At 38.5% G+C, this 71,827-nt stretch overlaps 6 protein-coding genes across 6 annotated transcripts; 4 read left to right on the top strand and 2 right to left on the bottom strand.

Moving 5' to 3' along the window:
- Positions 1–5,941: 5,941 nt before the first annotated feature.
- LOC115805369 (chromodomain Y-like protein 2) lies at positions 5,942–32,056 on the top strand. Its single transcript, XM_030765930.1, has 7 exons — positions 5,942–6,066; positions 17,118–17,697; positions 23,666–23,883; positions 29,825–29,997; positions 30,269–30,479; positions 30,863–31,006; positions 31,466–32,056. Exons 1-7 carry the CDS (start codon positions 6,043–6,045, stop codon positions 31,622–31,624), a joined length of 1,509 nt encoding a protein of 502 aa, XP_030621790.1. The 5' UTR covers positions 5,942–6,042; the 3' UTR covers positions 31,625–32,056.
- Positions 32,057–38,337: 6,281 nt separating this feature from the next.
- Positions 38,338–40,501, bottom strand: cmc2 (C-x(9)-C motif containing 2). Its single transcript, XM_030766466.1, has 4 exons — positions 40,260–40,501; positions 39,632–39,739; positions 39,334–39,405; positions 38,338–38,780 (listed from the first exon to the last, which is right to left on the bottom strand). The coding sequence occupies exons 2-4, from the start codon at positions 39,710–39,712 to the stop codon at positions 38,697–38,699; spliced, it is 237 nt and encodes a 78-aa protein (XP_030622326.1). The 5' UTR covers positions 39,713–39,739; positions 40,260–40,501; the 3' UTR covers positions 38,338–38,696.
- Positions 40,502–41,504: 1,003 nt separating this feature from the next.
- cenpn (centromere protein N) lies at positions 41,505–44,421 on the top strand. Its single transcript, XM_030794214.1, has 10 exons — positions 41,505–41,675; positions 41,855–41,900; positions 42,147–42,206; positions 42,403–42,476; positions 42,565–42,738; positions 42,953–43,054; positions 43,160–43,214; positions 43,334–43,443; positions 43,828–43,951; positions 44,300–44,421. The coding sequence occupies exons 1-10, from the start codon at positions 41,505–41,507 to the stop codon at positions 44,419–44,421; spliced, it is 1,038 nt and encodes a 345-aa protein (XP_030650074.1).
- A 5,618-nt stretch (positions 44,422–50,039) lies between these two features.
- Positions 50,040–52,197, top strand: atmin (ATM interactor). The gene is made up of 2 exons (XM_030766866.1): positions 50,040–50,239; positions 50,442–52,197. The coding sequence occupies exons 1-2, from the start codon at positions 50,046–50,048 to the stop codon at positions 52,195–52,197; spliced, it is 1,950 nt and encodes a 649-aa protein (XP_030622726.1). The 5' UTR covers positions 50,040–50,045.
- Positions 52,198–55,881: 3,684 nt separating this feature from the next.
- c2h16orf46 (chromosome 2 C16orf46 homolog) lies at positions 55,882–57,101 on the bottom strand. The gene is made up of 2 exons (XM_030794213.1): positions 56,898–57,101; positions 55,882–56,787 (listed from the first exon to the last, which is right to left on the bottom strand). The coding sequence occupies exons 1-2, from the start codon at positions 57,099–57,101 to the stop codon at positions 55,882–55,884; spliced, it is 1,110 nt and encodes a 369-aa protein (XP_030650073.1).
- A 1,417-nt stretch (positions 57,102–58,518) lies between these two features.
- On the top strand, positions 58,519–59,436 carry LOC115830163 (protein phosphatase 1 regulatory subunit 3E). Its single transcript, XM_030794212.1, has one exon. The coding sequence runs from the start codon at positions 58,519–58,521 to the stop codon at positions 59,434–59,436; it is 918 nt and encodes a 305-aa protein (XP_030650072.1).
- The last annotated feature ends 12,391 nt before the right edge of the window (positions 59,437–71,827 follow it).

Here is a 71,827-nt window from a genome sequence, read left to right as displayed (position 1 = left end):
GTCCTCATGGCAATCAAAGAGGGACCTCAAAGAACAATCATAACCTGATTTCAGTGGAAATTACAGTTGTCAGTGTAAAACTGCTGGAGAATGTTATGTTCTCTAAAAATAGACCCATGTGGGAACATATACAAAGAGAATAAAGTGGGATCTAAAATGGAGCCTTGAGGTACCCCACAGGTGCTGGTTACCAAGGCAGAAAAGGAATTCCCAAACTTAACAGAAATAAACTTGACTTTTAGGTAGTAGGCAAACCACTTTAAGACAATGCCCTGAATGCCAGTCCCTCTTTTAAGAGATACTAAAAGAAGAGCACAATCGACCTATGTCAAAAGTAGCTCTACGGTCCAGTGGAGTTAAAATAGCACAGGTTCCAGAATCAACAGAGAGTAATAACTCATTGCTCTATCTAGGAAGAGTCAACTCTGTGCTACGATGTGCCCTGAAACTGAAGACTGAAATATATCCAGAATATTTTAACCATTTAAAAAAGGTGACAACTGGGAAAGGACAACTTTCTCCAGTAGTTTTGATAGAAATGGTAATTTTGAGAAAAGTCAAACATCAATTCTCAATAACAACTGAAAGCACAACTCAAAAAGGATAGATTGGACTGTGTGTGAGTATGAGTGAAAAATTAGTTAAAATAAAGAAAGTATGGTTGGAGCTGATTTAGAATTTGTCGGTAAGAAGGGAACGTCATGTGGGGCCATCTTTTGTGATACAACTGGATTAAAATATTTGGCATTGAAGAAAAAAATGTGTTTAGAAGCTGTATTGGCAAAAAATTGGCTGCAAAGAGAGGCAATACAGGAAATTTATTTCACCACCTGAAAACAATACTGTTCTCGTGCACGTTTTATTCCATGTCTCAGTTTCCATTCATGTAACTGATTAGAGACATATGTTTCCACTACAACCTTTGCATCACTATCAGATGTATTCCATTATATCATGATAATATGTTGATTAGTGTCTAGTATTGAACCAGGACACACCATGATAGGAATATAGGGCTAAAGGTATATTGCCCTACCAAACTATCCAAATGTCACTACTGCTTTCCAGAAATATTTAATCAATTTAAGTTTAATGCTATAAACAGTTTGATTTTCCTCAACTTTATGACTAGACTGTTAATTTTTCCTAAGAGCCCTGTTGAGAGGTCTCACGTCAGTATTTCCTCAGTTTGACAAAAGCAGGCAGTTCTCTTAACCCGATGCATTCAACATTTGTCCAGCAGCTAAAAAAGTATATAACAATTCAAATCATATAATCTTTATAGACACATAAACTATTGTCTTGCATTTTAAACTTGTTTCAATGGAACTGATACATCTAATATATTTTATTCCCATTTTATTTTTCACATCTTTGAAGCAGAGAGCAAACCTTTTTTTCCATATAAGTGAGATCTTTTTGCCAACCTCTCATGACTACATTCAGTACTTAGGCACCTCGCAGCCCCAGGCTAACACGGCAGGGGATGTCAGAGCTGCAGTGGCCCCCAGAGAGGTGATAGGCAGGCCCACAGAGGGAATATGTCCTCGCACTAGTCAACCACTGTCCCACTGCCTCGTGGGTCAGTCTGGGGAGACTAAAGGCTAGGGGAGCACCCTCTAGCAAAATAAGAGCAACAAGGAGACAGCACACAAAGGCAGACCACGACTGTGTGGCTTATATCTTCTTTTGAAAAGGCTACCCTCTTTGTGCGCAACATCTCCATGGTGTGGGACCAGAAGTCAAGAACTTCCACCAAGTCTAACTGAAACTCCTGTTAGCACCAGTGAAAGGATAATGTCCCTCCATATCCCCCTAAGCAAAAAGCACTTTGCTACTCTTTTCAGTGTTTATGCATCAACTATTCTCTCTAAGAGTGAGGCCAAGGACTGCTTCTGCCGGTCACTGCATGAGGTTGTCCACCAGATCCCCAAATGTGGTATGATCTTTTTACTTGACTTCAATGCTCAGATAAGACAGAACAACAGCATATGGAGTGAGATGCATAGCAGACACATTGTCAGCCAAGCCTCATTTAGTATATTGAACATAATCTGACTATAACCAACACACTGTTCCAGCAGCAAAATAAATATAAAGCATCATGGATGGCTCTACGTTGTCTACTATCTGAATCTTTTGGAACAAAAGTGTCCATCTGCACACCAAAGCTGCCATCTATCAGCAGCTGTCTGCATCAACACACCCATCAAGTCACTAGAGCCCTTCACATAGGTTGCATACAGTGCATCCTGGTTTTCATCAAGCATGGATGTGAGCCCCATACCAAAATTCTTGCAAAGACCAGCTGCAGTAGTATCAAGGCTACGATGCCATGCAGCCTTGATGACATCCACAGGCTGAAGGAGGAGAAGACAGCCAGGACAGAGGAAAAGCTGCACATGGGAAAAACACCCATGGATGTCACTTCCATCACAACCATTAATATCTGTCTCATCTGCATTACAACTTGTGCCATCTGCAATAAAATTTGTGGTTCAAGGATTCCAGTTATTAGCCATCAAAGAACTCACCACTGAATGACAAAAGTGGAGGTTGTCATTGGATACAACAGACTACCTTAGCAGCAGCACCAGCAGCAAGCAACAGAGGATGCTTTATAAATGTACTTGAAAATACCAGAGCAAAATGCCTCAAAGTAATCAACATATGTAATGTTGCATAGAAACTGTGAAAATTCATCAATACGCAACATTTCTAAAAATATCTGTAAGTCAAATCTGGACAGTCAGTTACCTCTGTGTGTGTGTGTGTGTGTAAACAAGAGTTAGCAATCTGACACACAGTGTGTGCCAGATTAGATCTATATACAAGTGTCGAACATTTGTAACATTTCTTGAGCTGTATTTATCGTGGTTTACGCGTGGGCAAACCCGTTAAAAAACTGTAGGAGGATCATTAACTTTAAGATTTCCAACAAGCACTACACACCAGTTTTCTAGTTAATGCCTCTATTATGTACAAGTAGGCCTATTACTAGTTTCTGTGGCAGCGTAGTTATTCGTAGATCTCTATTGACAACTAAGCGAACAAAAGGGATAGCCTTCGGTTTTTTTAGAGACTTGTTGGCAAAAACGGTTGTGCTTGTATTCTTGAAGTGTTATTAGGACATACTAAGTAGCTGTAAAATGTTAATTCCTACCAAGGAAATATCCAGGCATAATTTTCAGATATTAAGTAGTAAATTCGAATTGTTAAAGTGAACTTTTGGGAAATATTCTGTAATTGCGTTTTATTAAGTCGTAGTTCTGACAGGTTAAGTTGTAACTGTGCGCTAATAAGTTGCAGCTGCAGGACATTAAATCAGAATTCTGAGATATTAAAGTGATATATCACGCTAGCAAGAGTCGACGGGGACGGGTATCTATGGAGATGTAGCCCATAGGCTACACCAGTATGGTATACCAGACAAATTTTTAGATTTTAATTCTTCTGCTGTCGTGCACAGCATTTTGCCAGTGTTAAATGAACCATGAAAATGTTAATTTTACACATAACCCAAACTATGTCTCCTCTTCTTGAGTTTTTACATGGTTGAAAAACAGCAAAGCTGCACCACTGTAAGGTCACAGCTCTTCTCCCTAAGTGTTTTGCAGGAACACAATAATGTTTTGTCGGTGTTCGGTTTGTATTAAGCTTCTGACAAATTGCAAGTTTTCCATCATGGTACAGTGTTGTCCTCTGTCCGACAGTGGTGTCCTTATAGAACCATCTACCCGAACAGGTACCTGTAGCCTACTTCGTGTGTCTGTGTCATTTCGTTATATAGGCTATCAATAATGAAATGAGATTATAGCCCAATTACAAACAAATGCAAGGTTCATAAAAGTCTACATGACAAATCCAGGAAACAATGCACGACTCGCAGTAACATAATACCATTGCAGAAGGCTATTGCTCAACTTATTAATGATCAGAGACTAAAGTGGTTATCATTTCTCCTAAAACCAAATCACTATTCAGGGAGCACCAATTTTGGCATCAATACATCACAATTAACATTCTACGTATCCTGTGATGACATTACGCGAAACAGCTGGACCTCTCTTGTCCAGTATCATAAAGTTTTCCATAAAATTCCTACAAGGTTTTTACCTATCGTCTCCACGTTAAAATTGTCATGGGAGTTGCTGCTATCAGCCGTTAGCTAGCATTTGTAGATACAATTTACCACTTCTTTACCACGACTTTACTAAGGTAGTATTACACCTCGGGTACCACCGGCGTCACATAACTTATACTGTATGTTCTCTCTCTTTCTCGCTCCCTCATTGGCGTTGCCGCGTCACGTTGTTGCAAGTAAGAAGTAAGAGGAGTGTAAGAAGCAAAATGTTTCCTCTTTAGCGAATACGCTCCCTGGTAAGAGCACGCGCGTGCGCACACACACAAAAAAACCATTATGAAAAAGTTCAAGCTGAACGCGTGAATATATGGATGATTTAAAGATGCAAAACTAAAACACAAATGTTCAGATTTTAAAATGAATGTGTCTAAAAAATGAATTAATGCTGTGGCAGCAAAAATATTTACTAATTCACATTGTTTTTACAGAGTACAGTGGACGACTTTTAAGCATTCTGTTTCACATATTGTTGAACGTCTTAGCCTTTTTGCACTAATTCTGGTACATCCAGCAGTGAAATAAGGTATGCTATCCCATACTTTGGTGTGAAAAATAATTGACATTATTTTCAGAATCCACTCTGTGGATGAAAATCACAGTTCATAATACTAAAGTATATTTACTACCCACTTCACGTGAGATGGTGTAAGCCATCAATACTCTATGTTCAGCAAAAGGATAACACAACTTCCAACAAGTGTAAGAGAGTTGTATTGTTGAAATGTACTTTAGGGTCACAGTATTTTTGGCAGAGAACCGTAATCTTTGTAGTGCAGTTTTTCTTGACTGAAACGTAGTCACCCTGCCACATGACATGATAAACTAGGTCAGTTGTGTATGGGTGTGTGGGTTAATCATGATCATTTTTACTCTCAGAGTTCGGGGTAAACAAACTCCCAGACCACAATATCCATATTATCTAGAGGGCGTGTATTTCCATAACATGTTCATCATAATATTAATCCACAGACAACGTAATATCAATTCTTTTACTGTCTCATGTCTCAAACATCTCAATAGATTTAAACTGAAGTTAATATCTGAGTGAAAACTGTCTAGCCACAGTGAATATTTAACTCTGAATAAGCTTCTAAAATCTATTTTTCTTTCTAAACTAATATCTAGGAAGTAATTGCTGGTGCATAACTTGTCTGTTAAATAATAAGCATGGAATCCCATAGACAGTGACGTCAAAAGCATACAATGGGTCTGTTTATAAATACTAATGTCGAAGACATTTAAGTACTCAGTAGTCTCAGTGGATAAGATCATCTACAGAGTAGTTAGAACGTATTGAAATACGTTATATTATAACCAAAAGGCAACACTTAGGCTAGTGAGTTACCATTTATTGTAAGAATCCAGAAGTTCATCGATTTTTTCTGCGGAGAAATATATTGCTATCATTCGTAACAACCGACATGTGAAATGATGGAAAGCAATGTCAATTAAGGTAGTAGAACGATTATTAGGCTGTTGCTTAACCGAGAATATGAAGTGGAATCCTCAGGGGTTTCACTATTCTGGTGTCAACCAATGGCAGGCGCTGAGTGGAGACGTCTATTAATGTTGCCACTGGCTTCCGTTGACTTCCTCCAATGAAGGGGAGTGAGCTTCTAACAGATGATTAGGTTGACTAATTTCAGTACACTACTCCATACTGTATGAACAGCACCGCCCCGACCTCCCCCTACTTGTTTGTTTTAAGTGAAGCGCAATCTATCGCAGCCGGGCTCGATTGACACTGTCTGCTGATCTACTGCGGCTGGCTCAGAATAACAAGGCAGTTCGTTAATACCCGTCTATCGGAGCTCTCACCGATACACTCGAACGAAATAACGAAAAAAAGACAACAAGACAGCCTGGAACCTCGCGTAGCCCAAGTTCCGCACCCAGGGATGGCTTCAGGAGATCTTTATGAGGTATTGTAAGACCCTGTCAAACGGATATACATTTGAAAATTGACGAATAAAGGAATTAGGAAGTAAGGGGAGGTCCTCGCGCATGGAAAACCCGATGTCCTAAGCCCTTTAATAGACGAAACTAACGAAGCCACCATGCAATGTGTTGGTGAAACGCTGACTTTTTCTCGCTCGCTCGCTGGGTAATAATACTTCTGTGGGTGAAAGAGCCCAATACCAGTTGAATTTGTGTCAGCTGAGACATAGGATGTAAAGTCCTCCTCACCGGTGTAAAAAGTCGCGGTTAATGATAGCAATGGTAAATAGGCTGGACAAATGGAATAGCAATAGACAGAGTGATGGCTTGGACGGTGCGCATGCCACTGTTTTTTTTTTTTCTTCCCCACTTACAAATGTTTTGCTCAGGTGCAGTCAGTTGGTTGCACGTCTCGCTCGCTTCTCCTCTAACCGGAGATTACTTTTTTATGTAGTTTATAGGTGTAGTTATATAGTTTTATAGTCCATAAAGTGAAGTCCAGCTTCTATAGATTGAGCTGTTTGTTGTGATGAAAATGTTGACGACCTCAGAGTTGATGGGAGCAAAGTTGATTAAATATTAATAAGGCCTGTCTTAAATGAAAAATGTTCATTTGTCTATTTTATTTTATCTTGTTTATCACTTGTCTGTTTGCTGACAGAATTAATTAATATTGGTCATGTTCGCTAATTTCAAACTGTTTGCTGAAGGGTGATGTCATATCGTCCATGTTTCAGTTTCTTTTTAGACACTGTCATACTGCAAGTTAGTGACTATAGTTAGTCCGGAGCAGGTGACAAATGACCGTGCCACCATACCGGCAGCTCCTGGCAAAGTGTGATCAGCTGTCTTTTCAGCTCATTGAAGCTGGTAAGGTGTGCCACAAAGTGATAAAGAATTGCATTTTGGACGAATTGTTTCAGAGGTGATCAAGTAATTGATACGTTGCATTCGTACTTTATCAAATAGCCCGTATCTGTATAGCATACGTCAGCAGCTGATCATAAAACTACCAAAACAAATTTGTTAACTGTTCCTGGTTTGTCATAAATGCTGTGCAACAAAATATCAGCAGCAAGAAACCTGACCGAGAAACTCAGTTGTTTGAACTACACCGCTTTAAGAAAACTAGTGATGATTAAAAAACTCGCTAGCACACTTGCCAAGATTTATTTGAGGCTCCTACCTTCTGTGTAATAGGTGCTTTTTCAGGTAATTCACCCTTTTTTGTGACTCTGAATACGGTCAATGCAGTTTATTAGGCCTATTCTTATGTCTCAAACTGTCACACTTTGAAAAGTAGGTTTTTGCATGAAACAAAATATTTGGCCCATGATAACTTAAGAGTTAAAATGTCGAGATGAACGCTACGTTCAGCCCGAACGCTAGTCATAGACATCTGTTCAGCAAGGTGATGTAGATTAAGGTTCTATCACATTGCCCTAATTCACTTCATAGTGATAACATTTGTTCCCGACAAACTGAAGATAAGTGAAGTCACTACTGAAATTGTGATTTTGGAGTTTTAACACAGAAATGCAAAAATTGGTGAATTTTATGATGAGTGTGCTTGTCACTTTTTTTTTTTTTTATCTGACAGTCTGACCAGCGACTTAAATGGGAATTTTTTCTTGGACTTTCACAGCTTTGATTGTGTATCTTAAATGTAAATTATCCAGAAATGTGATTTAAACCTTGAATTTCTTATCTGTAAAGCTAGACCTCTGTAATGACCAGCCTTGGTTAATTCTCCATAAATGGACAGTTCTTTTATCTGGTAATGGTCCAGATTACTCAAATTTAAACGTAGGAGGAACTAAGGTGTTCATGGGATTCTCATTTGATCACCCAGTGTCCTCAAAGCCTGTTGTTACTGACATTATAAATTGATAGCTCTCAGTTACTTACTTCTCACTGCCAGCATCACCCAGCAGAACTCATAGATCTACATATCACAGTTTAAATGTGATATGTGAGAGAATGCAAAATCATGCCAAAAATAATGGTACGCTCAATCAAAGAACAGTCCTGTTATCCATGTATCAGTCTCAGTGGCTTTCTCTGTAGTAATTCTTATAATTCCCTTTGCTCTACTTGCCTAACACATTCCTCACTGCATAAGACAGCCAATGTGTCAAAAGGTTTCCAGTGCATGCTAAGAGCTGTTTTATCATCCGCCACATACAGTTGTGGTGGTTTGAAACCGTACCTTTTTAATGTAATTAGCGTGAAATTATACTTCATACTGAGTTCCTGTCAACAAACTGCATCAAGTCTTTTTCCTCTTGTGACTACAGAATACACTGACAGTTGTGCACCTGTCCAAGACTGTTACATTGCTTGAAAATGGTACATAGGCTGTGTGGGAAAGATGCATTATAAGCATATCAAAGGAGAATGGTTGTTGTAGTACTCACTGTCCCAGGCTGACGTGCCTGTCACACGCTGTTTGCTAGACTTACATATAAGGGTAGTTGGCTAGTCACAACAGGTAAAAAAAAAAAAAAAGAAGAAGAAGAAGGTACAGGGAAAGTTTCCACATAACTAATACAGAAACCTCGTTACTACCAAGGTGTGTGTACGCATGTGTCGCCTAAACTGTATGCACCAAGGTGTGCTGACAAAGGTTTTGGGTACACCTTGGGTGTAATATGTTCAGATTGGACAATAAGGTATTAACAGAAGCCATTGGTCACAGCAGGAAAAGGGTAAAATGAGGTGGACTTCTCATAGTAGTCCCTGTAAATGTGTTTACATAGAAATTACACAGACAATAACTCAGGTAAATGACAACTGACCAAGCATTTATTCAGAAGAATATTGTTTCAGGTAATGTTCAGGTAATGCATTTTTGTGAGCAGTTTTAAAAACAGACCTATGAAATTGAATTTAAATTTGTTGGATTTTTGAATCTTTATCTTTTGAATAGCTGAAATTTGTTGGTAATTTCTGTTTGTGTTTCAAATTCCTTGGTGTCACCATGCCGGATTTTCAGGCTATTTTTTTGATTTCATAAAATTTGGCTTGAAAGCAGACAAAGTTTAGGATTTTTCAAGTGTAGGTTCAAATTTATGCCCCATAATATCTTCATACTCATTTGTACTCTCAGATTCTGAATTACTCTTAAGATAAACTGTAAAAATTTTGTTTCCACTTTTAGTATTGCTTGAAATGAAGGCCTTCCTAGGTCCAAGCACAACATCATATTTGAGACAATATTTTAAAATCTCCAAACTCTAGACAGAAATTTTACAGAGTTGTCTTGTAGTGGTTATGGAAACACACTGTGCTAAACAATACCAATATAGCAGTCCAGTTATGGGTAAAATGTAAGTTATGCAGAAAAATAAAGGAAACACCAGTGTTAAGTATCAGCAAACTAATGTTCTCAACAGTCTAACAAACTGATATATAATATTAGGGTTACTACAATTAATTAACATAAAATGTTCTTTTATTTTCGTTTTTGTTTGTGTGTGTGTGTGTGTGTGTGTGTGTGTGTGTGTGTGTGTGTGTGTGTGAGAGAGAGAGAGAGAGAGAGAGAGAGATTTTCAAACCTGGACCAATACACTTTACCACACTGACCAGTTTCACACTGAAGCGAAATCACTATTTTTAAAAATTCCTCCACAGCAACATAGTGGTTTAACAGAAACCTCATTTTTGGGTCCTGTTTTGAGTTTGATGCTAAGTAGTTAAGTAGATAAGAATAGAAGCCCTCAACATGTTTTGACTTTTTGTTGGGAATTTTGATTGATATATTGTTTACATTTTTGCCTCATTGCAGATCATTGCAGTTTAGCTTTTTTAATTGTTATAGTCTCATGTGCATCCTGCACATTACCAGCAGGCTGCTATTGTTTATGTTCTGTTTTCAAGAGCTCTCTACTGGAGCTATATTTGGGGGAAAACTAAATTTAAATGAAACTTAAATATGTTTAATGACATTATTTGGATTAAACTTATTGTGTGGAATAAATGATTAATCTATAAAATAATTAAAAGTTTAACTGGTTAGAAAATAATCATTAGTAGCAGCCCTAATGTGAAGTAGTGCACATGGTTTTAGGGGTTGATGGATACTGTCATGTTATCACTCGCAGACATTTCTATGTGGTCACTAACAGCACAGTTGGACTTACATTTTATAGATTGCCTGATTAATAATGAGCGTTTCTTAAAACAATTAGTCGTTTTCTCAGAATCAGATCTAAGTAACAAGAAACCGCAGAACAATGTGCAAATTGTGCATTTCATGTGGAAAAGAAGAAAAGAATATCTGCAACAAGAGAAAATTAGAACATCAAAACAGGGTCATGTAACTATTTTAATCAACAATTTCACAATGGCCAAATACATACTAGTTAATCATTAAAATGAGGTGATCTGATTTAGGTGAATTTTGTTTGTAGTTGTAATCTCTTTGTCTAAAGGCTAATAAGAAACTTATTGATATGTCCATTCACACTAGATTAAAATTATTGTACTTCCTCATATTCTGATTTCATTATATGACATCATCTAGGAGTACTCTGCTCAGGTGAATAATTATTTTGTGATGCAATAATTCTGCAATATATGGTTTCCCTTTTCCAGAGGTGTAGAGCACCACATCAGGTCTTGAGCTGTGTGACGCGGGCTTTGTGTTGGCGAGGGTTGTTTATGTATATGTGGACATATGTGTCAGATGTCTGAATAAGGTAAACAAGTGAGGATATTCCTTTGTGAAACTGCAACAGAATGAACACTCTTGGCCATAACACAAGCACTACAAACTTACTGAAATGCACAAAGATAAATTATGCTTTGCTCTCACTGTGCTAGAAGTAAGCCTCTTACTTTTCTGCAACACTCTTTAATCAGATTCTTATTTTCTGTTTTCTTAACTGAGCTGGTCATGTCTCAATGTACCAGCATTAAGACAAAGCCAACTGATCTATGACATAGCATTTAGACGTATCTCGATTAATGTGCAGTATATGAATGTACACATAAATATAAGAGGGGAGGATCAACTGCGAAACAAGTCTCCTATCATGTATTGTTGGCCCAGAATACTCATTGAATAGATTCACTTGGAGAATAACTTAGTGGGGTGTCTGTCTGATCCAAGACTCTAACAATAGCTGTTATATTTTTGGATGTTATGCTTCATATAACCCTCTCAGGTCTATTCTTTTGGGTCTGCTTTTTTTCATAGCTTTGAATGTGTAGTGCTTGCCCTAGGAGATTCCCTGTCTGTGCTGGTCGTTTCTCGGAGACCACTGGGAGGCCAGGGCAGCAGACACTTGGGAAATGAGATGGTGTGAATCCTCTTGTGTATCACTGTGCTGTCAACTAATGGCCAAGTCAAGAGGATGCAAATTATTGCAGTTCTTTCTGACACACAAATGTGTGTCGTAATGTAACTTTATACCAACCAGTAGAACAGCTCTTATGGAAGAATATGTCTTTGTTTTTATTTTCTTTATTAAACTTTAAACTTGTATTTCATTCACACACACACAAACACACACTCCCTCTCTCTCTCTCTTTCACATATTCCTGCCCAAGTTTCATTGAAGTCATGAGACTGGGAGCATTTCATCTAAAGGACAGAGGAACAGAAAAAGTTAAGGAGTGATTTTGTTTAAGCGTGATCTACACTTTATTTTGTAAGCTTGTAAGTGTTCTATGACTACGAATCATTAATCGAAAAGGGAAGCTGTATAAGAACACTTTTATTCATTTACATGTGAGTGACTGAATGTATTCATCCAACTTTGAGCTGCACCTTCTTAGATACCATTTTTAAGATATTAACGAATGGTTTAAAATTACTCATCATTTATCACTCTAGCACTACACACTCTCTCACGACTCCTAAATGTCGTTCTGAGCTGGGACATGACCATGAGTGGTTATGCATCCAGTAACTACCAAGGTTATTATGCACTGGGTGATAATTAACTTGAATAGATCCCTTTATTAAAGTGTTGTCTTAGGAATATTCTTCCCTTAGATTGGTTACACGTGCTTGCCCGTTTTAGAAGGCTGAGCCATGAAGGTTAGCAGTGTAACACAACTCTGCTATGGAGACTGTGTCTTCAGTTGCTATCGAAGCAGATCTTACTCCCCGTCTGGTCTGGATCTGGCAGTGCACATTTCAGTTCATGCTGTCAAAACTTTTTAGGATGAGATGTCTTCTTTTAGGGAAAAAATGAGGACAATTGTTTTCTGACTGTGCCAGAAGGAGACATGAGGACAGACAAATATGATCAAAATAATATTCATTCCCTGGACTAATGGTCTGTTTTAAACAAGTATTTTTCTGAACTCTGTGGTTTATGCACCGTTTAAATTCTTTAATGATCCACTTGTGTACAAAAGCAGAAATATAGTGTTGTACTGCAATTAATGAATTAATAACTCACAATGTCTTGTGATGAAAATAAGTAGAATTTGGCCCAGATGTTGCATATTTAAATTCAAGCTGGATTCAGAGCACCACTGGATTTATCTACGTGCTGTGTAGGCATAGTTATGATGGCAGATCATCCATGTTCTGTAGTCATTCCTATTTGTCTTGCTTATTTATGCACTTGGCTCTCTGGGTGTAGACTGTATGCAGCAGCGAAATAAAACAGGTTGAAAAGCAACCATGTGAGCCTGATGCGTTAGTGTACTAAGTGAAAGACAAAATCCTCACTCCTCCAAATTTTATGGAAATGTGTTGATTAGTTGTTAGAAAGAGTGTACCTCATTTACATATAATTCATACAAGTTTGTTTTGAGCCAGGACAAATAATAAAATAAATAAATGAATAAAAACTTAATATTTTTGATAAAAATCTGCGGGGCTTGTGATGAGGATCAATACTGTGGCTACCGCAGAGCTACTGCAAAGCTTGTTAAAATCAAACTGCTGGCAATTGTCTTTTCATAAAGCGAGACATCTGAGCATGAGCACGGGAGACAAGACGCCATGATTATGAGCCACGTCTGAGTACCGTGAGATTCCATTTTTACTTTCTCTATAGAACCATCCGGGAACATAATGTATTTTGTTTCTTTCACCTTATCGGACCCCAGTTTCTTGTCCAGTGGGAGCCTGCATGTTCTTCAATGTCAAGTTTAAGATTTTAACATTTAATGTGTGGTAGAGGGCCTTGTCATTGGATGAACAGGGTTAAACTAAACTGTTGTAGAATCTCATTTGTGCTTTTCATCTCATGTCATTTAGCCTACAAATTTTGACTCTAATATAGTGCATGCTATTTTGTAAAAGATTTTAAAAAAAATGGGAACTGTTTAAAAAATCAATATAAAAAATCAAAAAGAACTTAGAAAAAATGAAAAGATCTAAGTAAGCAAGGGTCATCCATTATCCCTGGTATTGGTAGGGGATGTGACATGGCTGCAAGTGGAGATGAATGAAGAGATAAAGATTTCTAAGAGAACCTATTGAAAGATCATATTCCAAAGGAAGTAAAAGGGCCAGGTAATGCAGGCAAATTACCAGTAGTCCAGGGACAAGTGCATTCAGTTAAATCCAAATACTTGAATGTCATTAGTGCAAATGCCATGACAAGTGTTTCAGAAAAATGAAAAACGTGTTTAACCTAAAAACTGCTTTAAAAACTTCCAGAAACTTAAATCTATAATCTAAGTACAGTCTATATATTCTTGTAGTTGAGGGGCTGTAATGATTTATATATATATATATATATATATATATATATATATATATATATATACACACACACACACACATTCACAACTTGTATTTGCACCTTATTTATTACTGACCAAAGTGAAAACTTTATTTCGGATTATATTAGGGAAAGTGAAAAAATAATTAGTAATGACTGAAATACAGTTCATGGCATAGATGAAGGTTGTTCACCATATCTTTGGCCTTCACTATCCTTGTCCAAGTTAGTTTAATCATAGAATTAATAGGAAGCACACTGGTCAGCTGTTACAACATAAATGAAGAGGCTGTTACCACTTTGTCTGACCTGGTTTATGGTACATGAGGTTAAGATAAAAAAACAGTTATTTTTTTGATAGGAAGTTGATGTTGCCATAACTGCCCCATGTAGTTATATGTGCATTGTATGAGATCTTGAAAGTCCAAAGTCATGTTTAAGGGCGCTACGTGATAGGGATGTACAGCGTGCCCTATGGCTGCTTATCTATACAACACAGTGGCTGAGGTCCTATCTCATTCGAGCAACATGCTTAAAAAATGCGTAAGATTTAAAGCTTCTCCAGTGTAGACATTTACTTTGCCATCCTGGTTTCTGGAGACAAGAATTCCCTTGAAATAAAGCTTAACGTGTGTGTGTATGGTAATTACATTGAGCACCTCTTGCCACACATGCTTGTTTCTGTCTCTTACTCCCACTCTTTGTCTCCCTATTTGTGTATGTGCATGTGCACTTTTCAGTGTAAATGCAGAGGCCAGTTTTCCTTTACGGTCCTCACTACATAAACCAAGATAACAAGGAACGTATAGTTGACATATTTTGACACCAACCAAAAGTTTGAATTCAGAGAGCACAGACGTCCACCAAGGCCAATAGTCCACTTTTCTGTGATATTCAGATCTGCAACCGCAACCACTATATATGTCAGGATATGTTTCCAAAACTATTAGGACAAAAAAGTCAGAATGAATGATTGTGAAAGCTAATTGATTGTAAGAAAATTTAGCAATGCTGCGCATATTATGCTAGCCCACCATTAAATAGGCTCATTTTGGTCATATAGACTAGGACACCCTTCCACCAAGTGTCATGACGTACCTGGTAGTTTTTCCGTAATCCTGCTAACAAACACAGAGACAGACCAACATACAAACAGACAAACAAACCAAAAACATAACCTCCTTGGCGAAGGTAATGACCCATTTCATCTACAAAGATCAAAGTATCCACTTTACCTGTATATCTAATACTTGAATCAGTTTTGTTTTTGAGTTCACCATGAAACACCAGAACGTATTCAAAGCCACACAATACAGTGTCACGCTTTGATACTGGTATGTGAATCTTATCAGATGTTTGCTGTGTGTTTAGTGTCAACACGGTCAGGACATTTTGTAGAGTGCTCAGTGCTTGCCAACATTCATTATCTCCTTCAGAGTTACTATAATGTCCGACTGGAAAGTATTGTAGTCCTCCTCTATTTCAAAGTTCATTAAATGCAGACTGTTCATCTGGTCAAAGAAAAAAAATCTTCATATTAATTGTGGAAAGGGTGCTCCCATCTGAAATGACATATGACACCCACTTTTCGGCTATTCTCAAGTTATTTGTGTAGTTAGACTTATTATTTGATTTGTAAAAAATGAAGCTCATTGATTTTACTGTAAATTGACTCTTTGATTATGTAGAAATCAAAATGGAAACATAGTTTTTCACATCCTGTTTCTTCAGGCTCATAACTGACAATGTTTGGGACACAAGGAATCTGAATAAATTCTCTGAATTCACCCATACCCCACCAGCACTGGCACCACACCACACCCACATACATACACACACACAAGCACAAACACACATTCACACCCCACCCCAAAATACTGCATGTGACATCAGCTCTACAACATGATCAAAAATTTGGTTTGTTTCTTCATCCTTTCTGTTTTCCCAGAGAAGATGATCATACCCTTTTCTTATGATTTCTATATAATCAAGAATACAATCAAGGTCCAGAATCTTTTTCAAAGATCAAACCCTTGTATGAAATAGTTCTAGATCAATATAGATCTGTCTCCAACTTTGCAAATCATTTGAGGTCTATCTGAGTTTTGGGGTGTTAAAATCCATTTTTCTATCCATTTCATGAATTTGGATTGACTTGCCCAAATAGAATTGGACTGGTAAATCAGTGACATCTTAGGATACAGTCAGACAGTGGAGAAAGATATTAGAATGGGCATACGAGTCATGAATGTTATGTGATATGCAATGTTCTTATTCCTTAGGCCTGTAGGCCAACAAGCATTTCACCTGGTCCTGTAATGATTGATAAGTTTGTTGAGTACTGGATTTGTTAGCTTGCATGACTTGCAAGTTTTTGTCAGGTCCAGATAGATGGGCATCAAATAATTATTTCTAAATTTCTAGTTTTTGTGAACAAGATAAAGACAATTAAATATTTTTTGGCAAGCCTTGCCTGTATGAATAGCAAACAGATGAATATAATTTTTTTCAATATAAGTAAGCTATTTCTGATCTCTTTTACATAACAGTGTTGTGTTCTTTGGCTAATAGTTGATTTAGTGTTCAAAATATGTGCCATGCTGTGTAACACATAAAGTATCTTTTTGCTTTTGCATGTCTGTCACAGTAATGATTTATGAATTCAAAGCTCTTTATTAAAAGATTGTAACAATGTCAAGACCCTTACATCTGTCATATCATCAGTTCTCATCTTGGTTTTCACTATGTTGACACTTGATCACACAACGTGTTTTATATCAGTAGATACAGATCTTTAGTCAGTGCTTTAGGTATGGCTTTGCGGAATATCAACTAGAGCTTAGCAACTAGAGAAGAATTTCCTTATCTGCTTCACTTGTGGTAGACTGATGTTACGAATTTGGAGGCAATTAAAACATGAAAAGGATCCCAAATAGGTACTTCCATAAGAATAATTCATGGGTTGTGACTATGTCTCTACAGAAGGCATTTCCACAGGAAAAGAACAACATTTGTCTCTGAGAACTTGACAGCTGTTAAAAGAGTATAAATTCAGATTATACTCTCAAGATGAGAGATAGCATATTGTGCGGTATTAAAGTTTTGTATAAAAATTATTTTGTAGGAAAACTATTTTCGTTAAGATTTAGTTTTCATCCTTAACTTAATAGTGTTGTTATTTACTTATGAAGTTGTATTTGTTTTTGGTGGTGATTGCACTTTTATAGATGCTACCATGATATATTAGTAGTTGTAAAAGAAGAATTACTAGCAGTAGTATGTACAACATTGTTAAACACTTTAAAGCTTTAAAAACCCTCCTACACCCATATCCCCTCCTCTAGGTAGAGCGAATAGTGGACAAACGGAAGAACAAGAAGGGCAAATGGGAATACTTAATTAGATGGAAAGGCTACGGCAGCAAAGAGGATACCTGGGAGCCAGAGCACCACCTGTTGCACTGTGAAGAGTTCATTGAACAGTTCAATCATCTACGCCTGCAGGAGCGACGCTCCAAGCCTGCCAAGACCGGTGTGACCACACCACGACACGTTAGCCGACCTGGGGCACATGACTCCTCCAGGGGCCGAGGAGACACCAGAAAGAAGAAAAGGACTAGTGGGGCAGGGGCTTGGGGAGGAGGAGGTGCAGGATTAGGGTCCCAGCAGAAACCAAGGAAGGTAACCGGTAGCAAACATACTGGGGACAAAGTGACCAAAGGTATGACTTACAAGAGAGTACATGGAGGACTACAGTTTGTGCCACCTATTAGGGGATCTCCAAACGGACTACAAAATGGGGATGTAAATACTCTCCATTATAGGACTAATACCAGTGCACAGGGAATGCCCAGCAACAGAGTGGACAGGACTCTAAGAGACATGGATCTCAGTGGTGCCACACACACACCTTTAAATGAATTAGGTAAGGCTGTTCTTTTTATATTTTCTACAATGGCCAAGCACACACAAAACACACACGCACACACACAAACACAGACGCGCGCACACACACAAACACACCATCCACTGACTTCTATTTTAACAAAAGTAAAGAATAACAACCTAACCCTAACTCCTACCCTCATCAAAGTCACTTTCACACTTTTAGTTTTGTCAATAACTGAAATGTCTTTATAATGAAGCACATATGGAATTGTTTTCACCAATGGGGATGATGATTTTGATCCCAGAGAAGGCACCCCTAGTACAGCAGTGTACTTTAGTTTAATCTTAATCTTTAACTTTGAGTAAAGCAGCCTCTTAATTTAGTGAAAACAAGTACATACACAAACATATGCACTCACACTGAACCTGTAAGCTACATGTTAAAATCTTGTTCATGATTGCTTTTACAATTCATAGATTTTTATGCATTTTTCATTCTTATTTGATGTTTCTGTGACATTTACAACCTGTAGCAGTATGTTACACAACATCACAATAACTAAACTTTGTTATTAAGAGGGGTGATTGTTAAGTTTGTGGCCCAAGGTAGAAGGAGTCAATTTTAGAAAACCTAGCACGTTTGCTTTTCAACATAGTCCCCTCATGAATTTACACACTTAGTCCAGCGGTCATGGACCATTCGGATCCTTTATAGAAATCAGGGCCTTGGACCACTAGAAAGTGGCTCATAGCAGCGATGACGTCATCATCAGTGTCAAAATGGTGCCCACCGAGCTCCTTCTTCATCTTGGGGGAGAAGTAATTGTCTGAGGGTGCCAAATCAGGTGAATAGGGTGGGTGTTGGACAAGTTTAGATCCGCATTCCTAGATGGCAGCCATCACCACTGTGGACTTGTGGACTGGAGCGTTGTCCTGGTGGAAGAGCACTCCTCTTGTCAGCTTCCCACGCCGAATCTTCTTGATTTTCTCCCAGATCAGTGTATCTCAACAGATCAGTGTAGTAGGCCCCTGTAATAGTATACCTTTTTCCAGGTAGTCCACCAGCAGCACTCTCTTTGCACTCCAGAAAACGGAGGCCATCATCTTGCCTGCGGACATCACTGACTTGGCTTTCTTGGGAGCCAGAGACTCTGGGTGTTTCCACTGTTTTGATTGTTATTTCCTCTCTGGTAGGAAGAGGTGGATCCAAGTAAGTGCGGGCGATATATCGAATAAACTCGATTTATCGCAGCTTGTTCTACATGCGATACAGTAAATGACTATATCATGAACATCGAGTACAAATTGTCACATTTTTTTTTTTTAAGCCTCTAGCATGAGACTCGCTTTGGCGTTTCGCTTCTCTTGTTCTCTCCCATGGGTCTCTCTCTCACAGACACAAAAAGAAAAAAACTCATATACATACGTCACACACACTCGCCCGCCCATCCAGACCACTCTCCTGGGCAAGTGTGTGTGACATATATAGGTGAGATGTGTTTTTGTATCTGGAGGGAACAGAGCAAGCGTGTGCAGCTGCAGGATTAAGTGATCGTGTTGCACCCGAAATTCAGTGCGGCGCTAGTGTGAAACTAGCAACTCCGAATGTAAGGTTTAGATGGACTTTACACCCGAATTTATGCTCTGCTTGTGCAACCAACTGCTGGAGAGAGCGAAAGAAGTGAAATGCCACAGCAAGTGTATACTCCCCTAGTGTTGCCACCATGTCCTCGTGGACCTCCTTGGGTGATAAGCCCTTGAGACGGAGGTAGTGGATGACTGCACGGAGGCCGATGTTGTCCATTTTCTCAGACAGTGCTGACTTGCATTTCTCAATTATCTCAAACAGAAATACCACAAAAGTTATTAACTTCAAACTCTCTGCATAATCACTCAAAGAGTTGAACCGCACATGCATGTAACGAGAGCTGTATAACTCATCTCCTTCTACCTTAGGCTACGAACTAATCAATCACTCCTCATGTATCTTAAAGGATAGTAAGAATTTGACAATTTTGAAATAAGATAAAAAAAAAACACATGAGTATAACAGCATTGTTTCATGGAATATGAATAATCTGTCTTGTCTTGTTTGCATCTGTCTTTTATATAAAACATATGAAGTAGCATGCCTGTGTGGCAAATTTGGTTAGTAAGAAATTCTCTGAGCTCTAACGTGATATGCTGAATTGTCAAAACCCTGAATACAGATGTTTTCAACACAGATCTTGATTCAGAATGAACCAGCACCCAGATAGTTTTATCAAACTTAGTTTCAGTTTTTATGGAACTTTTGATTTAAGTTGTGGTTTGGCGGCCAATTTTTATGACATTACCAGTTATTTCTAAATTCGCTGCAGTTTCAGCTTTCTAAAAGCAATATCTCCCTTTGCGTTCAAGAATATATTTTGATTCTTTGATCTCTGATGGGCAAACAAATTTGACATGTGGATCAGAGTTCAACAATGCTTCACTGAGTTAATGATTATTCCACATTTCAATAGGTTCTGTGAGCAAACACAGATTACTTGGTTATAAGTTGGTGTCTTTTTTAAATGTTTGCTTCATTCTTAAGATCAATATTTGTTCATTTATTAAAAGTGTAAGGGACAATCAAAATGAACTTGTTCTATCACTGCATTACATCACTGGCTCTGCAAACTCACTTCATATTGTTTTTTAACAGATCATACTGTATTTTAGAGAATATATCACTTGAGGACATATGGTGGATTGCTTGAGTTTAAACATAAAATTAATATAGACATTTTTGTTTTTTAACAAGTTAACAGGTTCATTTTTCTTTAGTAAAACTTCCCTATAGTGGACAGCTAAAATTTAGAAAGCTGAGTACTATAAATGAAAGCTGTGCTGCATGTACTATTGTCTTCTGTTATGAACGCAACAGAGCTTTGTGTAGTTACTCCATCATCAGAAATTTTATGGAACAACTGAATATGTTCGAAGGACATCAGCTTGGTTAACTGTAACCCTCTGACATGCACAGTCACACATATGTGATGACCGGTGAGTGGTGCCTGCAGTGTAACATCACATGGGTGATTGAAATGTTTGCAACCAAATGCTGATGCAACTGCCAGTTTGGACAACAGCTCTTATGTGACTTTCAGGCTGTAGGCTAGTAGGCTAGTTTTGCACTGGACCGTAGGCGTACTATTGCATTTATCATTGATATAATTAACATGTCGACATGCATATTATACATGTGTAAGATGTATATTTCAAGATTTCTCTGTGGATACAGTAAATATTTATGGTCTGTTTGATGGACTTTTTAAGGACTTGGTAATCTAAAAAAAGTAGCTAATGTAACTTTCCCCTGTGTCTTTACGTTATTTGCTTATGAATGTTTATTAGATTGTTTAACACAGAGACATTAACATGATAATATTGACAATATGAACTTCAACTTGTAGTTGTCAACTTCATGCCCAAGAATCTCACAGCTGACAAGATTTTCTGCTAAATGTGTAGCTAGAAGATGCAAATAGTGTGGATCTCTCTGGTTTAAAAAAAAAAAAAAAAAAAACTTTTCGACTTTCAGTGTTTCTCGTGGGTGGAGATGGTAGCCTGCACTAAATGAAGCTATTCTATTTGTAAACAACAAAGATGAACACTCTTGGATACAGAAACATTAGACTGTTTTTAATAGTGGAGGCAATGCTAATTTAACAGAAATACAGACAGTGTCACTGGATACTAGTTTGATGGCCAGAGATCACATTGCACTCATTGTATAACAATGTGCGCACATTTTGTTTGGGTTATCTGTGACACAATGTTAACTGTGTTTGTCAGATAACCTTGTGAAAAGTCTATAGGATAGACTATTCTGTGATGAACTAAACTAAAACAAAAGGGAAATGTCCACCAGAAATTCGGTCTTGGGTCAGACACTGTTGCTTTATAAAGAAAGGCAGGACACACACTGATAAAAAAGTACAGTCACCTTTTCAATTTCTCTGGTATGGAATTCTGGCCTTTTTACTGAGGCCCAAGAGGACGCTTAAAAAAAAAATGATAATAGTAATGTAACGACGCTGCATTCCTTCGCAGCGACCTTTGCGTTCCTTTGCAAATATTCTGCATTCCCACACAGATGATGTGCACTGCAATTAGGCTACCAGTTGCATATGTGTCAAGTTTAACTATGTGTCAAGTTTAACTGATTCTGATTCTGATGTCATTACCATATGGGTTTTTTTGTTTTTTTTCAGTGTGTCCTCTCAAGAGCTTAGGGTGGCACAACAGGAAAAAAAAAAAGGGGGGGGGGGGGGGGGGGGGGTGGGGGGGGGGGTCACTAACAAATATGACAAGCTCTTTTTCATCTTATCCTATATTCTATAATCTAATTGCCAACCAAGAACTATTCACCACTGAATATTAATTCACACCTTTAGCTGAATCGTGTTTTCTTCCTTATTTTTGCTGTGATTAGTTGCATCTGGCCAGCTCTTTGTGCACAGCCTGTTTTAAAAATGTTGCTCATCAAAGGTGTTTGCTGTATCAGTAGGGACTTACTCATATGTCATTAATGTCATTAGTAAATGAAGCCAGGGCTAATCTGTGTCACTCATGTAAAGACTAAAAATAACCTGGAAATAAGCTGAATTAGCTGCAACTTCAGCTCTGCCATCTCATATAACCACTGTATCCCCATTTAGATGGGACTAAGTCAGGTACCTCAGGTATGGTGGAGACACAGCCAGCTCACCAGTGTTAAATTAACAATAAGAGTGTATATGAGTCTATGCAGATGCATGAATGCACATTGTCCATTTTTGTGGCATTACTAAATTCTGTTACTATGATACTATTTGAAGCCTAACATAACAGCATTGTTTCAACATCAGAGAGGACAGTTGTAATAATGTGGTAATTTGATGGCCACTCTTAAACAGATTATCTTTGGTTATCATATGTGCAGGTTATTACATTGTGAGAGACAAACATCTCTGGTCATTCAAATTCTTTGAGTCTACATGAATTATTCTCAAAATTTCCCAGCGTAAATTAAAATCATTTTACAAAGTAATTTTGCAAACTTGTCAAGCTACAGATATTAAAAATTTCAAGAAATTGGGTGAATACCAGCTTGGTGTGGTCTACATTATTGGAAAGCACTGTAATCAGTCATCTGGACTGTACCAGAGTACACTACCAAAGGTTGCTGTTCAAACTGACTGGGTTATTTTTCACAGCTTCTTTTTATTTTCATAAATGTGTTATACTCTTCTTGTTTTCTTGAATGAAAATAAAAACCTGCATGTTTCATGTCATAATATTCCTCCTGCAGTATACCAGTATAGAAAAAGGACCTTGTCGTGGAAGAGAGGTTTGGGTATTGTGGGTGTTGGACTTGTCTGTGTCTCACTCATCTTGGAACAGCCAAGATTAAAAGCAATCAGTGCCTGGGATCAAAGTTCAAATGGGCACAGCTTGTCTTTTAAAGCCACCAAATGAGAAAGGAACTTATAGAGCTACTGTTCAGCAAGCTTGTTAGCATTCCAACATGAAACTTTTTCTTCTGTTTTCATTTTGTTCCCATTTATTCACTACATTATACTGAATATCTGAAACATAGTGATTAAATGCAAATGCCAGAATCATTGTTCAGCTTATTATATCATGTCCAGCAAGAGATTCTAGATTTCAGTGTTAGACATACAGTTAGCAGCATTATTTGGATGATTAAAGCTTTTGTTTAATATGCAGTAGTGTGACCAGTGAAGTAGCTAATTAAAGAACACTAAGGCTAAGCAGTGGCCTATGAGGATCAACACAACCAAAGAATGCTACTGCCATATTTTCATGGAGGATGTGCTCATTTCCAAATGTCCATCTCTGAGAATTTATACCCTACTGACAGTGTTGTCCCATGTGTGTTATAAGGGCTATGTAATTATTACTTGTCACACAAGGAAATCATAATAAACTCCTCTCGCTCTCTCTTTCCCTTTTCTCTCATTTTCATATTCAAACAGGGTCCACTCTCTCCAACGGGGGGCTAAATTTGCACAGTTCAGTGAAACGAAAGCTTGCTGAAGATAAAGCCTATGTTTTCGACAAACGACTGAGATATAACGTGCGACAGAACGATACCAACTGCAGATTTCGTGACATTGTTGTGAGGAAGGAAGATGGCTTCACACATGTGCTGTTATCAAGTCAGACATCTGATAACAATGCTTTAACCCCTGAGGTGAGTACTAGACAGTCACAGTGACACCACTGCACACAAAAGTAAAGTTAGACATCCACTTTATTGGTCCATCTATTTAGCTTTTAAGACCAGCCACTGACCACCAAATTTCAGTAACTCATCTATTGACTTAACAAGACCAAGACACACCCTATTTTTAGGCAGAACTATAGACACACCTGGTGATATTGCTACGTGATTTTAAAAGAGAACACGGGAAATAATTGGTTGCAGTGATTTATGTTAGCTGAATTTGTAACACTCTTTTTAAACTGAATTTGTTTTAAGTTTGACAAAAACAGCAATAGCAGGGGTAAAAGTATAACACACATTAACATAGGTGTTAAGAGATAGAAGTACATTACTGCCCACATAAAATGTGTACTAGAATAAGGTAGAATCATACAATCACACATCTGGCCACTGATATTAGCGTACAAAGACAATAGGAGCATGAAGTAAAAACCCCACAAAAACAGAAGGCAAACATTTTCTTCCTTTTCTGGCATATTCTTTGTCCTGTTCAGGTTTGGGTATTCCAGTGCTTTGGAACTCAAACTTGCATTTTTACTGGTCTTCATTGAAACGTGATTCTTTTATTAATTTTGTGCTCTGGGCATATATTAAATCTTTTCTGGTAATGTAATTTTAAAAAACAGTGTACTGAATACCAGAATTACATTTAATGATTTTAATTATATCAGTGAATATAAATCAAACTTCAAGGGAGGAGAATCACAAAGAAAGCAGGACAATACAAGGGGTGAATACATTTATTTACGAGTTCCAGAATTTCCCTTTTGTCTACTAACTGTCTCTCCCTCCGTATCTCTCTCTTGCTCTTCAGATACCGCCTTTCTGACAAAAACTAATATGCACTGGTCTATATTGTTAAATTTCATTTTTCACGTTGGTGCTGCTGTCTGTGGTGTTAGGACAGAGAATAATTGTTTCACAATTAAACAGAAGCTGTGGCTTACTCAAGTAATGATTAAACCAGAGAACTGTCATTTTTTAGCAGGGCAGCATGCTCACTGTTCTGACATACAGCTGGAATCTGTGAAGGCTGTGGCAGAGATTTTATGTGACACATAGATCCTTCAGCTCAAGTCAGCTTGGTTTACCTGAGCAGCGGCTGACTCATCTGTAGTTTAGGACTGGAGGGAGGAACTGCTTACATGTATGGCTCTAGTTAGTTCAATCTTTGGTGCTATGTGTGATCTATGTCATGTTGGTTCTGCCTGTCTGTGGGTTTATTGGCTGATAAAAATGAGTTCAAAAATGGCATCCTTTTGTGAACAGTTGCAATCAAAGTTCATGCAGTTAGTGGTCTTCCATTCATGTGCAAATATTAACAGCTATCTGAATGGTCAAGACCATAAAATTAAGTTTAAAAATAAGCATTACAAAACAGCACATCTCTTTTTAGAAGTCAATTTTGGAAGTTTAAATTAAATTAAGAATCATAGTATTTGTAGCAGGGCTCAGACAAAAGAGCTCAAATTCTGCCGCAGGATGTCACAGAGCTAACAGAGCCAGACACTTAGTCTATATTACTGTAGACACTTAGTTATTCGTGTCCATGCGAATCATCTACTATTAATTTCCATTCTTTTGCAGTCTTTTTAGGCATATCCTTATGTGCTGTCTAATAATTAGCAACACTGCTTATGGTCCCTGAGTAATCATACTGCTTTGTCATGCTACGCCTAACAGAGCGCTTATCAGAACACACTTTTTCTTTCTGTGCAGCTTTCCATCCATCTCATGCTCTGGCTCAACTGTGAGCTGACATGTTTAGTCCTATAATACCATCTCACTCTTTGCTCAGCAGATGCTTGCTTGTGGTATTGTGAGAGGAAATGAGTGACTTCAGCGAGTGAAAGAGTGGAATACATGTTAGTTTCATCTTTCTCTTTTACTTTGGACGTGAAAAGCTTATAACAAATTATGTAACCATGTACCATTGTCATGTTCCCGGTAATGTTTTTGTTAACTATCTTTTGATGTTTCTGTTGGAATATGACTCCAGTATGCTCAATGACTTGATATGTTACAAAGGACTAAAGGTAGCCAGGATATGTAATGTTTTAGATGGCTAGGTGAAAATTGATATTTTACTGTTTTTGGAGTGAATCTGAATAGGTCTTTCCTGTCTTTATTATCTGTCATTGCATTTTATGCCTGGGAGGTTTTCACAGCTTGAGCTTCTCATGTATTTTACATGAGCTTGGATCCTCATCTAATGCTCATGAGAAAATCCATTTCTATTCCTCTTGTTCATGCTAAGGATGAAGTAGAGCGTAAAGTTTTTGCTGTCTGAAAACAAGCACCATGAAGCTCTTAGATACACTATTGCATTTGTTACATCTGTGATATAATCCTTATTTAGGTCCATAAAACTGTGATATTTATGATCATTTTATACTGGAGGCAGGCTAGTCTGAAAAAACAGCTGTTCCTTCATATTTGGTTTATTTCCTTTTGCTCAGCTGGTAGTGGATAAAGGTAGGCATGCTCTGGAATGAACGAAATATGCTGGAAAATAATTCATGTTACCGGCCTTGGCATGTAGATGCCTGTTTCCCTGTGGTATCTAGGCTTGCTAAGGCTGTGTAGATAGAGGCTTATACTGCTGACCTCAATCCCTGCTCTGAGAACGGACTGGATGAGGTATAAAGACCAGTGTGTACTGTGGCCTCAGGCTGTGTCCCTGTGCCCAGCTCCATATTGCATATACTTATTCAGTATGTGAGGAAACGCACTTGCAACACTGTTAAGGTTAAGGGCTGCTGCAGTGGACCACCTTTGGTAAAATTAGAAGCATAGATATTGGTGCATGTCACTTGTTAACTCCAGGTGCATTTGGGTCTTTGGTAACAGAATTTCACAGTTTTTGGCAACACTCAATTTGAATGGAGTTCAATCTTCTATCTGCTGTGGCAATTTCACTGTCGTACTTGGACATCACATGATCAGTCACACAGACATGCAGTCACAGAGATAAAGTAGCAATTAAGGTTTTATTACCATTGAATGAAGATATTGATAATGTTGACTATAAAGTGAAGTTCATGTTTTAAGGTGATTGCATTGGTCTGTGAAATAACAGTGATAAGTTTTAAACAAAAAAGGCTGAATTAGGCCAGTGCAAAATTATAATAATCAGGTATATTTCAGTACAGAAAATAACAGTTGATAATATCTGACAGTTTGACTCTTTTCAAATTGAAAGATTCATTCTGCTGTTGACATACTGTTCATAGAATTGTAGCAATTTTTCACTGTTTATCTATCTATATCATTTTGTCTTTTTGTTTTGTGCAGTGTGTCTGCTTTATTAAAAACAAATAATGATAAGTCAATCAAACAAAAGAGTTCATCCCTGTTATCAATTTGTGTAAATATCATTCTCAGTCTATCCGAGATGATTATGGTTTAAATTAACACCATGAAGTTAAACCATTGTGGGAACACACATAAACAGACACACCCCACAAAGATGTCAATGGGGATTACTCTGTATGTCTGACAGAGCCATATCATCTTGAATTGAGCTTTCTGAGACTGTGTAAATTGGGTCATGGGAAATAATCAGATTAGATATAAAAGACAAAAGACAGTGAAGGGAGAGGAAAAGCTGTATAGAACCCCTGAAGAGCTAACTTAAAAATGACTGAGTAGTTCTGATGTCTTAATGCATGCTGAGTGGTACATGTCCTATGCTAGAGGGGTGGCAGCAGACATGGTTCCAGTGTAGTATCACCCTCTGTTTCCCCTTTATTGAGTATTGCCGGCTCCAGGGCAAACTTGTTGAGCACCCTGGCTGTCTCATGTTTAGCTCAGAGATAGATGTGTTCTCATGTGGTTGTCATACATACTGTACAAGACAAATGCACTGGAGATTCAGCAATATTCTTGAACTGACTGTGCGTATTTGTGAGATAAAATGTCACATGGTACTACAGCATCAGTTCATATATTCATTATACTGAGGTCAGCAGGAGCTAGCTGTAATATTTAAGTTTAGTCAAGAACTTCTTGCCTCAAGAGTAGAACATTATGTAGTGTGCAACCTGTTGGCAACCTATCCTATTTGGAACAAATCTCATTTCTTCATTTACTTTAGAGGGTGATTTGGTCTATGGTTTAGGGTGAATTCTGGGTTTGCTTGCAGACTATATATAATCAGCACAATATTTGTATGTCCTGGCCAGAAAAATGAAAAAATGCTATTGCCTTTTTTTCCAATTTTGAACTCAATGTACTGTAAGTAAAGGAACAATTCATTTTTCATTTCTGTTTTTGAGACGAAAATTGAATTAGGCTAACAGAGGGGTCCATGTACTTCGGCATTCATTCATTATTCTACTTTTGGAAGTGAAATGGAAAACCAAAAATATGACTTTTCAAAATCCTGTAGTCACTAGGTAAATGAAAAGTAGATTGTAGAAATGGGACAATGAATCGAAATTCAGTCTATTGCGATCCAAAAATATTACGATCCATTCTATAAGTAAGAAAATGATATCACAATATTTGTTACTTTGTATTGTGCGCTACTAAAATTCTCAACTTCTGTCTAGAACTGAGACTCTTATTTAATTACTGTGCATTTATAAACGAGTACATTCTTCTCCTGCATCACATAGCAACTTTTATGGTATCACGATACAAACGTGTGTCATTGATTGAAAATCGTTGATTAAGATGTATTAACAATGAAAGCGATAATGGAATTATATGTTGTTGTCGTAGGCAACATTTAAAAACGAAGCTTTATTTCAACTAATCGTGACATGACTATTAGTGTCAAAATAACTTGTAACATAGGCTACGCACGTGTGTCATTGAAAACTGCTGTTTAAAATGACTGAACAATGAAAACTTGAAGGGATTTAAGTTATCTTGTTATGCAAAGAAACAGTTTCTGTTCATAATGTATACCCAACCACCTCTGGAAATTAAAGTTTCTTTGGCTACAGTTCTCAGCTTCTGTCTACAACTGAAACTCTTATTTAATTAATGTGCATGGACTTTAGAAACGAGTACATTCTTCCCCTGAACACACGTCGCATTGCGAGATATGAACATGTGTCACTGATTGAAAATCGCCAATTAAGATGTCTTAACAATGAAAGCGATAATGGCATTATGGTATCTTGTGATCTTACACATCATTTAAAAACTAAGCTTTATTTCAACTAATCCTAATGTTACTATCAGTGTCAAAATAACACATTACACACGTGTGTCATTGAAAATTGCTGTTTAAAATGACTGAACAACGAAAATGTGAGGGGATTTATGGTATGTTGTTATGCAAAGAAACAGTTTCTGATCATAATGTAGAGATACATACTTAATGTATGATTTATGACGCCATGTTAGTCGTTTAATTTAATATGTTTGATTAACTTTGCTGCTGGGAAGCATTTCGGTAGCTTGTATTTATGATACTTTTGTTTTATTTCTGATCTTTATGAGAATTTCTGTTGTTACTTTGATCTCTTTATATGTTGTCTAGTAGAGAACTTTATTCAAATGAGAATTTATTTTGTATTTTGCATGGCTAAAAATTAAATATCAATTTTGAATATTCATACTTTGTCACTGAACTATTAGGCTCTAATTTCGAATCACGAACCTCATATCGTATATCAAACCAAATCGTGAGATCACTATATTGTCCCATCCCTAATAATTTGGGATTTAAAAATAAATATTGACCCCTTTCTCATTTCCATTATCAAATGAATATTAACTTGGCATAATATAAAAAGCAAAAATGCAGTAATGAAAAAATGTCCTTCCTCCAAATTCCTAAGGATGGGCCGGCCACTTATGGGTCAAAACAGTTCATATCTGTCAAGGTTCTAAGTAGATATATAGCTTATGGTAACCTCCTTGCTCTCATTGTTTTCCTATCACCTGCTGATAGATTATGAAGGAAGTATGTCGGGCACTTGGGAATGCCGCAGCTGATGACAGCAAGTTGCTGTTGCTCAGTGCTGTTGGAAGCATTTTCTGTAGCGGACTGGACCCCTCATACCTAATTGGCCGTCTCTCCACTGACCGCAGGAAAGAGAGTAGCAGGATCGCAGATGCAGTAAGGTAAGAGTAATTGTTGTGATACGAAGCAGTTTGTCAAGTAATGTTTTTAAAACTAACCAAAGTGATGATGAATTTGTCTTCATAAAAGTAGGCTCCAAATATTCTGTGAATATAAGGAGCAATACTTGTGTAAGAAAGCAGTGCGCGGGGAACAGTATTTTTGGAACCACCCAAAGCGGTGATGATAAATCTGCCTCCTCTGCATGCTAACAGCCTCTGTACTTATTTTCCAGCATGACTCCTGATCTGTGCATATTCTCTCCCACTGCAGGGACTTCGTAAAGGCATTCATCCACTTTAAAAAACCTATAGTCGTGGCAATCAATGGGCCTGCCTTGGGCTTAGGGGCATCTATCTTACCCCTTTGTGATATTGTATGGGCCAGTGAGAGAGCTTGGTTCCAGACGCCATGTGCTAGCCTGCGTCTCACTCCATCAGGCTGCTCATCATATACCTTCCCCCAAATACTGGGAGTGGCTCTAGTGAGTAACTCGCCACAGGCATCATCTGATCACTGGCTCTACAACGGGGTGTCCTCTAATCCCTAATTTCATGCATACTCACATCTGCTGTTACAGTATACTTAGTATGTTTCACACACACACACACAAGTAAACAAGATAAACACAGATCATTGTTAAAATGTGTATTACCATGACCTAGAAAAGACATAAAACTAATTGGGTCCTAAAGTAAGGAATGTTTGAGAGTCTTAGATTAAGCAAATTGTTCAGTAAAAGGGTATGTACATTACCCAAATTAGATGACTGTTTGCATTTAATGTGTTGGCAAGTATCAGAAACCTTAAGGTGTTGTGTCTGTCACATCTCTCCTCTCACTTTCTTTCATTTTCTCTCACGACCAGGCCAATGAGATGCTGTTCTGCGGCAGGAAGCTCACAGCACAAGAAGCCTGTAGCCGTGGTTTGGTTTCTCAAGTGTTTTGGCCAACGACCTTCAACCAGGAAGTGATGCTGAGAGTGAAAGAGATGGCTGCTTGCAGTGCTGTTGTAGGTCCTCTTTAGCTTCAAAGCTGCAGCTTATAACAGGGACACATGACGATTTTCTCGACTAAGAGTAATGCCACATCTGAAGTAATGCTCTGGGGGCCAAGGCAATCCTTGAAATCATGGATTTGTTGATCATCTCACTGTGCCACAAAATAGTCATTTATTATAGCCAAATATGACAGATGGGTCTTTTATTGACAAAGAAAAGCACAAGAAAATGCTAGTATAATGGAGCAGTATAATAGACTTTCATTTGTAGTGATCCACGTAGACTTTTATCATACTTTTCAGTAATGACCAGTTTTATCATCACGAGAACAAATGAGTGCTTTCAAGAGGGCTGTTTAGTTTTAAATCTTCTTTGTGTACGCCTGTATCCTTCCAATCGACAAATGAGCAGATGTAACAGAGACTATTCAGCTATTGCTTCAAGTCACACTTGTGTTTTTCCATTAAAAGGTTCTGGAAGAGTCCAAATGCCTGGTGCGGAGCATTCTAAAGTCTGTTCTGGAGGAGGTAAATGAGAAGGAGTGCCAGATGCTGAAACAGCTGTGGTGTTCCACAAAGGGACTGGAGGCTCTCTTCAGCTATCTACAGAACAAGGGTTTTGATATCTGATCTTTGACTTTGCAATCTCTTTAGAGCACAGGCTAGTGAGACCAAATGCCTGACCATCAACTGCCCGAAGACAAACCATGACCTTTGACCTTTGAGCTTTAGTCTTTAGAAAGGTCAAAGTCAGTGAGGCCTAAGGCCTTGACTTTGCCCTGCTTGAGGCACATGTACTGAAAGACCGGTGTTTTAGACGTCTACTCTCTGCGTTTGTAGTAATGAGCAAGAAGCTGAGCTGCAAGACTGTCTTTGAGATGGAAGAGACAACACGGGAGCACTCTACATCATCATATTGTCATTTGGATCTGGAAATCTGGAAATAATATTAGATATTCTGAGAGGGATAGAGCCAGGGGCACGGAGTGCTTGCTCTGCGCTGTGCCTCTGATTCCATGCAGCAGAGAGTCAATAGCAAGCGTGAAGATTCAGCAAGTACTGAAGAATATATAGAATAAAGATGTGTACAGAGTAAATCAATTTCTTTTTAATGTTTGAAAATACTTGAGTAATTTATGTTGGTTTGTTGTTAATCTTTTTTTCTATAGTCTTTGTGGAGTGAGCTTTTCTTTTCTTTCTTTCTTTCTTTCTTTCTTTCTTTCTTTCTTTCTTTCTTTCTTTCTGTTCAATTAACATTTTGTTTCAGAGGGTGTATTTTGCCAAAAAAAAAAAAAAAAAAGCTTTGGTGGGTGACTTTTAACATGGTTGCTCCTACCTTAAAATCACATTCCTCCTCTCCTTTCAGACAAAGAGTATCAGACAAAGCCTCTAGCAACAAATCAGACCCCAGTACCAATGCATGTACTTGGTACTACCTAAAGAAAATTCACCATGAAGTTGCAAAGTTCTCTGTAGGTAGATACATGTGACTGCTTAAATTAGTACTACAGTGCACATACAGCGTAAATTTTTGTCAGCCATAGATATGGGGAGTGGGACATTGATACAAAGACATACAAAGAAGGCCTTCATTTAGTACATACACAGTAATATTTTAGGTACATTTGATTGAAAATAAGAAAAATTCTGGCAATTTAACATCTAAAGAATAGTGCAGCTGGGCGATACCTGTAAATATTGGCCATCTATTACAAAAGTAATGATGTACAGGTATACAAGCCCTCTATAATGAAGTTTACTTTAATAAAGGGAATGCATAATAAAATGGGCTGTCAAATCAGATAAATCTCAGTTTAACATAATGTACAAAACTTGCGTTAATTGACATTACAGTAAAGCATTACAGTAACATGTCACCAAGAAAATGAAGAGAAATAGTGTGTAAAACTTTATCACACTGAAAAATGTTAAATGAGGTAATCCAAAAAAAACAATAATAATGAATTAAGGAAGGTAATGTAAGCCGTTTTGTTAAATCAATGAAATGGAAGAAAAATTTTGACCCACCACTAAAGGTTAATTTCTGCAATAACTTTTGTGGTCTTGATTGAACACTGACAACTCACTGTAGAATCTCTTTGATTTGGCTAATTTTCTCCGTCAGGACAAGAAAGAATGGTCTACCCTGTGAAGATGGTTCATTAGACAGTTAGATATAAAATGAACCAAGATAGATGCCAAGATATGTGAAGAAATAATTGAATTTGTGTGCCGTGTTATTTTTACAGTCATAAAAACCACTCAGAAGAGTAATTAACTATAGTACATCACTGAAGGAACAAAGAAGGACATGCAAGACAGAGTGCGATGACATATCTTTTATACTACTCATTAAATTATGAGTTAGTTTAGGAGTCTACCTTTCTCGTGAATGTTTTAAACATGCCTTCTCCATCAATATTGACATTAATTATATGTATTTCATTTTTGCATGTCATTATTACAGTAGCTGTAATATTATTATTACATTAAGTCTCTCTGGCTTTCATGAATTATCTTGCTCTTTATCAAACACCTCTTCCTCTACATAAGACTTACTGAATACAGTTAAATTGGTTTTGTCAATGTGTGATGTGTAGCTGATAGTGAGCACTGAGTAGCCACATAGAAATGCTTGAAATTAGTTGGCGTGCCCAGCTGATGTGCTAATTTTTTTAGTTCCATAGTCTCATCATGAAATAACATATTTGCATTGAAATTAGTCCTCAGTTCAGTGTAAGCTGCAGAGGGTAATGCTGCCCTTTAACCTCATGATAATTATTCTTACCTGTTGTAAATCACTAGGTTAGGTTACTCTCTACTCGTTTTCTGAGAAATAATCAAATGGGTGACGAACAATGAAAGTATGAAGTAAAAGAAGAGGAGAAGCAGGGGCCTTTGTTTTCAGCTTCAAATAGTCATAAGATTAAAATAAGTACACTAACATGAATTACTGTGACTTCCATTGTCATTGCTCAGGCCTGTTTTATAGTTTCCCTTTCATTTAGCTTATACTGTCAATAAAAACCGCTGAGTATTTTACTGTGGTGACACTGATGTTCATCTGGAGCATCAGGTTATTGAGAATGCTTTGGATTCCAGACCATTGAGTCATCCTCTACTCTTCCTTCTTTCATTGTTCAACAGAGGGTAGCTTCTTTCCCTCAGGTATTGGGTTGGAAATGCTTTTTTTATGAAATATCTGTGAGGTCAGACTGATCTTTCCTGTGTCCGGTTAAATAGCAGCTCGAGAGGAGAAGAAAAAAAAAAAAAGATGCAATTTCCGTCGCCTGTGAGACCACATGAGGTCACATTCAGCGTTTGGCAACAGAAGTTTGGGGTATTTTGCTCATTACACCGATTTTCAGTCCCTTATCATCTTTGAGGTTATGTAAATATCAATTTGAAAGGATTTATGTATTTGTGTTACGTTTATGGGTATATTTAAATAGGTCAAATGATTATTTTGATAATAAAATTTGTTCAGGACATTGTGTATTTTTGTAAAGGAAGAAATTAAATATTTTGTCTTCGTCCCAAAGTAATCAAACAGTCACTGCACTTTTTGTCAATTAGGCTGTTAGTGTTGTGGAGATAGTTGTATTGCAGAAGTGGATATTATCTGCATGTGATGTCTTCAGGATACACATATATAATATATACTTACAAGACTGTAGGTGTGTGGAAATTGTTTTGTACAATACTGGGAGTAAAACATGTTCTAATGTGCAGTTGTAAGTAGATACAGCATAAACAGTGTAGTAAGCTGTTATATTGTGTTATTATGCATGTAAATTATTGTAGATAAATGGTTGCCTGTCAGATCTTTATATTTCAGAGTATGTTTTTGTATTGCCATAGTGAGCATTGTTAGAAATATTGCACAGTTTATTTTTTTATTTATTGAGAACTCTTTGGTGCAACAGTGCCATAATAGTTTATTTATACTTCTTCCTGATGTTCACTTTGTTCCTCACAAGTGCAACAATGCAATACATAAACCCATACACCTGAAAATCCACCATTTGGTCAGATCTGTAATCATGTTTTTATTTTGAACTCCACCTGTTCATCTCATTCTTGCCACTATGAAAAAGTTGTCATTGGCTTCTCTGTCTCAAAGCAGAATTACATATAAACTCATTGTTATCTAAAATGTGCTATTTGCAAATCTGACACATGGACTCACACCGTCATGTTTAGTTGTGGGAACTTTTCAGTGAACAAGTAAATGTTTATTTAGTGATGCAGAGATTGTGAAAATCCTAGTGTTGTTGAAAGATTTGTAATAATATGATGGAGGTTTGCATAGAGGTGAGTGTAAAACACATTATCGGGTACACATTCCTCTCAGCATGATACAGCACTATACAAATGTATTTGATAAAAAAAAATGTTGCAGCTTTTCTGATTTATACCATTAAGAATTTTAAGTTAATTGAACATATGTGAATTGAACATAATTATGTGTGAGTATATGAACGGATATATTGTTTGATCTTTTGTCATGTATATAATCAACCATTATCCGCTACATCAGCATCAATATTGTGTTGTAAATCCAAAAAAATCAATACCAAGCAAAAAGTATATATAAAAATACAAAATAAAATATATAAAATTTAAATATATACATTACATGTACATATTTGAATATATATATGTATACACACATTGTCCTATTTATTTTAATTGTGATGATATTGTGAGGGCTTCCTTTTCAAAATCACAACGAAAATGTTGTACATTTGTGTAACCTAGCCCTCATTTTTCTTTTCCTATTTTTAATCTTTTCCACACATCCACAAATGTACAACGTGAGACTACAACTATTCCTACTCCTGAAGTCTAGTTCATGAATATTTTGGGGTGCCTTAGAAGTTGTATTTCCTCTGTGTGTCAGTAGGATGCTGTGCTCAAATAGAGAAGGAGAGGGAGGCTGCATCCAATAAATAATGGAAAGAATTTTACCTTTGCTTTCTCTGTGCATTCTTTAAATTACCCCCAGTCTGCGTACACAATTTGCAGTCCAAGGGCAAACCAACTGACCAAAAAAAACGACTCAGCTCCACTTTATTGACAAACTCATCAATGACACACATGAAAAGATATAGATTTACCACAGTGCTATCATTACCCTTTGTCTTTTTTATGCAGTGAGAACATCGTACCATGGTCAACTTAGAAAACACCCACCTGGAGTATTGTAACCAATTAACTATTGTTTACTTCACTTTAGTTTAGTTTGTGTATAGTCCATTAAAACTTGCAAAAAAATGGTGAATTATGAATGAATTGTGCAGGATATGCAACATTACTACTGGTTGATATGTTTATAACTATATATCTTTAATCATTTTTAATGCAACATTAGTGAGTGAAGACTACTTTTTTGCAGTTAATTCTGCTTTTGGAGGAGCACACCTGTTTTTTTAGCCTGAAGCTCTCTCCTTGCCTAAAGGTTTAGTAGCTTCAGTGAGGTATTTTTTGTGCAATTATTTGTAAAGCCCCTCTGGCTTCTCTCTGCAGCCCACCAACAAACCATCCCCATTCTCCAGATGGGATATGATCAGTGTTCAGCATATATGTCCATCAGGTTGTTGGTTGCCAAGCCATCATAGGCCTTCTCACAGCCCCAAATGTAAATATCAAAGTGAATGGCAGATTAATGTGACTAGCTGATACTTGTCCATGAAAGCAGTGAGGGCGACTGTATACACAGACACTCCATGAAGTCTCTTTAATAATCTGTCCATCTTCTTGCTTTGAGGCTGCTATATGAATAGCTATACCCCCATCTTTAATGGTCAGCCAAGGATCTCTGTTCTCTCAAATTCCTCCATAATAAAAATGAGTCATTTTAATGTCCTCATAGACCCATGTCTCTGCAACACATCCACTCTCTACATAAGCTGATCTCGTCCCTTTTTTAAACCTGAGATCTTAAATTACAAAACAGTTGCTCTGGTAAATTACAAGAAGCTGTCAGATCACTGGTCTCAGTTATGAACTATGCCCCTTTGTTATGATTTAATATGACTTCTCCACCTGGGTCTGTGGCCTTCGACAGTGCCAGTTAGTCTTTGTTCATATTGAACAGAAAGTTCAAACACGAAAGGTCTTGACAAAGCTAACGAGTGTAACAGAAACAAGGTGTGAGTCAAATATAAACAATTTGTTGTTTTGGTTTAAAAAAGATATTAAACAGATCTAAAAGAAATGTGGATTGCAGCAAAACAGACTGTATTTTGCCATGAAGACTAGACCTGTGTTTGAAATGTCCACTCACCCAGTATACAGTCCACTATATAGTGAATCAGACATTTTGTAGTGCTGTTCAAAATCTCAGCTGTAAATTTACGACACTATATTGTGCACTACAAAATCGTCGCGAGGCACACCGAAACATAGTGTACAGAGGCTGTACCCTGTACCCTACATCGATCGACTTAAGACCATCATGCATTGCAGCCTGTCTCATGAAAGCAAGCAAGTCTTAATAGACCAATCAGATGCAGATGTTCTGGCATTTGTTCACGCGACAGGGATAATAATTACGAATGTCCGGCGCATAATTATGTATCAGCGTAACATCCAAACAGAGTCCGAAACGTGTCAACAGCTGTCTGCCCTTATGCCCTATCTGACTGGTATATAGTGAGTGAGTGAGTGGACATTTGGAATACAGCTTAGGACTAGCAAAGCAAATCTCTTAAACTATATACTTACTGAGCTTCACAAGAAAAAAAGAGTTCTTTTCTATGTTAATCAAAACACTTTAGGCTGTAAGCAGCTGAGTATAACAGTTGATAAAAGGCAAGATAAGCCTCCTGCATGGCCCAGTGTCTTTGATTTTCAGGTGTAACGCTGACTAATGGTCTCACTGAAACACAGTGAGTCATTCTATCACAGGGAATGGGAAAAACAGAGATGCCTCAATCATGTGCCCTTAACAGCCATAATTGAGCCTATGGTCTACTGGATCCATGTTTGTTTGCATCCACTAAATGTACTGTAAGTCCTCAGATGATATTAGCAGGACCAGATTGACTGCACAACAGGAAAGCTTTCACACTCCATGTGAAGATTCTGTGAATAACGCATTGCACAAACGTATATAGCACCTAATAGGGTATACATAATCATGTGTTTTTCAAATCAAAAGGAGCAAAAAGCAAAAGCTCATCTGCATGCCTGCATTACCTGTTTAGCCAGCTGGCTTGAATTTACATATTTAACCAAAATAAGACCAATATCAGAAACAAGCAATACATAAAATTAATTATTTGCTGGAAACAACATGTTTTATTCTGAAACTATTCATAAATGATGATCGGAAATACTTGAGTGCATATTATTCATAATTTACACATCTTTTAAATAGCTTTAAATAGATATGTAACCTTTTCATGTCAGGTTGCACAGATTCTTATCAAGGGCACATCTCATAAAGTTCCTTTGCCTTGTTTTCATTTCAGTTAGTACGTATTCCAACAGCGATGCTGTCCCTTTATTTACTTTATCCGGAGTCCATGATCAATACATCTAACAAAGTCACAACAAACCCATGGAGACAAGAAACCTCTCAGTTGTCTTACAGCAGCAAAGAAGGTGACAATGCAAATGCTCAGTCAAGAGGTCCTGGTCCAAGCTCCAGGGCATGTCTCAGTGTGGTGTACAGCTGTGGACAGCCCTTCTGCTCTTAGCTCTGTGGTCTGGGGCCCTCCTTAAGTCTCTGTCTCATTTCCTCAGCATGGGCCTTGCTCCGTTCCCTCTTAGCTTGATACTGTATGAATTGTTAGCAATAAAAAACAAAAAAAAAACAAGTGCCATTCAAGGTATTATGTGAGTCATCACGTATCTGACAAGACAATAAGTCATTTGTAATTTCTTCATATGTAATTACTGTAAGAGTCAGATATGTGATGCCAGTATCCAGAGAGAGGGTTCTGAGATTATTCAGAATTATAAAAGACCAAAACAAAAGGCATATTCAGTGACCTAAGCAATTTAGCTGGTAAGAGTTCATTGTAGAAACTCTGTGGATAGTATTAATGACTAGAAAAATAGTTTCTTTTAAATTAAAAGACATTTTTCTGCATTATTCTAGGTTTGCATGTTCAAAAATACTTCAGTGGCTGCATATAGTTTACAAATCACCAGCTCTACTTAACCACTTGTGTATGCAGATATTTAAGACATATATGTGCTGTGTGCTATGATGTGGACTTAAGACAATAAAGGGAAATCAGCAATTTCATGTTTGGTGAAAGGGGGGGGGGGTCAAAGAAATACGGTGGGGAGAAAAGACAGCTGTGTTATGATGTTATGCTTCTCACCTCTTTCTTCAGACAGTCTCGCATTGCACGATCCAACTCATTACAAGTGCCAAAGAACCTGAGAACGTTGTGCTGAAAGTAAGGCAAGACCAAAGTATATCAACAACTGCACTGCAAGAGGTTAAACAAGCCACTATAAAACCACAGTATAACTACAGGCCTACACATTAGAAGCTTTATCTGATTAAGGAGTTTAAGAGATGGCAACTGGAAGATGCTAGAGATTAAAGAGGACACTCTACCAGGGTCTGAAGCACAGTACAGAATAGACCACTGGGTTAGTGACCTCACTGCTTACCTCCTTGTGGCATTTTTTAAGCATTGTTATCAACTCGTTGCATTCATCAGTGTGTAAATGGGGGGACAAGTCTGGGTGCATCTTGAGTTAAGGTCTCACGTCTTAAACCTTGAACAAAAACAAACATGACAACACTCGAGATGTTCGCATCCAGTGAATGAAAATTAGCTGAGCACTGTAAGGATGTTCCTAATTCACATTCGATCAATCCATCTGAAATATGACTGGTCTGCGATCTACTCTAACCCACTTTTAAGGATACTACTGCCTCCCCAGCCCATTCCAGCGTCTTTCATGATGAACCCTTTCCTTCCTTCGTCGCACTTACCTGTAAGGGAAGAGAAGACAACAGTCTAGCTACTGACTTGTATTTGTCTCTTTGAGACTCCTGTCATGACATAATTTACATATATGAAGCGACGCAAAGTAGCTATCTTCGGTCGACTAACATTCTGCCTAAAATGTTACTGAGAGGACAGCTGCACAACCACATGCAATAACACCATTTACCAGATTAAATGGGACAAGAAATCTAATTCGACACGTGGCCCTTCGTTTTGCGTCTAGGTATAATTTAATAACATCGATGTCACACATGCAGAATAAATCTGTAGCTAATTGAACTCACCTGTCTGTAAACGTGGGCATTTAAGGTGTTGTGGTTTTGTAGGGTGACCTGTCAAAAAGTGGACAGATCGTACATGAGTTAGCTAACTTTTCACAGCTTTTGAAGGGCAAAACCCTGTCGGTCACTTTAGGCAACTTGTAAGAATTTTTGCAGACCCAGATTAAAATATCAATTTGATCGGGTTTTGTGGATTATCGCTGTTTTTAGATCTGACCGGTCTGGTTTCGCAGATTACCGCTCAATTCTTAACTCACACATTTCACCCCTTGTGTAACGAAAGGATACATACCGGAAGACCGTAGTTGATTGACGTTATTGCCAGCGAATCAACGAGGTGGCACTCAGTTCTCAAGCCAATCATACCACAATGTTCTAAGAACAGTTTTCTAGTGTATAACCTTAAAGAGATACGTAAACCACCACCAAGACCAGCGGTTTTGTTTTCACTTTTTGCCCTCTGGGGAGGGTCATGTGACTGTATATTTGGATTTTGAGACGCGTGCACTAAGGCACAAGTAAATAAGAAACAGCACGGGGAATCTTGTGGTTTTAGTTTTTAACGATCTTCCATGATTTCCCACGATTTTAGCGAATTCCCAATTGTACACTGTTCCACCAGTGCGAGGTCATGGCGATCCCGATATTCTGACGAGGGTTTCTCTGGATTAGTTCAAATCATTTACCATGTTAAAAGTGACAATGACCTAAGAATATAAAATAGAGTAAATAAATGAATAAAACTGTGTTTTACTACTACTACTTCTGCTACGACTACTACTACTACTAGTAATAATAATAATAATAATAACAATATTAATGGAATTCAATTAATTATACTTTTAGTTTACATACGTACGTGTGTGTGTGTGTGCTTGTGTTGGCATTTCTTCCCCCTCTCCGCCAGACGGCAGCACAGCAACTACTAAGAGAATCCTCAGGTTCGCTAACAAACTCTTGAATCTGACTCAGATTCTCCATTATCAGTCTTGATTTCGCAGCTGAATGCCTTTAGAAGAGTACTATATTTAGTTACACTTAGAATGTTGTGATAAAAGCTGTTACAAGTATTTGATATTTTAGCTAAAAAGTTGAGGAACGCTAAGCGGAACTGATGTCAACGGAAGCTGGTATTTCGAACCCGTTCGATTGTTGGGCGGGTTGTTTTTAATTCAGTTATGAATGCAAAAGTTCTTAGATCCTTATAGGCTTTAATATATACGTTATCATATCCATTGAGCTGTTGCAATGGATGATATAGCGACTGACATTTTACGACGGACAATAAGAAAAATACCAGTTAAAAAACTGCAAGATACGTTAAAAAGTTGGGAACACATTTCAACGAGTCAGCTGGAAACCCTGGATTTTTCCCAACCAAAGTGGGTATTTCTGGAGAATCTACGCTCGCTATGTGAGGTAACCCACTTCAGTTAGTTCAGCAGCTATAAATTATTGTTGATTCATATATGCTCTCCATGAATTTACTGTAATTAATTACGCATTTTACCAGCCTGACATAAGTATCTGGATGTACTGCTAAAACTCCCTTGCCCTTTATCTCCACTGAGTTCCTCATTTGAATCTTTCGCTTCTAGGAGAACGATTTGAACGTGAAACATGTGACCGAACTTGAGATGATTTGTGAGTACCTCCCATTGAACAATCCTACCTATCATTGACCTTTCGCCAGTTTAAAGTTTAGTTGCTGGTAGCCAGTTTACATTGATAACTTTCAAGGAATTTATTTATTAAACCTGATGTACTTACATAAAGCTTACCCTGCTTTCCCAAAGCTATTTTTCCATGTACTTTCTGTTACTCGAAGGAGCATGTGAGTTGTGTCTACTATCCTTCCAGTCAATGATCAAATTATTTTCCTCATCCCAGACCACATACGAAACCCAAACCAAGGAACCTGGCATGCCTGTCAGCTTTTAGAAGCAGAAGGTAACGTTTGTTCTACCATCAAAGGAAGTTAATTAGGTTTGATAGAAAATTATCTTAAAATGCACTTACAGAATGACTTAGATAAGATTTTGATTCATAATTTTTCAGAGCCGCCATGTTATTGGTTTGTCTATTGGATGCATGTGACACAGAACTGGACTTCAATTTCACAATTTTTTGCATGTTATTTCTTTAGATGAAGCATTGTCTGTTGAGCTGACGCAATTCAGAGAGCAGTTCAAGGCACACTTAATGGAGGTCATGAGACATGTGAGCATCCTGTTCCTTTTTAGAATGATAGAATCAGTTAAAATTCTAGCCTGTACACCAGTTTTTATTTCTGTTTTTGTTTTCTAAGGTGTCTGTCAAAATAAAGAAACATGAGGACCAGGCCATATGGATCCGCATCGCATGGGGAGACAACTTTAACAAACCTAACCAACTCAAGCCAACATATGTTGTGCATTACTTACAGACTCCTTACGTGTTTGTCTCTAAACTGTCATCCAAACACAAGCCTTATCTATATCAGGTGATTGTGACAAACTGGCCTAATTCTTTTTCACTGTCATGTGTTGCACTGTATGCTCACATTTTCTATAGGTACAATGAGATGTTTGGTATTTTTCTCAGGACTCATATTAGTTGTTGTCTTAGTCACAGAATATAATTGGTTATTTAGATTTTCAGTTCTCTCACTGGCTGTGCTCTATGAACTCATTGTCTCTAAATGTTGTGTCCTCTAGGCACTGGTCTTATCCACCAGACACAGCTCCATAAAGGATGCCCATCTGAGTGGTAGCAGTCTCATTGCGCTGAGAGACCTGCTCATGAGGCAGTATCAGCAGGTAGGGAGGCAGCTTGCTTCCACTTAGTCCTGTATGGAGAATGATGTGGATATGCTGTCACACAATAGAGATTCATTCATTCATACAATTGTTTATTTATTTCAGGTATTTCCAACAAATCAGTCAAGACCTCTTCAGGAGAGGAATGCTCTTCCTTCCCGTATGTAGTTATTTAGAAAGACAAAAACAACAGAGCACTGTACAATTTAATCTGTGATTCTGTTGCATATGTGTGGGTTAGTGTGTTTGCTGAACTGTTTGCTCAATCATCTTTTGTAGATCCCAATATTGGAAAAGAGCATGCAGAGCTGGCAGAAAAACGACTTCAGATGGCCTGTGAGGCATTTGGTGACGGGACTGTTCCAAAGCTAGAAACTGCTGTTTACAGGGTGTGTGGCCTCTTGTCCATTTAGACCTGTTTCTCTTATGTGCATTCTGTCTCATGAAATTTATCACTTCGCGCCATTTGCTTTAATAATATTTTGCCCCAAAAACTGACATGAAAAAACTAAAACAAAATCCTAGTTCATTGAAGCAGCTATAAGTCAGACCTATTTACTTTATTAGGTATTCAGTTTTGGACAAAGTTCCTGCCTGGTGAAATTCACAATATACAGATAATTGCCTCTTGCATACACAGTCTCTACACAGGCAATAACTGTCTTTACCCTCTCTCTTATTTAATACTCTTGTAACCTATCACCTTTTGAATTCAATGAAATGGATACACTTGGCACGGTTTGACTTTCCTCTTCATCTACCCATCCTCTCAGCTGGAGACAAAGTACAAAGGGAACGGCAACGACACTCTGATCGATCGGGATGAGCCTTTTAAGGGTGTTGTGCAGTTTACCAGCACCAATCTCCTGGAGTCACTTCGCCACTGTGTGGCCTCAGGTACTCATACTGTCCTTTTTGTTAAATGTTAAAACTTCTCTCCATCATGAGAGTAGACCTATTTTAATTCTGTCATTGGTGTCCTTTGATGTGGTATCCTTTGTATTGTTGTTCTTTCTTTTATTGAACCAAACTGTTCGCATAGATGACAGTTCATTTTCTAGTCATCACTTTTTATATGTCCCCATTCCTCCAGTAACATTTACCGTACTTTTATTACGCTTGTCAACAGCTTTTTCACAATGTTATGGATGGCCACAAGGGGGCAGAGCAAGCACGCTCTTTCCTGACAACCCTGAATCTACTTGGTGTTTGATGTGTTTGTCTAACTGAATCATTCTTTCACAGGCATGGCTGATGCTCCTGTCACCCCCCTCTTGTCTTCAATCACACAGAAAGGGAGGAACTACTTTGTGATCACAGAAAAAGGCCCTGGTGCCGCTAGTCAGATGACAGGACGAAAGATTTGAGATTTTCATAGATTAGGGTTTAAGCAAACTCTAATTGACTGCAGGTGCATAGTGCAATATATTCCTTCAAGAGCTGAATATAAATTATACACATTTCTGATACAATTCCAAACATAAACATAGGTATATAATTGGCTTTAATCAAACTGTGGAGTTTACCTGTAATGTAGTTTAATGTAGTTTTACAAAATATGGTATTGTTTAAGCACTTTTTGAAGTATGTATATATATGTGTGTGTGTGTATATAAGTTTGCTCAGTTCTGCTCTTTCCCCTCTGAGGTTTTGTCATTTTCTTCATTCTTTGTCGGTGTGGATTTTTCAGCCTCTTCTTTTGATTAGTTTCTCAAACTTTTAAAGTGATGTGTTTCTGTTATTTTATCATTTGACGTCTTGGAATAAACTGTTTGTATTGTTGATTATCAAGAGTCCCTTTTTAGCACATAGGCATGTCACTACAACTGGTTTTGAAATAAACACTACTGCAGTTTCATTGGCTACCTACTTCACAACATTACACTATCAAGATTAATTTGCTTTTAGCAGGAAAAGCACATTTTTTCCCATACCTGCATACTGAAACAAATATAAAGAACCCTGTGAATGTGAAATTGTCATCATTATTAAAACAATTCATGTGTGCACTGATGTCCACTGTCCTAATGTAGCTCACAATGTAACTGATTATCAAACTACCTTTCTTGTGACACTACCTGATGGAGTGCAAACATGGTTGTAGTGTTTTCTGTTTTACAAAGGTGTGGTCATTGCAGATTTGAACAGAGTCTAACAAGTGAATGGATTGTGTTTCAGAAAAATACTTTAAACCAGATGGTTAGTTACTTGGTCAACCACTTCACCTGGTCTACATGTAATTAAAAAAAAAATTAAATGGCTAGACATTGTCTAACAAATTAGTTATTATGCAAAGTTACTGTATATGTACCAAAGTGGTTGTCAGGACTTCTCTTGATCCACGTCAACCTGAATTTAATTATATGTCCTAGGCCAAATTTAGTACCCACAGACCTGCTTGACTCAATGGAAGATCAGCAACACAGTGGAGATCAAGGCAAATTGCAGAAGTTCATTCTAGTTTCTTGAAAAAGGACCGTAACTGACCCACGAGATTATATGCTGTGTGAAATTGTGTGCTTTCACTTAACTGTGCTCAAGAAATGACTCATTAGTCATAGTTGAAACGTTATATGTTAGGAGAAACGATTCTCGATAGGCAATACAATGTAACGAAGCAACATATATCGGACTACATATGTATTATTTGTAATTAGGGTAGTTTGTTATGCCGCACTCTTTCCATACCGTCATCTTCCTGTTTTTGAAACCCAGCTGGGTCCTGATCATATCGTTTCACTTGCTAAAATGATTCTAACACTGTGAAAAGAAGCTAAATGCAATTTTTCTGGTTTTACGTAATTAATCTCTCACTTTGTAAGAATGGACTGAAAAAGTGCATTTATCGCATGCACAGTGATGCATTTCTCCACCAGTACCTGCGCCGAAATTATGTGCTTGTATTAAAAAAAGATATATATGCAGGTTGTCTGAATCAAAATTAAAAAATCGATAGTGATAAAGTTATTCATTTCCTTTTTAGGGAAAAATATCCCTATTCATTTTCATAAATCCGTAAAGTGCCCGCCCATGTGAAACAAATGTACGCAACGATCTCTAACCTCGCCCGTACAGTAACTGCGGTAAGACTTGTTGTCAAGACGCTTTGTGGGAGGCTGAACTGGTTGCTAGGAAAGTCTCCCGGAAGTGAACGTTGTCGCTTAGGTTATATGGTGCGCTGTTGTCGTGTTTGCATGCGAAGGCTAGTCGTGTATCAATAGAAACATGGCTGCCCCTTCGCCGGAGAAGTCATATTGCAACAATAATACCTTCCAAAGCAGTAAGAATGGGAGCGAAGAGCCACCTCTGCAATCCAGAGAAATCATAAAACCTTCGATAAGTGAGCTTACCAAAGAAGTGCGGACCAATATACTCTGTACCGTTGAAGGATGTGGAAAGATTCTCCCGAACACTCCAGCTCTAAATATGCATCTCGTGAAGTCTCACAGAGTCAAGGTAGTTAAGCTACTTTCACGGTCCTTGCTATCTATTCAGGCAACGGCATGCAACTTACTTGAGCTTTAGCGGTACTCTCGACGTTGAGACAGCTTGGCAGCCAAACCCGCAGATAATATGTCATTGTAAAATTGGCAGATCATTTCTTGACCATTGGCGGTCACAGTTGTCATTAAACAACCTTTTGATGGCCTCCGCGACGTTCATACATTAGAAATGCAGGTGTATTTCTCGTCGTGGATTTAAAAAAAGGCAATCACCGTCTGGTCTCGTGAACGTTTAAGTCAGAGCTTCGTATGCAAAAAGATCAGCCTCAGAATTGTACCCGCATTGCGAACATGGGCAGTATTAGCTAACGATTTGACTGCTGTTCTTAGTGTAAATAAAATTCTAAGCAGCCTCTTTAAGTGTGATTTTTAGACTTACTCTTTTGTCTCTTTCTGTGTTCCAGTTTGCTGGAGTTTGACAAACCAGTTAGTAATGACCACATGAGTCCTCTGATTACCCGATAGTTACTTTGCATTACAGTATAGCCTAACGAACACTTGGTAATTGTTGTAAATTATGAAATATATTGTTATCTACCTATAGACATATTTAGTTTAAAATGAGGTGAAATTATAGAATTGTTCAAGATGTACAACAGTGCATCTCTGTGATGCCCTGTTTGAAATTCTGTGAGCCTGTCGCTAGTCCAGAACAAATGAAGGTTTTGGACCCTACGCCACATGAATCTGAAGTGGGCTGGCATTGTTTTACCATCATTTGAAAGTAACGCTAGTTCTCATTCAGTCACACCTATTACATATTCACACAGACAGTTTTTGTTTACAGTCAGGGGCCCAAACTTTTAAGTTGGATGAGAGCAAACTGCTTCTAAATTTAAAAAGGCAAAAAAGGTGGCAGACATGCCATGCCCAGCTATCTTCAAATCATTCAACACATTAGTCACTTAACAAAAAAATGTTGATTAAATCCTCCATGGTAGCCTCTGCTTGGGGGAGTGACGTAATTCAACCCAAGCCAGCAGTACACTTTAGCAATAACACTCTCTCAAGTTGCTGAGTGCTAATGCATTATTTATTGATGCAGATAAAGGGAGCCTGTGATTTCATGGCTTGCAAGGTGAAGTCTGTATTCTCTTGTCCAAGGCTTGTGCAACAGTCCTGCAGTAGTTCTGGGTTTCAGCTTGTGTTAAATGGTTGCAGAGCCTGAATTCAGTGTGTCCAAAACTGCTTCCTCTGTGATCGAACTCACCTTTCCTCTCTGACTTATGCTTCTCAACATGCCTGTTCTAAATTGCAAATAGAGCTGGGACTATGGGGGTGAATCACTCTTATCTACCGTGGGTGTATGGTGTAAAGACACTATAGTGCAATGCCATTCCTTTTCAACAAAGCCTTTAAAGAAACAAAACAATGTGTGTCTGCTCTGTCTACATTTTACTTTCAAAATATTTCTCATCCCATTTCCCATTTAAGAAAAAAAAAAAAAAAAAAAAAAACATCTCCCATCGCATTAAACTAGTAACCATGGTGAATTGTTTCCCAAGTGTACTCTCTTTCGTTTACTCTGCACTGTCACATAAGAATCTTCTTTGTTATTGAAATAATACATTTAACTGTCTGCTGCAGGACTTTACTATTTTTTCAGGACTGCCCATTGAGGAATCAAGTGCCCTAGATGCCCAATATGGGCTTTTGGAATAATTTTGCTAATTAGCTACATGTAGGCCTATCACAGTTGCGTAAAGTAGTTAAATAAAGCCTGCTTCATCTGCACTGCTCTGATGGGGGCTGGCATGAAAAGCACCAAGAGGAAAGTTTAAAATGTCTTTCTATGAACATTTTAAATTTGATTCCTTTCGGCTGAATCATTGTCACTAAGGAATTTCAAGTACACTGAACATTGGAAATAAAATTCTCGCTTTTAATCCCAATTTGGTCGTATCAATTTCCCTCATAATTCTATTCCACGTCACTTGCACAACTTCCTTGTTGGCAGGGGAGGGCATAAACTACCACATGTGTCCCTCTGGTACCTGCTGAGTTGCCGATCACCTCTTTTCTCCAGGCAGCAGAGGACTTTTTCAGGACACCACAGTACATGCACAGGTCCATGCTATGCTCCCCAGATCTGTCCCCCAGCAATTGGTCCCTGACCAACCAGTCAGAGTCATTCTTGCAGCAATGAGGAGATGATCCCCTGCTGGCTCCCCACCCACAAACACTGCCAACTGTGTCCGTGTGGACAGCCAGCTAAGCCGAGAGCACCGTTACTCATATAGGTAACCCCCGGGTGTCCATGGTGCTGGGCTGGCGTCTTTTCTGCTGAACCCCCCAAAGGCCCCGATAAATAGTTTTTACAAAATATTTTATGATTCCTATGTAATCAATGTGTCCATTCTGGTGTAATCTACTAGCTTCATGTTTCAAAAGTCAAATGATATTTTTTGTTGTAACAGAACTGATCATTCGTGAACATTCTGAGATTGAGGATGTCATAGCATGTGACTTACGATGGAAAAACCCTTATGTGTTAGAGAGGGAAGTATGTCCACCTGCACCAGAATATCTGTGAGAAGTGTGAGAAGTATGTCATAGACTACATAAAAAATATTTAAGTATACTGCATAGATGATAATTCACATTAGAGTAAACTTTGCTTTTGGGCAGTAACAGTGTTTTTTTTTTTTTTTTTTGTTTGTTGTTAGGGTTTTTTTAGTGGGATAAATAAGCCTACACTTTGCTCATAATATAACAAATTACTGCTCATCTTATTCATGCTGCACCCCAGTTCTCCATTATCTTCAGCACTGTGTTTGTTTACATAAAGGGTTATAGTGGGACATGATTTTTTTTTCTGTTGATCTATAAGTTACTTACTGGTGATTTTACATTCCGTCAACCTCTTTTTTTGGAACTTTTTTTAATGGTCGTGCACATTCAGTCACTTGATGTGTTAGTCTGCATTTACAAACATGAAAGTAATTAGCATAAATCTCTCCCGGTATGACGGTTAACCGGTTCTACCGCCCAAGCCAAAGAGCACATCATATTGCTTCCTGGCTGTCTCGAAATGTCACCAACCATTTTGAAAAAAACATCTGTGAAGTCCCTGACTTTGCAGAAGTGATTTTTATGTGGCTTTTGTAAGTGTTAGAGTGAGTGAAGTGTCCCTGCATTGTTGTATTGTTGTCTTTACCATTAACATATGGCTCCAATCATCTCAGGAAGGTCTTGTCAACCCTACCATCAGAAAAGATATGAAGGGGTCTCAGAAGCTCTACTGCTGTCCAATTGAGGGCTGCCCAAGAGGGCCAAACAGACCCTTCTCTCAGTTTTCTCTAGTCAAACAGGTAAACGTAAATGTTATCTACAGCAATGTCTGAGCAAATGTACCTTTATTTTGTATCTTAGCATGGTTCTGGTAAATGTATTCTGAGAATATCAATAACTATTCTTATCAATTGCATCTCCTTGTTTCTTAATGGTAATATATTCTTTTACTTTATACATTTGTGCATTAGCACTTCATGAAGATGCATGCGGAGAAGAAACACAAGTGCGCCAAGTGCAGTAATGGGTACAGCACAGAATGGGATTTGAGGAGGCACGCCGAGGATTGTGGGAGGACGTACAGCTGTACGTGTGGGTGCCCATACGCCAGCAGGGCAGCACTCCTGTCCCATACCTATAGAACAGGCCACGAAATTCCCAAAGAACACAGGTATTGCTGTTTTCAGGATAATAATAAAAACATTTTATCTAATTTAATGAGATGGCTGAAAAACCACCAGCTGCATTGGAAAGATACTTTATAAACAGAATCTAACAGTTGAACCATGAACTAATATATTGCACAACACAAAGTTCTCTCTTAAATTTGTTGAAATTTTAAACCTTTTTTGTTGTTGTTGTTGTTGTTTTAGGTATCCTCCTGTGAAGAAAAGAAAGATGGAGCAGCAAGGTTGTGCAACAAAAGTCAGATCTAATGAGAAGGTGTATGAAATGGCAGGTTCTGAAAAAGAGCTCTCAGAAGGCGCTATCCCGACTGAGGGCGCCTGCCAAATTCCCGACTCGCTGAGCCACAACCCCGGTCCCCCCAAGAACATTCAGAAGCTCCTCCTGCCCAAGCCCAAAGTTGCCCTGGTCAATGTCCCTGTAATGCAGCTTGCTCACCTACCTGTCCTGATCCCACCAGCTGACAGCAGTGCCTTGAGGTCTGTGGTCCTGGCTGTGGACGCCCAAGGGTCCCTAAGCACAGTACACCTCCTGCCTCAGTCTATGGGAGCAGTGGTGCCTTCTCTTAACACTAAGACAGTGAGACCAGGCTTGGATGCCATCAGCACTGGGGTGCAGGTGAACTTAGAAAGTCTGGTCTCTGTTCGGGAGCCTGTGAATGAACTGGGACAGAGGAGTAAAAGTGCTTCAGCAGATATTCAGACTGATATATCATACCTCAACAAGCCGCCTGTTGGGGGCGTGATAACATCCCCCATAGGTGAGGCCTCTGTCTCCTCATGGTCTCAGACTGATATTAGTGTGAGCGCTCAGGTTCAGCTTCCAGTCAGCGTCCAGACCCAGACATTTCCCTCACGGGCCAAAGCTACCACAGGGGCACAGACGGACACTCTCAGCCTGTTGTCTTTCCCACCCTTTAATGTCAGTAGGGAAACACAAACTAATTGTTGCGTTGGAGTCAGGGAAGATAGAGCTCAAATGGACCAAGCTATAATGTGTACAGATCTTTTTGATGCCGATTCGCTCAGTGTTTCCACCCAGACCCCCTTGACTAATGAGCCTTTCCAAACAAATAGTGTGGCTGACTCCTTAAGTGGTTCTGAGTCTGGGCACTATGACACCAAAACTACTGGGCCTATCTGCTTTGGGGCACAAACTGATGTGCTTCACCAAAACACAGTGGCAGACAACCAGACCCAGACTATGACTCTCCTCAATGACCTTGAGCACATCCTTTCCAACAGCATGGGCGGTACGGCCCTTGAGGGTGACCAGACACTGTCAGATTCAGCAGAAAGTTGCAGTACAGGTTTAGTACCTGTGCAAGAGCAGCACACAGGGATTGACTTTGACTTTGAGGAATTTCTGAATGCAACACATATCCAGACACAGACAGAAGAAAGTGCTTTGGGGGGACTTAATACAGAGACACCCTTGGAGCAACTTGACATTGAGACACAAACTGACTTCCTACTTCTTGATAATTTGAGAGGTAGTCACCATAGTGATGTGGGTACGAGGATACAGTCTAACGACCTCGAGTTGGAAATGTTTGACACCCAGACCCAAACAGACCTGAATTTCTTACTGGACCCAAGTGGGCACATGCCCCTTGGTCGCATTCTGAGAGAGTCCAGCTTCAATATGAGTACAGAGTCTTCGGACACAGAGACCCAGACTGATGGCCAACCCGCTCCTCTATCCCTGCCTTGTACAAATGACGGTCAAGTGAGACTCAGCAGCACAGAGACTCAAACTGTCACAAGTTCTTTTGACAGCCTAAGCCATCTCTTTCTGACAAGCAATGAGACGCAGACGGTCATGGACGATTTCCTCTCGGCAGACTTGGCCTGGAATGTGGAGTCCCATTTCAGCTCAGTGGAGACTCAAACTTGTGAGGAGCTGTTCTCACTTCTTCAACACACTGAGAGACCCAACAGCTGAGGACTCTTCTGCTATTGTGGCTCCCCTGTGGCTATTGTGATGTACATCAGAGAAGAGCAGTTTTGGGTGTCCAACTCATGAAGGGAGACTGTGTGGTAATGTTCAGAGGTCTCTCAATAACACTCCTCATCTTCATGAAGAGCTATTTTTCTCAGCAGCCTTTGTGAAAATTGAACTTGTGTGTAAATGGTAATACAGTCTACAATTTGAAGGTCATTCCATAAGGGATAATGTGTATCCATTAAAATATCCCCAGGTAGACTATAGCGGCACTTTATATCACAGTCAGTATTTGACTGCTTTTTTGTTCACATTTCATATTATTTGCACAGCAACATAGATCTCTAATGTATGTTATTCTTAATTAAGATGTTATCGCAGTATGACAGCTGTCCCTATCAGCGAGAGAGTCTTGATGCTATTTGAGGTTGGTACTCTTTCGGTGCTACAAGATGGTGGTAATTTTTTTTTTTCCCTTTTTTTTTCTTTTCTTGTCTTTCTCCAGTCTGACACAAGTCTGAAATAGATAGATGTGATGTACATCCATTACCTGTGAGTAAAACGTCTTATAAAATAGACAGTTTTCATTTAGTCTCCATGCCTCTTAAATATTGTCTTTAGCCTTGATTAGATTATTTGGCTTGCTTTAAATGTATAGCAAAAGTTTGTGTCTAGTGTTGTACAAGTTTGTATCTAAAGATATGGCTTAATATATGGCCTGAATTCAGCTGAGCTGTTGTCACTGTGAGTAAAGTGTGCTCTTGGTTCACTACAAAATTCATGCACACATTTCTTGCTGACTGTTACAGAAAATAATGTTTTTGTGTCAAACCCCTGTGTAAAGCTACCTGACATTTAAATCTACCGTTACTTACATATGCGGTGCATGTTTCAGAAATAATTTCCTCTTTGACTCTTTTTTTTTTTTTTTTCCTTTTATCAGAAATGGTATCTTTTTTGATTCACCTGTGGTAATCCACTTACAAACTACGATTTACATTGGGTACTGTGATTGATAAACATAACATACAAATCACCATTGTTTACAGTAAAACAAGACCTTTAACATTTCACTGAAGAGCATGAATGTGTATTTCTGTCATTTTAAATTTGAATAATTTACCATGTGAAGATTTTTGTTGGTGCCTTATTTAAAGTATTAAGTAATTTGTGTTCACATTTTCTTTTGATTATGTAAAAGAGAAAGAACACCACGCTGCTTTATAAAGGTGTGTCTTGCCTCTTTTCTTGAAAGGTTGTGAAAAGACAACGTCATGTGAACCTTTAAGCTTGTTCATTATTCTCTGCTTTTGTTGCATGAAACATGAATGGCATTCATGTCTTCAAATTATTGAGTATGTCTCAAACTATATAAATGCTATGCAGTATTTTGGCCAAGACGTGTCAGTAATTTACATAATGACACCATATGAGGGGTTAACTACAAACTGCGGAATGTAAGTGACACTGTGTCCATTTACTGTAGGAATTTTCAGTGGTGTAACCAAAACTGTTAGTCAAGAAATTGTGCCATTCATGTTCCTATGGAGAAAACCCAGCGTAACAATAGGCTACATTCATTAGAAGACATCACTACTTCCAAATTTATGTATGATTCTTGTATTAGCTAATGATGCTAGTGCTGACAAAAAAAATGTTCTCGAGGGGGAAAAAAAAAAGGTAGATTACTTGAAGGTGTTAACTTATGAGCTTTGGTTTCTCAGTAGAACATGCATGCGGTCATATTTGTGCCAAGGAAAAGTCCTTTGAAATGCATTTCTGTTTTTTGGCTTGTGTCTTAACATGTCTTATTTAAGTTGCTCCATGTATATTGTTCAGGACTTGTATACCAACGTAAACTTGGCATTTCTCTGTTGTCTAGGCTATGCAGCAGATGTTTAAAATAAAGAAATGAAATGGAAGATCTTGAGGTGTGTGTTTTCGAATGAAGAAATTTAGAACATGCATGCCTTAATGCCACCAAGGTGCTCTAAATGTGGCAAATAGTTGACTTAATCTGGTGGTATGACGTATCTGCACTTCTATACATATCGTGTGAATAGTTTCAAGATTAAAACAAAGGTTTCCTGAAATTCAACTGATTAAAAAAGGAAAAGGTAACATTTCCTGCCTCTAAAACTGAGACAGAAGAAGAAGTCTCTAATTTTTCTGTTTCTGTATTTCTCTGAATGTATGGAATTTGGACTGCTTTAGTTACACGGCAATCAAATCTTATTTGGTTGGTATTTAATCTGATTAAATTGAAAAGCTTGTTTATTTATTTATTTTAAAATCAGGGTTATTTAAAAGCACGTCAAGAAATACTGCAAAACAATCACTTATAGTTACACATTTGTTTACTTACAATGAAATTAATGTATCATAGCATAGTGTACATAATGAAAGTTTGGTTTATTAACAGAACAGAAGTAACCACAGTATATTAATAAAACATGGTTACTTTTAATGTCATTTGAAAAAAAAATAGTTTTACATTAATATGCATCAAAACAGATGTTGTTTCTGAAACACTGAAACTGAAGGAAATAAACAAAAACATTTCCCAACTCCATCGCTCTCACATTAAACCGCTGTCATAAACCATGAAATGCAGGTAGGTCTGTGATGCTGGCTTGAATACTGTTGTGACAATCGCTAAATTTGTAATTATTATGTGCAGAGATACACTTAGTATATAATAATTACCACCATGAATGTTTCCTAAACACAAAGGCAGTAGAGTAACACAACAGCCTAAGACCCTTAACATTGTTTTTGTAATGAGGAGTTTTAGTTGCTGGGTAACTGGGAAAGCACTCATGAACAGTAGTAGGCACAATGATAAAAGCATTTATGTGAACCACTGAAAAGCAACACTGCTGTAAATATATCCCACATCTAAACATATCAGTACGTTTCACCCTTTTATCTCAGTTAATGCATTTCACATAGATTTTAGTGGGTATAAGATAGCTGTGTCTTAGAGGTAGCACATACAATGCCAAAAGCAGTCAGAAACCTTCACTTGATACACTTTATTCTTAGCTGATATGAACCATATAGTCAGAATGCCCTTCATTTCTTTAACAAGAGTTTTTTTTTTTGTCCTGTGGTTTGAATATAAAACTTACTTTACCCTTCAAGTTACCCACAAAACTGCCTTGTTAGTCATTTTATATCAAGTAGCATAAACATAAAAACACAAAAAAAAGTTTTGGGAAAAAGATTTGAAAGCCATTTTTCTCTCTCTCTCTCTCCTTTTGTGTATATATATATATATATATATATATATATATATATATATATATATATATATATATATATAAGATATAGAAAGATAAAGCTTTATTCATATTTGGATATTTAACATCTTTAAAGAATAGGCTACTATTTAAATATTGATTAATGAATTTTAAGAAGTTTTTTCCTATCACGTTGGCTACAGATGTTTATATGCCGACAATTTTTTTTTTTTTCTGAGGGCAAAAAATTCCTTATATGTTCATAAAACTTATCATCTTATGCAGGATAAAACCACATGGACAAACACTAACTTTTTTCTATATTTAATTCAAGCATCTGGCTGTGAGTATTATTCAGTCCACATGAAACGTTTGTTAGAAGGAACACTTTACTTTTCTTCAATCAGCTGATAAACTGAGGTGCACACTGTGAGCGGTACATTCACAGCACACGTTGGCTGGACACTGGAATGGCAACCCTGGTGCCAAAAAGCACAGGGAGCTGTGGCTTGGCCTGTCTCACGTTCTTGGACTTGAGACTGAAGGGGAACCGGTAGCTGCTGGGGTTTGCTTTGGTACAGGTGTCCTGTCTGAGGTGTCGCCCCAGGGGGCACATGGCCTGGGGGAGAGTATCTGTGACACTGCTGAAGGGTACCTCGCACTGTTTGGGGAGGGCCATGCTGAAAGCTGACAACAGATGCTGGCTGCGCTGGGATTTCAAGAAGCTGGAGGTAAGAGAACCTTGGTCAGCTGAGCAAACATGCGGCACAGCTTCTGCCCTTGACGCCTCTTCTCGATCCAGACAACCAGCCCTTTCAACCATGTCAGGCCCAGCAGAACCAGCTAATGCAACCTCATCGGTTTCTCTGCTCGCATCACCTCTTCTTAAAGGCGTGGGACTCCTCTGACCTCTGGGGAGTGATGCTTTGACAGGTGGCAAGACTGAAAAGCTACTGATCATAAGCAACACTTTTCCAGCACCCCTGTCTTTCAACAGAGGAAACTGATCAGTATGGTGGTTTGAGCCTGATGCAGTTTTACTTTTTAAAAACAGTTCACTCCCAGGTAGCAGTTTGTTTCTAAACATGCTCTGTTTAGTGTTTCTCTGAGGCACACTGAAAGCTATGGGAAACTCTGTTTCAGCACATACATTCCTGGGAGCTTCCTCTGCCGTATCATCACAGGATTCAGGAGAATTTTGAGTGCAGTCAGATCCAGAGAGGTCAGAAATTTTTAAGTCAACACATAGAAGGCAGTGGTAATCTGAGTCCTCAGGTTTAATCTTCTTTCCTTTGCTTTGTGTTTGAAACAAGCAGGCAAGAGGGGGAGACTGGGCCCAACCCTGGATCTGTCAACACAAACAAAAAAAACTAACATAAAACGACTTGTGCGTCAAAATCAGTATTATCATAGATATATTTTTCATAAGATATGTAGCCTTAATATCAGCCTACTTACAGCCTCTTCCCAGTCTGTCTGAGGTTGAAACTCATATATATCATGTTCCTGAAAGGTGCTCCCTTCGCTGATATCCAAAAGTGCCAAAACATGTACCCTGTCGAGCGACTGGCAAAACTGCCAATCACATCCGGTGTCCAGCAGCATCTGACTTGTTTCATCACCATCTACATGATCTGATTCGCACCCTATTAAATTATTCATTCCGTGTTATGTCTTCAAAGTGAAATCTATGAGACAAAAATAATAGGTAATAACCTAACTGGACTGACTGGCTTTTGTGCAGTATTTTCAAAGGATGCAAAACATATCGTTTGACACATTTTTTGGGCCAAACATTATTATAACTTAAATAAAGTTAACTTCATCTGGGTCTCGATGTCCTCTACTTTACCCACTAAATTTGCCCACTAGACAAGATGCGGATTGTTTGTCGAATTCTCTAGACTTTGTCACGTGCAACCTAAAACACTATTGCGCTGAACCATTAACTTGATATAGCAGTTTTTGAAATAAGAGTACTAGCCTAACACGATTCCTGAGAGCAATCTCACATTCGAGTGATGAACTGGGAACTTTTTACGCCGGTAACTAGTGTAAACTTAATAAAAGGTAACTAAAACTTACCAATAAATTTGCATTCTATTCGTAAACGTCCATGCTCATTTAAGCTTGAAGTTTGTACTGATCATTAAAACCGTCTTGGATCGGCGGCACATCCAAAATTTGTTACGCTGTTTGGCTATTCGATTCGCAGCAATAAGTGTTTGAGGGTTAACACCGTCGCCATAGCAATGAGAGGGAAAGACTCTTGCGCGCAAGAATGTGACGTAGTGGAAAAACGACAGAGGGCGTGAGAGCGGTAAATGGAGAACTGTTTATTATACAAGATGTGAGAGTGGCTCATTTTGTATTTTTACATCTTTGTAAACTGTTATGTACAATAGCCACTCGCAGCAAACCATGATACACCATACACAGAACATTAGGGTGAAAATCCGTATATAACACATGTTACCAGTCTGTTGCATTTAGACAGTGACGATGAACTCGGGATACTCATTTTGAAATTGAATGATTTTTTAAAATAACGCCAGGATTAGTCTATGACCAAACTGAGCTTAAATTCTCATTAGTTTCGATGAGAGGGGCTACCAGTGTTGGGCTGTAAGCCATGGGGGACCAGTAGTACAGCACGTTCTGTTCCACACAACTCATGAATATCACTTCGTAGGCTACGTAAATCGACAAGCACACGGCTTTTCTCTCTACAGAAATTCCTGGTTGGATCTATATGTGAGGAGAAATCTCGTTTAATCAACTAAGAACAAGGAATTGTCTTTCAGTGCATCATTACTTTTGACTCAGCATTAGTTTTAGAACATTACTATATAGCATATTTAATGTGGAAAAGGGGGTGTGTCTGTTCGTGATCGGTCTTTTTGTGCGTCTGTCGTGGATCATCACTTGCTACTGCAATGGCCAGACGAATTTTAGTTCAAAAACCCGCAGTGTCATAGACGACCACTGCCTCCATCATGTGCTGAAGTCACTGGAACACCTGACCGGTCTCTCCTTTCAAATACTCCGACAGCCACAGTTCCGACTCCACAGTATCTTTATGGAAACCGAAGGTGTACGCACTGTCGTGGTCATGCTGCCTCCCAAAAACTGCATCCCGAGAAACTACAGCTGCATAGCTGGGCTCTTCGGGAGCTTGGCGACGACAAATCAAAAGGCAGAAGAGGGCGAAGAAACAATGAATGGGGACTGCGAACCCCCGGAAAACCATGTAGTGGACGAGAGACCAAGAGGCAGAGAAGCCTTTCTGAAGCCACCGCAGAGTCCCACTCTGCGCCGGAGATGCAAATCTTTGCCTACTCCGGTCGAAAGAGCCAAATTAGAAATTGCACGCAGCCGGAGCCCATCGAGTCAAAAGAAAGTACGATTTGCCGATTCCCTGGGTCTGGAGCTAATTTCTATTAAGCACTTTGACGACACAGACATGCCAGAGGTACCCCAACGCATAATAGACAAATTCAAGAAAGGCAGAGCTCTCCACTTTAACAACTTCGACAAACTGACAGCCGCACCGTCCCAGTCTATATTTATGGAAATGCTTTTCACCAACCCCGGGGCATTACCCAATTTTCTTGAGAAGGTGAAAGAAGTAAAGGTTTTATTAGAGTGTGTCGAGACCGATGAATTCAGTCTTTCGGGCATTGTGCGTGTTTTGAACCTCGCTTTCGAGAAAAATGTCTTCTTGAGGTATACTCTTAATAACTGGATCACATTTATGGATATTCTGGCATCATACGTTCCCCATTCAACTGATGGGTTCACAGACAAATTCTCCTTTAAAATCATCACCCCGACGTTCCTTGAGAGTGGAGGCACCTTACAGTTTGCTATTAAATACTGTGTTGGTGGGGAAGAATTCTGGGACAACAATAACGGGAATAATTACAAAGTGAGGCGCCACAGGTTTAAAATCTCACCACCACGCGAATGGGAGAATGGTTGGATTCACTTTATTTAGCATGCGCGCATAGGCGCTCACCGCTGCTTTTTGTCGTGTAGTTTAATTTCTGGACTGCCGCTCACCTTTGAAGAATAGCGTGCGTCGTGTAATTGATTCCAACGCCGTGGAGCTGTGGACTTTGTCGCTCTTGGTGTTAGACCGAGGAGCTATGATTTCTCTCTACAAAATCAATATACGTCACTGAAGACTTATGTCAAGCTACATGTAGAAAAGATTCATATGCGATGGAAAGTTCCAAAAGTAGAGCATTTACAGTCGTGTTATAACATAATTTGTCTAGCCTTAGTTTTGCTTGTAGAATGCAGTTGTCCGTTTACGTAATCGAGGGCACGTGCCAAGGAAAACGTGCCCCGAGTATGCCCTTTCAAGTGTCTTCGTGGCTGTTTCCACGTAAAATTCACGATTGCTTACTGTCGCTGCTCGCAGTTTATTTTCTAAATACTTATTTTCCTTTAAAATTTACGAGTTTTAAATTGTGCTGATGTAGGGGTGAAAGGAATGGCGTAACTTGCCACCTTGTTGCGAGGCGAAAGCATGTTGCGACACATTGCCTTGCCCTTGACGTGCCAGTCCCTGTTGGCATCTTTCCTTTAACGTACCCTCATGATGTGGTTTCCTCCTGTCAATACTTACAGTCACAGTATGTTCTTTTATGGCAGATATGATGAACTGATCAGTGGGTGTGCAGTTGAACAACGTCTTACACAGGACAACCGATGCAAGGGCTCTGAGTGTTTGTACTGGACAAGGACAAGAAATATTCAAAAATCTTACAGATTGTGACTGGATCTGTTGTGTACCCTAAATTCGGATATGCCTTCTGCATGTAACTTACTGGGTTCAGAAATTTAAAGAGAGATTGATGCATGCTTTTAGAACTTAGGACAGAGGGAGAAACTGACCCTAAATCATGAAGTTCATTTTTAACCCTCTAGCCAACATAACTACATACTTATTAGGTGCATCAGCTGATTTGGTTTTGTCAGTTGTCCAAACATGTATGGCTATATGAAGACAGCTTTATGCATTTTCCGAAGCTAAACAGAATTTTTTGTGTGTGTTTTAATCTCCCGACTTTCCAAATGTTTCTTGGTATGTTAACTGTGGAGTCATATATGGTCAGTGGAAGTTGTACTACATGTTTCCTGGCAGTTAGAATGACTCTGCTTATAATGGTAACAATAAAAAGATAATTTTTAGTTACTGTGGTTTACCAGTACATTTGACATAATATCCACAAGGTTATGACAGCTGTGTAAGAAGGTAACATAATTATGAATCACAGAGAGAGATTCTGGGTAAAATCTCAAGGTTCCTGGTTGCAGCTATTTCTAAAACAAATCTTTACCTCAAATCAAAAACATTTACAGTGTGAGAGACTCACGTTCTTCCGATAAATCCAGGTTTACTAAACATTTATTCAGGTTTCAACTTAACAAAGCTAGGGTTTATTTTTATTAAAAAAAAGAAAACAAACCAGTACAACTGTGCAGTGTATCGTTGAAGAATGTTACATATTCAAACTCATATTGAAAACTCATCCGATACTCTTGACACAAGCAACCAGTGTCATGTTTAGCTGGTCCTCACTCGCAGTTTCTCACCTTTCACATAACATTAGTAGAATTTGTAAATAAATGTTAGATAGTACAATCATGTCTCTGGTGTATGAACTATGGCAGCATGAAATCACAAATGTGTACAGCTGTGCACTGCTTAAAAAATATTACAGACAGTTAAGAGAGTAATCATACTGATGGTGTCCTCTTAAAGAGGAGAAGGTTTTTTAAAAAAAACAAAAAAAAAACAATGTACAGATGGATGCAATCAGGAATTATAAGATTGTTTGTGTGGGAGCAGTAACTGTGAATTTTTTGGAGAGCTCTTTCTTAATATGGTTTTGTTTTGGCTGAGCACAAAATCCAGAGCCATGGTCTGATATGGTCTGATCCGTGTATTTCGTTAGCAATCTAAAATTAGAGCTAAGATGAGCTTGTTGCTTGTTGGTCATAATATAAACATAGAGGCCCTGAAGAATGTTTAAGGGGGTCTTTGTAACATTTCCCATGCAGAAACTGGCTGAGGTTGTAGAAACTGATTTAAAGACCTCAATGCAGAGGTCCTGATTGTCACAGAAGACAAATATGGTGATTTTATTTTTATACCTGTGTTTAACTAGAGTGTACTATCTCATTAACTGTCAGCTGTGGTAATATCTTGTTGATTGTAGCCTGCTCTCATAGATGAGAGGTGGAAATTGAATTGTCAGGTGTGTTTCTCTTCCCTTTTGGACATGTGAGCCTGGGTGGAAAGAGACATCACATCTTGTTGCTTTGGGAGCATGTTGTGGTAGTGATTATAAGTTTGATTTATAATTTATCCCATTGTTCCCCGTCATAGGTGAACTGGGAATTGCATTAGTCTTAAGTTGTGAAAAATGTGTTATTATTGATTTTTTGTTTTCCTAACAATGTGTGTTTTCTAATTAATATTGCATTCATTGGATTTGATCCACATCATATATTCTGAATCTGTAAAATATGGATGTTGATAGCATTCCAAACTGCTGCTATTTGATTTGGCTTTGAAAAACAAAGAAAATTCCCTGACCAATGCTGATAAACAATTTCTTCTATATGTATCCCCCAATATTATTAATATATGACTATCATCATTCTCATTCCACAATTTTTATTTTCAGACTCTAGGAAGTGATGAAAACTGAAGTGGCAGTAATCATTTGTGAAAGTCTTGGAATGTACAGTATTGAGGATAGCATAAGAACTGGGTTAGGTTGCTCTGTAGGTTCCCCAAAACGGAAGATGTGCCTGGCAGTGTTTTGGGGTTTTAATCCTGGCAAGAGATTAGATTGCTTCAAGACAATGTGATGTAATTTGGTTAATGAAATGAAAGCACTGGCATTTAGACAAATCTTTTACATAAATGAAGCTGTTCTGTCGGTGACCAACCCTGCAGAACGGCTGGATCTTAGGTGAAGGCCAGGTCCAATATGAATGTGAACAAATGAACATGAGCTGTTTGGAAGTGTCTTTAAAGTTATCTGTGGAAAATTTAAAAGTGTGCTTTAATGAAGGTCAATGGATTATGTTGCCCTTGATCAGACTGTCTTTGGTGCTTTAGTATCTTCAAGACATAGCCTAGTGTAGCATCACTGTGCATTTATTTGCACTTGCTTGAGAGAATGACAAATGATTGTAATACCAAAATGTTTTTGAGATTGGACTCTAGCCCAAGGCACACCCTCATATATTGAGCTGGTGGCTGTAACTGAGAGTGATTAATGCTGGCACAACTGTCTCACCTGCTACTGTGTTTGTGTTCATTAACTGACATCTTTTGCATTTCCTGTGGTGGTTCCTCACCTATTTGCCTCTTTAGCACTGTGTGGTCTTTTATACATGAGTTTTAAGAAGACAATTAATCTAAAGGTTTGTTCATTTGTTGATCACTGAGGTCATTACTAAATAGCTTACAAACGATTAACTGGCATCCAAGATACTGCTGGATATTTAATTATAGTTTATGATTGTGTATATTAGTAACTTGAACAAGCACTCCTTATGTATTAAGTATATGTACTATTAATGATTCTTATTTCAATATGTTTATAAAAGCCCATAAATTGTTTGAAGATCATTTGAAAAGGACTAATTTACAATATCAAAGGTAATTTTATCGCTTGTTTTCAGTAAAAGTTTTGAGTAGGGTCGTTAATTTATTTTTTTGTTTGAATCTATGCAAACCTTTAAGCTTAATTTCCTCTGTGTTGATGTGCCATGCATTTGTGGTTTTATTTATACTGACTGGTTAACATTGTCCATCTGCTGTATGCATGCACAGCAACAAAAAAGTAAAAAAAAATCCTTGTTTATTTTTATGGTGAATTTGTATTGTAGCATATATTTTATTAAACCACGGTATTAAAGGCATGTCATTGTCTGTGTCCAGACTTTATACTTATTCAATACGTTTTTGATCATACACCAATTGATCATCATCTTTCATAGGCTGGGTAATATGTGAGAACAGAGCAACTGTATTTCTGACAGTGCTTACTGAACATGACAGGTGAAAACTTTTTACTGACAGTTAAGTCATGTGGATCAGTCAGAACTACTACCTAGATATCACTGCCATTTCATATGTACAAATGAACAATTTTATTTTTCTCACTCCTGAAACTGAATAGAGAGAAAATCATGAAAGAGGTTTAAGCCTCATTACGTTATGTCTGCATGTGATTCACTGCGGCTCCAGTCTGCTTCTCCTCAGCGCCTCACGTCAGCAGTGATGAAAGACACGTCCTTGAATTGATTTGTTCTGTTTGCAAGGTCCTCTAGAGGGCAGAGGCAAGATTGTCTCTCAGCAAAGGTTTTCTGAGGCTAATTACTGTTGATCAGTCTCTCTTTTTTTTTGCTTTTGTACTAAAACAAAACTGAAGAAATACAAGGAATACAAGTACAAAAGGGCTTGTTCTTATTCTGAGTATACAACATAGAACAGTACATTAGATAATAGAAAATGTATGGATCAGAACTGGGACAAATAATTATTCAATGTATTTGACAGTGTCCTCTCCCGGTTCTTTTCATTGTGCTGTTGTCATGTGACCAAGCTACTTTAATTCACAGGGTAAATGGTACCTCTGATGAAGAGTCTATAAGACATTCACATGATGTCTGTTTGGTATTGCTTCAACACTCACATTTCTCATTATATTTCCATATGTTAAGAGACATATACTCATATACTTCCCCTTTTTTCTGATCTATGTAATATACCAAAATCGAATGCTTCTCGTAACATTACATCATAATGCAATCACCTGGCATGTAACACATAATCTGTGGAAGGTATGGGTAAGGAACATGAGATTCTGATGTATACCAGTATGAGTATCAGTAGCAGGAATCATCTAGGAGTCTTCCTTAAGACTGCACATAGGCTCTGTCAGCTAAACTTAGCTACACAGGCCTGGCTTTAACCATGGTGGCCATATTTTTAACAGGACTTGTCGTGCAGTTCAGCTGGGAACCTCAGAGCATTAGTTTCTTTTTCCACTCCCTATCCTTCTTTTGAGATTTATTAACCTCTCTCATATTCCCATGTTCCTTATAATACATTTGGCACGGCAGTGAACAGGGATTTTTTTGAATCTCTATGTACTAATAGCAGCTGAGTACAATAAATGTTCCCAGTGCTAAACTGGGTGATTTGTTCCTTTTTGACTTATGGTATTTGTAAACAGTATCAATCAGAACACATACACAAAGCAACATTATTTAGAGTAAAACCATGGATTTTGGACTGATTCATTATACGTGAAGACTTGGTCACTGTTTGGAGAAGTTTTCTTAAGCAATGTCACTGTTTTTTTAAATTGTAACTACTTTCAATCACAAGTAATGTGATAATTTTAAACTTCTGAGCGTGGCTGAAATTCAATCATTAAGAAAGCACGTGTAGTACTGATTTTCTATTTTTATTAAATATTTTTCCACTCACTCTCACTCACTCACTCACTCACTCACTCATTTTCAAAGCCGCTTATCCTAACATTTTTCCAAGTTATTCTTAAACTATTTGTGCTGAATATCCCTCTTAACGTATTTTCCGAGAAGACCATAAAGTCAGCAATGCTCTCTTTGCAAAATCTGCAATGATTCAGCCATCCTGGATACACCCCAGTACTAACAGATGCAATTAATCCAATTAATGACACCACCTATGCATACTTGGTTTGAACCATGAAGTTAGCAGCGAGTTTATAGAACCGCACCCCATGAGAGGGCTTAAAACAAGACTGCTCCATTGGTGCTGCCCATATGTGTCTTTTTCTCCACTGTTCAAGTCTGCAGTGTTCTCAGAGGGCTCACGTAAATCAACATGCTGAACAGAGCCAGACCCTCAATCAGCAAAATGGCCAATGCAGTGTCCTACTGAGTCAGCTTACAGAGGGCATCGTGTTAATTGCAGTGTTGGATGTTTGATAACATCCTCCCCCAGAGCCATCAAGTAAGCTATCACATTCCCCACTTCTCCCTATGTTACACTTTCATTATTCTTTCATCAGTATCTCATATATATAAAGGGTTTGATATAATAAAATCTTAATTATGGCTGTAGGCAGCCTGAACAGGTCTGTATTGTCAGTATTGTCTGGAGGTATAGTATTTTTAACAGGGTGTCTCAGGTGTCCTGTGCACATTGGTAACCCCAATCACAAAATAACCTACATTCAGTAGAGTGGAGAATAGCTGAACAGAACAGACAGTGCCATGAGAGGCTGGGCAGTAGAGCTGTGGAGCTGAAGATTCTGGAAAATTCAATGTATAATTTACAATTACTGACTGCTTTACTTATCCCTCCCTCTCCTCACAAGCATAAAAGAGGATTACTGATAAACATTTAAGATGTGGCTAGCAATGAGAAGGTCAGTAGCAGCATTTACTTTAAAGGTAGCGTTTTCGTGTGTGTGTGTGTGTGTGTGTGTGTGTGTGTGTGTGCGTGCGTGTGTGTGAACATTGATGTGGCATTGTTAATGAGGCTCATGTATGTCAGATGCGGTCTGCTGTGTAACAAGCTTACATAACCTCAGTGACTGTCTGATGGCCTTCATGTTTAAAGCGCAGTCACAGTTACACTCAGGCAAAACCAAAGACTGCTCAGTTCCCACTCATTGAAGGCCACTATGTAAATATTTCATGAGATAACATATGTTTTAGTGACCTCAGCTATAGAATGGAATGAGGAGGAAGAAAGGCTTGCAAGACATCAGTGCAAATATTTATATGTATCATGGCCCAATCTCTTAAATTATGAATCCTCATGGTTGTGATTCTATCTCATATAATTTGAAATATTTTTTTCAGTCATTTCTCCTTATATGGAAAATCTCCTATGCATGGTCTGCTTTCAGTCCACACTAGAGAAACCCTTGAGGACCTAGCTTTCTGCTGTATCATACCGGTCACAAAATAAGATGTTGATATGTTTAGTGCTTTCTTTTGCATCCCTTTAGCCACATTAAGATTTTCCCATTTATCACACTGTAGTTTAGCTCACTAATGTTAGCACTCATGTCATACAGCTTGTTTCAAGTCATGCAATTACCAAGCATCGTGTCCTACAGAGTGACGCATCAGTGAGCTCCGTGTCATACTCTGTAACTGTCATATGGACCATGATGATCAGTCATGCATGCTGCTCGGTCCACCAATGAATCATGATTCATGTAGTGCACAAGGACAACTGTCTGGGAAACATGTACAACATGTGTGGTTGTATATGACCTCTACTCTCTGTCTCTCTGCATTTCTCTCTCTCTCTCTCTCTCTCTCTCTCTCTCTCTCTCTCTCTTCTCTCCTGCACTCTCTTCTCTGTCTCACACATTCCTCTCTGTCTCAGCTGCTGCTCCCCAGCCCTTGGGATATGTTGTCCCCCTCCTCTCTGGGTGTGTGCTCCTGTCTCCCTCGCTCAAACACACAAATGGCTATGAGACGTGACTGCAGTCAAACTGGATCACCTTCCCTTCCTCTCCCGTTTTATTTCTTTTGGCTCCTCTCTCCTCCTCTCTTCCCCCTGGTTTCTTCCCCACCACCCATTCCTTTATTTATCCTCTCTCATGCAACGGTGTCACGACAGTGGTTTGTGTAACAGCTCATAATTCATTCATAGCCAGACATTACCTCTGAATACGTGCTTGCTTCAGTAAATTGAATTGGATGAAAGTAAAAGCCATGCAGCGATGATTAGAAAAAGGCTTTTGCAATGTGAGTGCTCAGTTTCTGCCAAAAGACTGACTTCTTGTTGTGAGAGCGGTGTACAATTAAATTAAATACATCTTTGCCGAACAGATGTATTTTTAAGATATATGAAGAACAGAGAGAGTGATGTGCGTGATCATGATGCTTCCCCTTAGGTAGCACGCAGTGCCATTACCTGCACCGTTAAATGCAGCACCAATAATCTATCTATGGACAGGCAACAGCCCAGCCTTTTTCTAGGCTTTCTCTCCTTGGAGGGGTGGCAGACCAAAAGGGTTTAAGCACGTATCCCTTTTATGTTGCACTCTGATGTTATGTAACATTACACGTTTATCATGCATGCTCAGACGCACACACACGTGCACACACACGCACACTCACACACAGACACACACACACACAGCAAGTGGCAGCAAGCACACGTGTGACTGGCTTCCCGCAGTGCCATCTCAAAGCTTTTAGAGATATTCCATATTTAACATCTACCTTCCGAAGTAGTTCTCGTATCCCTGTTTTCAGCTGTGTGGTAAGCTTGATCTCAGGGTCCACATACCAAAGCGTGTTCTGCCATCTCATATTTATCTGCCTCATTTGGTAGAAAGGAAATTCTTGCCTAATGACCAGACTCAACTGACTGTAAATTTAGTTTTTGTTGGTGTTCTGTAGTGCACAGGAAGTGGCTTGAGGGTTCCTGATATCACACAGAAGGTGAAGAAGTTCAATTTCCCTTCATGGAAAACTGACTTTTTTTAATTTGACTGCTGAATTAACGCTCAGTGCCCTTAAAATAAAACAAAAAATATGACGTTTAACATGCCCAGAGAAAAAACTTGCTTACTTGCAAATACTGAGACTTAAAAAAAAAAAATGTATATATATATATATATATATATTTTCAGCTTTCTGCTATAGTCTCTGTATGACCTCTTCACCTTCTATCACCCAGTAAAAAATTCTACAGTATTCTTTAATATTTGTCTTTCTCAGCTATCTTGAGGCACTGCAATAACCTTTCCAATAAGGCTGTGTACATTTTCAGCTCACAGTCTATCACACACCCTGGCAACCCAGAGCAACACTGCACCACTGCCATAAATAATGGACATGGAGTGACTCTTTCCCCTTCTTCATTCTTCCAAACAAAGGGATTCATCAGCTGACTCCATGCAAGAGATACATCTCCTAAACCTTTTCTCTGAAGCATCAGAACACCCATTTAGATATTAGCATGCATAAGTACTGCACCACTCAAGTTTTTCTGTCTTCTGTCTTCATTTGAAGCCACACTCTTCAACCTTTTAAAATTAAATGTCAGTATCTCAGCTTTCACTCTGTCTTTCACATGTATCTGCCCAAGAACACGATTGTACTGAGCACTGAATTGTCTGTAACTTCCAGCTTGTGTTACTGGAAATGTAGGTTAGTTGTTAATATAGAAATATTAGGAGGACTTCATTTGTCCTTGAGACTTTTTGTTAATAAGACTTTTTGTTTGTTTTACTTCATCAGCAGTGTCACATGACACGGACACATGACATGGATTCTGTCTCTGTCCCTCGTCTCTCAGTCACCCAAGGTTTCCTCCGTCATTCAGAGATCTCAGCGGAGATCCATTACAGGTCACCTCTTGGCATCCCTTCCCTCCCTCCCTCCCCTCCTCACTCTCGCCCTCTAGTGTTGAGCAGACAGCAGGACCGGGCGTGGGCATGACACAGCAAAACGTGATTGCTGTCACAACGCATTTTCATCTGTTTTTTCCCCTTTCTGGCATGCGGAAGAGTCCACTATGTTTCTCTCTCATGAGTGCATGTGAATCAGAGGGAGAGAGAAAGAGAATGAGAGAGAGAGTAGAGTGGTTTATGGGATCACTCAACAGCAGGGGAGTGCATGTGTAGCAAGATGTCTGTAGTGCCTTAGGCTCTCTTACACACTAATGTGCATGACTGCATCTGCATGGATTCATAATAAAATAATAATGATCTCATTCAGCGGTATCACAGTGAAAGGTCCACGCATAGGCTGTTTTGGACACGCCGCATCACTCACGTAGCTCAGCCTTCTTGACGTCAGACAAAGTCTGGTCACGTTTTGCTCAGGCACCCTTTTTTGTTCTTGTTGTTTCTTGACTGATTCTTGTACTGCAAAGGACATTGCTTGTGCCCTTGTAACAGGTTTGAATGTCCACAGTGCAGCATTGTTCATTATTTTATTGTTGTCACAATCTGTGCAAATCACGCTTATCATACAGACAGCCAGATACCATGAGTCCAATGCTGCCTTTCTCATAAAATAACACAACTATTGCATGTTGGCCAATAACACTCAGTGAGATAAAACCCCATCTGTTGTTCTTGTCTATTTAAAGAAATGACAAGTGTGTGTGTGCGCGTTTGTGTTTGTGTGTGCGTGTATGTGTGCACATATGCGAATGTGTGTGTGGTGTGTGGCTGTGTGATTTTCTTTCATTCTGAATATATATGATTTTAAACTAAGCTGTCGTTTTTGTTTTTTTTTTGTTTTTTGTTGTGGGTTTTTTTTTGTGATGAGCTGCCTATTTTCAGTGTTTGCTGTCATATCTGTTAGAGTTTGGTGACTTTCAGTCCACACTGGATAGAGACATGAATAACTCTCTTTCAATCCTTTTAGCTCTGTATACTCTTTGGATGTTTAATCTTGTCACCTTCTGATCTTCGAACATAATGACAGACTCTCATGTGTAACAGGATTGGAACTCTGCTGCCCTCTGCTGTTAACAAATACAAATTACATTATCCATTTGATGTTATGAGAACCAAACGCTCAACGGCTCTCCATCAGGCAGGAGCAGAGGCTGAATGATTCAGAGGCAGCAGAGAGCACAGTAGATGCTGGTTTGCAGACACCCCCTAGCCCCCTGCCTTCCCCTCTCTCTTTCATTCATAGTATTTTCTTCTCTCTCATGTCTCAGCATCTACTGTGCTACCTCTTGAAGATTTTATTTCATGAATTCTCTCTTACAAGATCTATGTGGGAATGACAGAGGGTCAGAGGTAATGTGACAAATCATGTCAGTCTCATATCCTTGTTGCTGACTTGGTTTTTGCTTACGTAGACCCAGATGTGCACATTTACGTGCACTCACACAATCTGTGAATGGTTTATTAGGTACACCACCCTGTTCAAATGGATCATTTCTACTGATGGCAAGGCCTGACACTTTCTGTGAAGAACTATAATTAGTGGAACTGAGAGGACACATGTGATGGTCTTGGGAACTAACTCTCTCATGTGATGGCTCATTTACCAGTGCATTCTTCAGAATCACAGATGGTAGGGTATTCTTATAGCCAACAATTTTACAGGAATAGCCCTCATTTGATTCAACTTGTAATCTTCATAATTAATTTGCAACCATGCAAAAGTTCTGAAGTCACAGTAACGGCATTCATTCTACAAAGACAGTCAGCGTGACTTCATACTATAAATTCCTTTGCCATGAGACTTTTGCTGATATCTTGCACAAGAACTCCCCAATATAGTCAGTGACAGGTAAATATGATCAGAGTGAGAAATGTGTCTGCCCAGTAACATTACCATGAGGCCTCACTAATTTTATTATAAACTCTTCTCACATCGTGTTACAATCATTTGCAGACTGTGAAACCTGGCACAAACTCTAGGTTGTGGTTTTATAAATGAATGAGTTTTGTGCCAGATGGAGAAGAAGAGAGCTTGCACATGACGAAACATGTGAGAGAGGTTGTTTTTTTTTGTTGTTTTTTTTTCTCGAAACCCCGATTTGAGCTCACCTCACTGCCCATTCTCAGTCGCATTCCCGTTTCCCCAGACAGACACACGTGCCGGAAACATGCAGGCGCCCCTGGGCTCAGGTGTTGCTGATGCTGACCTATCAGAAACAGTCTAGCACAGAAGGCTAAAAATAGGTCACCTCCCTGAGGTCCATTTGCAGTTAGTCTCTCCTTGTGTGGCGAGGGTATGGTGTTCTATCTGTGCCGCCTTTTGCCTGTAAACACACTCATTTTTTTTTAGGTAGGTAGAATTCTCCATTTCAGTGTTTCTTTGGCAGAGTGGCAAGTGATTTGGTCAGCTTCACAGTTAGAAGAGCTATGGTTCACCATGCTTAGGTTTTTAAAATAATCTCCTGAACTGTAAACTGCTTTTTTTTTTTTTGGTTCCATGATATGTCAGGGATACATGGTATAATTGCACAAACATGTTGTATATTTGTGCCACAGTAGAAGAGCCAAATGTATGTCACCTATAACCAATGAAATTTTGTTGCACTAAGTAGTTTGTTGCACATTTATTAAGTAAAGAAAAACACTCATTGCCTTATCTATAATGCCTTGATTTTTACAGTTATTTCCATGAAGGAGACAGTGAAATGGTCAGATGTATTTCCTCCAGTTTAGTCAACACCCACTGACCTGTACACAGGGTTATGTAATTAAATATTACATATAATCTAGGATGACTCATTTGCTAACATTGAAGACTTTGCTCAGAAAAGGCATTTATTGCCAATGTGACTAGCATGTGTTCACTCAAGAGTCCACCTGCTTTGTGCTCTAAATGCATAACTATACATTATATTCAACCTC

The sequence above is a fragment of the Chanos chanos genome, chromosome 2, assembly GCF_902362185.1.
Source record: "Chanos chanos chromosome 2, fChaCha1.1, whole genome shotgun sequence".
NCBI classification, from domain to species: domain Eukaryota; kingdom Metazoa; phylum Chordata; class Actinopteri; order Gonorynchiformes; family Chanidae; genus Chanos; species Chanos chanos.
The sequence above is the reverse complement of the archived record's forward strand: the minus strand, read 5'-3'. Positions and strand labels throughout refer to the sequence as shown.

Bases quoted from the DNA above. Each gene is read 5' to 3' on its own strand.
- LOC115805369 (XM_030765930.1), top strand. From the start codon at position 6,043: ATGGCTTCAGGAGATCTTTATGAG. The intron at 17,698-23,665 runs GTAAGGCTGTTC...ATATTCAAACAG, and splicing joins CACACCTTTAAATGAATTAG to GGTCCACTCTCTCCAACGGG. The intron at 29,998-30,268 runs GTAAGAGTAATT...CTCCCACTGCAG, and splicing joins AGGATCGCAGATGCAGTAAG to GGACTTCGTAAAGGCATTCA.
- cmc2 (XM_030766466.1), bottom strand. From the start codon at position 39,712: ATGCACCCAGACTTGTCCCCCCATTTACACACTGATGAATGCAACGAG. The intron at 39,406-39,631 runs GTAAGCAGTGAG...CCTTACTTTCAG, and splicing joins TTAAAAAATGCCACAAGGAG to CACAACGTTCTCAGGTTCTT. The intron at 38,781-39,333 runs GTGAGAAGCATA...CAATTCATACAG, and splicing joins GAGACTGTCTGAAGAAAGAG to TATCAAGCTAAGAGGGAACG.
- cenpn (XM_030794214.1), top strand. From the start codon at position 41,505: ATGGATGATATAGCGACTGACATTTTACGACGGACAATAAGAAAAATA. The intron at 42,207-42,402 runs GTAACGTTTGTT...TTATTTCTTTAG, and splicing joins TCAGCTTTTAGAAGCAGAAG to ATGAAGCATTGTCTGTTGAG. The intron at 43,055-43,159 runs GTAGGGAGGCAG...TATTTATTTCAG, and splicing joins TCATGAGGCAGTATCAGCAG to GTATTTCCAACAAATCAGTC.
- atmin (XM_030766866.1), top strand. From the start codon at position 50,046: ATGAAGATGCATGCGGAGAAGAAACACAAGTGCGCCAAGTGCAGTAAT. The intron at 50,240-50,441 runs GTATTGCTGTTT...TTGTTGTTTTAG, and splicing joins GAAATTCCCAAAGAACACAG to GTATCCTCCTGTGAAGAAAA.
- c2h16orf46 (XM_030794213.1), bottom strand. From the start codon at position 57,101: ATGAATAATTTAATAGGGTGCGAATCAGATCATGTAGATGGTGATGAA. The intron at 56,788-56,897 runs GTAAGTAGGCTG...TTGTGTTGACAG, and splicing joins AGACAGACTGGGAAGAGGCT to ATCCAGGGTTGGGCCCAGTC.
- LOC115830163 (XM_030794212.1), top strand. From the start codon at position 58,519: ATGGAAACCGAAGGTGTACGCACTGTCGTGGTCATGCTGCCTCCCAAA.